The sequence below is a fragment of the Pinus tabuliformis genome, chromosome J (genome assembly GCF_031772625.1).
Source record: "Pinus tabuliformis cultivar Carrire ecotype Pingquan chromosome J, CPIR1, whole genome shotgun sequence".
Taxonomy (NCBI): domain Eukaryota; kingdom Viridiplantae; phylum Streptophyta; class Pinopsida; order Pinales; family Pinaceae; genus Pinus; species Pinus tabuliformis.
The window spans coordinates 734,078,568-734,150,656 of record NC_142295.1 but is presented as its reverse complement, the minus strand read 5'-3'; positions in this window follow the sequence as shown (position 1 = coordinate 734,150,656).

Here is a 72,089-nt window from a genome sequence, read left to right as displayed (position 1 = left end):
TCATTGAAATCCTGCTGCTTACCATCAATACTAAGTTCCTTTTATGGAAACAAGAGAACCTAGAATGTAGAGTGTAGGACATGAAAGTCAATGGACACTAGAATATAAATGAAAATAGAATATAAAGGATTTATATTACATATACCTCAACATCAACAATGTTAAAGCCATTCTTCCACATAAAAGCAAGAAAATCGAATAAGTTTTCTTCAGTTGAGCGATAGTTGCCACTATGTGGCCAAATGACCTATATAAATGAATTAAAGTCACCATAGAAAAGAACACCTTAGTAACTTAGTATTCAACCTTCATGAGAATCTTAGATTCAACCTTCACGAGAATCTTAGGCACAATCATGCGAACTAAGTTACATGCTAAAAAGATCAAGTTGTAAATGACTTGTTAAAACAAAATAATCTGAGGTGTGATGTCTAATCCTTGTCATTTTATTTGCAAAAACAATTTTTTGTCTAATGCATTAACTTTGTCAAGTATATAAACAACATGTTCTCAAATAACAAGATGAAAGTAAATTTTTCTAATAATCAGGAAAATATTTCAATGCAAAACGGTTGAAAGGATTTCAATCAATATCGTGTAATATTAATTTCATCTTCAAGCATTGGTTTTTTTTAGGCAGACATAATACCAAGTACTTTCAATTTCATAGTTAAAACGTAAAGCAAAATCGAAATAAACGTTCAAAATACAGTCAAACAATAAAGAGAGTATATCATGGAATTGACATTGCAATTATACAAAATCTATTTTCCTATCCATGGATATCTTATGATGCATTCCTAAAACATTTGCTTGCCCAAATGACCATGAGGTGAAAGAATCACAACATTAAAAACCATAGGAACACTTACTAGAAACATTTCCAAAGTTGATGGTTGAAGTGCCTAAAGGATCTCCAACAAGAAATGAATCATATCCAAGACATGGTCTCTATATTGTCTCCCCATCCTTTTTCCAATCACATTTAATGTAACCTACCCATACTAGAGTCAAGTAACAATCAAATGAAGGATTTGACATTTGTTTCTATCATTTATATGTATAAAATTTGAATATAATTTGTTTTGGTAACATATTAATTCATATTTAAATCCTTCCTGTCATGAGAATGTATCAATCAAGTAGAACATTAGTAAAATTGACCTCAATGAGGTCCTCTAATGATTTCTACAATACCAATATTTGTCATTCTCTGGTATATTGGATAAAAAAAACATATCTGCAAACGAAAAATCCATATATTACTTATGTTCAAACTATGTATATGGTGTATTCTTAGGTAAATTTTTAAGATGTCGCTCTACCTTTACCAAAGCAGATTGTAGCTTGGTTAAACTTTATATCCTTTCATTCAACATCAATTTCTGCAAGATAAATGTCACACATTATTCTTTACCATTTCTCAACATGCTAGATATGATAAATTGAAAGTGATATAAAAGGAAGAGAAAACCATTTTCTAACCAAAACAAATAAATAAACAATGCCTCTAATAAAACATCATACCTCAGAAATTACTCTGCCACTTTCTTAGACTAAAGGTGATATTCTTTGAATCATATTTAGGTATTATTTAATTGGATATTTGTATTTTTACCATGATTTCAATTTGGTGCTAAAAGAAATATATAAATCCAGGTTATTATGAGTGATCTTCAAGTATAATTCAAAAAAATAATGTCATTATAAGGTATGGAGAGAGAAACATCTTCATAACTAGGATTCTCTATTTTAGTTTGGTTTGAGTTGAGTTGATATTTGAATATATAGTTTTCTCTAAAGAAGTGAAATATAAGGATGAGAATCGAAATAACCCTATGAGTTTTTAATTAATTCATATTATTTATCAATAAAACAACCAGGTCATCCTTCTCTGCTATTTGATAGAGATTTATTTGCATAGAATAATAATGAATTAACTATCAAACATAATGATGCAATATATTGAGAAAAATGGTGTGGCTTTGGTATTTGTGTGCATGAAAGAAATCCAAAAATGGTTGTGTTATTTCTTTATCATGAAATAGTATTGAAGACAAATGTTGGTTTAGAAATTGAACTCCATTACCAATAGGATATGGTCATGTCGGGTAAGGAAACGATGAATTGAAGGGCTCAAGGTCTAGCTCCAATACATAGATATCCTTGTCACTACAAAATACAAAGTCGTCATCATTTTCTTATCCAAGTAAAAACAAAAGCGAGTTTGTATTTGTGCACTTGTGATAGTATATGGAAAAGATAGCACTAGTGGAAATCAAAGTGTGTTGTCCCATCATTCAACCTAATGTAGAACTTATATATTCAATTGTTGACTACAATGGAAATCAAATGTAAAACCCACTCAACTTGATCTTTACATGACATAGTTGTAACGAACTAGTACAATATAAGCATGCTAACTCATAAACAAGAGATGATAAAAATTAATAATGGAACATTATTTCCTACCACATAATTGGCATGAATAAAATTTCCACAGAATTCATCCAAAAAATGAGAAGAACTTATGGCAAAAGAAAATATCATTAGTGTTTTGTACCCTCTTTAACACATGTAGCCTAGGGAAGTAGAGGAGGCCAAATGTAGTAGGATTCCAATTGTGTGGGATATAAAAACGGAAATGTGGAAAAACACGCCTCCCAATTCACAAAATCTCATTCTAAATAATAGAACATGTTGACGATAGTAATTATGGAAATAGATCATGTATTAAGATAAAGCCCCTTATTGGTCATCAATTAGCAAGACGATTGGTAATTTTTACTCATAAAAAATATATCATAATTAGTGTAATGACTGTGTGGATCCTTTTGTGATTTTTCTTACATTTATATTATGGCGTCCATGCAGGAGAGTGTGATGAAAGTTATCCGGGTTTGGTCATACTAATTTCTCCTTTCATATGCTTACGTGAATGTACAAAGAGATACCTTTCTTTGGTTTGAAAATTCAGGTGTCCCTCCCTTTCATTCAATATATGGAGATGCCCCACAATTGAAAGACCTTGATAGTTTTGAATCCAATCTTATGAACATAACAGATGGATCTGGTCCAAATAAAGATGTTGTTATGGTAATTGGAGAGGGAAAAGGAACTCGAGGATTGTTTAGTATTCCTCTTGTGGAGCTTGAAAGATAGTGTATGAAAAATGGTTTATCTATTTGTGGTGGTAGGGAGGTAATGTTTTTCCAATTTCCTAGGTTAGAACAAGAAGAGAAGCATAAGAACCAAGATCAAGATGAGGATTTCAGGTATGGGTATAACTTTGCAATTGGAGGGAAGCATGCAAGAGAAGCTGATCCTTATATACAATTGAGAGGGGGAAGGTGGAGCACGGATGAAGAAAGAAAATCCATACTTTATGATGATAATGACTATATATCATTATCATCATCTAGGAATTTTTTTTAGGAAGAATCATCTTTACGATCATGGGTTGAGGAACGTGAATCAGTGAATGCCTCCTACAGTGGAACTTTACCAAAAAATGTGGGTGTGATGATGGTAATATCATGTGATGTGCCCCCAAAAGTTCAAAAATATTATAGGCAATGTCAAGGAAAATTTCTTTCTCTACTCCTTAACTTATATATCGCCCCATACATGTTTTGAAAGAACAATTATCAAGATCATAGAATGATCTTTTATTTAATGAAGGAGTCCAAGGGCTAACAATTTAAGGATATGATTGATCAATTTTTTTTTTTAAATGGACACTCTTGTCTGAATTACAAGGACTTGGGTGTCAAACTTGCTGTCGAGACAATGTTATTCACATGTCAAAATTTTTAGTATGACTTCGGGTTAAGTTTGAATGAGAGGATTTTTCTTAATATTGTTTAGTCAAGGAAAAGAACCAAATTCATAGTCCATTTGAATTATGATTCATGAAGCATAGTAACATAGTTGGTGAGCTTAATAGGGCCAATCCTTTTCGTGATGTGTTACATTAGAATGGAATGAATGCATGAACTTCAAAAGGCTGAGATATGATATAAATCATGGGAAATTTTGACCAAATAAATAACCCAAACCTCACACTTGAGTTATGATATAAATCTTGGGAAATTTTAACCAAATACATAACCAAAACCTTAAACCTAGTAGTGTGAAATCCATTTTTTGAAGTGTGGCTACTAAAGAAAAACTTCTTAAATACTCTTAAAAATTAACATACAAATAATTTATAAAAGCATGGAATTTCATTGTCAATCAAATGTCAAACCGGATAACAATTAAATCGATAACCCGTAATAACGATCCATAATCGACAAGGCTTATTGGAAAAATGTTCAAAACTCATTGGGAACATCCTAATCCTACAGGCTGCTCATTTAAAGCAACCGAAAATGTTACCTTGCCTAGGAAACATGGAATGTTAATGATATAAATGACCAAAATATAAATAATTAAAACTAACTATTAGAACCAGGGAACACAATGAATGATAAACAAAATGAAAATGGGGAAAATGTTGCATACCCACTCCATGAGACTGCCACCCACTTCCATACTCAATGTTTCCCAAGACTAAGCAAGTCATTCCACTGGTTTCCACATCCTCGTATCCACATACAACATGCATTGGTCATACCATTTTGTAAAGTAAAAAATAAAATAAAATGAAGCGAGAAAGCCTTTCTACTAGTCAACAGTTTAAATATTTTGAAGCGTGTATTTAAAAAGAATATTCTCATACCAATATCCTTGATTTCTTTGAAAATCTATTCAAATATATCACTTCCTCCAAAAAAATTATATATCATGCATCGTCATAATTCAAGTCATCAATTAAATGAAGTTCTATCATCTCTAGAGTAGGGGTGTTCTAAAGAAAGCAACCTAATATACCGATTTCCCTATATTGAAATTCAATGATGTCTACATAAACTTGTATATACGAAGATGAGAGAGTGGGGATCAGAGACATCGAGGTATGGGATATTTTGAAATTCTTGCGTTGCATTTCAAAACCAAAATAAGCCAACTCTACACTCATTTACGAGGTAAAAGACATAAATATTCATTATGAACATCATGGAAAAAACCATGAAAGAATTTTTTGGTCTTTTCACATCTTATAGTAGGTTAAGTTTTTTAATTTAGGTAGTGTATATTTTCATTAAGGAATAGATATGAAACAAATTGTTGGCATTATGATGCATTTGTTGTACTTGATGGCAACCCACTCAAAACATCTCACTTAGTTATAACTAGATGAATCTTCAAGAAGAGATATCAGATGTGACTGAATGCCTGGGGTGCAGGACAGCTCAAAGGAATCAGATGGTAGTTCTCATGTGACAAGTTAGCTTTGCCATTAAGTCCAAAGGGGAATATTGTTGGCATTATGAGACAAGTGTTGTCCTTGATGGCAAATCACTCAGATGATAAATTATAGTGCAGCAAAGTTATTTTCAAGTTCACACACTTTCATGCAAAGAAAAGTTTCTTTCATGTAGAGAAAAGTTCACACACTTTCATGCAGAGAAAAGTTTCTTTCATGTAGAGAAAAGTTCACGCACTTTCATGCAAAGAAAAGTTTCTTTCATGTAGAGAAAAGTTCATGCACTTTCATGCAGAGAAAATTTTCTTTCATGTAGAGAAAACCTCACGCACTTTCATGCAGAGAAAAGCTTATTTCATATAGAGAAAAGTTCACGCACTTTCATGCAGAGAAAAGTTCCTTTCATGAAGAGAAAAGTTCACGCACTTTCATGGTTGGCTCATGGTATTAGTCTGACAGTTTTTGATCCTATGGTTTTGGTCCATGGTATTGCATCCAAAAGTGTTGATCTCATGCACTTTCATGGTTGGTTCATGGTATTAGTCCAACAGTTTTTGATCCTATGGTTTTGGTCCGTGGTATTGCATCCAAAAGTGTTGATCCCAAGTATTGGGTCCATGGTATTGTGTTATTATGGTTTTGGACCGTGGTATTATGAAAAGCCTAAGACTATAAAAGAGGAAGGAGATCATTTGGCAAAGCATCATCTGAATTATTGAATATCTGATAAAGTGCTAGATCTAGAATACTATGATTGGGTTGTCGTGCAGATCTGGATCTGAGCTAAAGAGGGATCTCACCAGTTGATGGAGAACAAGATCTAAGGATAGATCGGGATCAAATGGATTGAAATGAACTATCTCTATATAGTTGATTATGCTTATTCTAGATCTATATACTAACGCTTGTAATGATCTAAACTGGGTATAACTTAAGTTTGAAATCGCTGCAAGTCATGATTGAATATTTATAGATCTGTACGTGGGTTGACTTTGGTGAAAGCGCGTATGTACGCAGGTTTGGTTCATTTTGTAGCGTATATCGTTTGAGCTATGATGTTTAAAGTTACAGGTGGTTCGGGTTGTTGATGTGTTCTGATGACTATTTAATGGTGTCAGTATTCTACATATTCAGTTTGATTGATTGTGTTGATGGATGATATCTAATAATGGATCAGGATCATAATGACTCATATTTATGTGATCTAATGGACTAGATCGGGTTGCTAACGCACATATTATCTTTGTATATGTATTAATCTGGTGATTGGGTGATGCAAAAGATTGATTGATTATGTACTTCAATGGTATTAATGGGTCCAGTATGAAAATTTGATGAAACGTGGCCTTTCAGATTATGTGTTATGCTTCAGGTGTATCCAGTCTGAAAATGTATGAAACGTGGTACCTGGAGGAGAGACGATTATAGGCCGGCGCCTACGTACTAGTATCTTAGCTAGTACAAGAGCTAAGGGGGTGGTAGCTTCCTTCTAGTAGCAGTTGAAAACTTTGGAGCATGGTATCAGGTAGCAGCCGCGTACTAGTAAATGGATCGGCTAGTACAAGAACTATGGGGGTTGTAGCTCCCTTCCAGGAGAGTCTGGAGAATGAGAGAAGGTTGTAGCCTTCTGCAGGTAGAAGCCTGTGTACTGGGATAAGTCTGCACCAGTACAGAACTATTGTAAAAGGTATTTTTTATTAAAGAAGATTGAGATGACTTGCAGCAGGTGGTTTTCACCCACATTGGGTTTCCACCTTACATCATAGTGTTCATGTGTGCTTCTTGTGTGTGATGATATGTTCTGTTTTAATGCTCCATTGTACTGCTCATATGGTTAATAATGTTCTGATGCACTCATTAGAGATCAACTAATTGAATCATATGTTTACTGGATATATACTTGTTGCATCACCTATGAATCTTAATATGGAAAGTGAAAAGTTATATTGATCTGATAATACTGATTAACCCCCCCACTCAGTAGTATTTTCAACAATTGGTTTCAGAGCAGGTCCTTTGGTAGAAGCTTGATCGCTTGAAGGAGATCCGTGGAACAAAGGGAAAGAAGCTTAAGAAGAAAGCACCTAAGCAGAAGAAGGCATCTCAGAAGAACTATGACAGTGGGAGAATTGATTTGGGATTATGTGGAAGAAGCACTTCAGATTCAGAATCATTTCAGAATGAAGATGAACTATCAGGTATGAATTTGTTATCCTCTGATGTTCCAGCTATCTATCCATTTGGAAAAGATGAAAGTGATAGCGAAACAACTGAATTTGCTTTTATTGGTGAGCAAGAAAGATATCAAATAGAGGCAGAATTTAAAAGGCTTACAGACAAAATTAGAGATCAACAAGATCTATTGAACAAAAGGGAATGTGTCTTCAAAGAAGAAGCTGCCAAACTAAAAGCTCAACTAGAGGAAGGAAACAAGGTAAGGAAGTTATTCAAGGACAAGTATCAAAATTTGCAGGATGAAGTAACATCACTAAGAGATGAAGTCAATGAAAGAAGCACAACCATCAAGAAACTCAGAGATAGATCCAGTTACTATGAAAGTCTTGAAGCCACGATATGCTCGCTAAAAGAAGATATTGAAGAATCAAAGAAGCAGAATAAAGAACTACTCCAAGCTCATGAAAATGAAGTTCTTGAACTAAGACGTCAGTTGGAAGAAGAAATAAATGTTGAAGAAAACGTGAAGAAGCAGTATCTTGAAAAGGAAGAGCAACATCAAGTTGAGGTAAATATTCTAAAAGATAAATTAGAAGAAAAAGATAAACTATTATGATTTCAAGATAGTACTAAAGTCTTGGATGATATTCTTAATAGTCAAAGGTCTCCTGCTATCAAAACTGGTCTTGGTTTTCATGAATCTATTGAAGGTGAATCTAGTTCACAAAGTAAGACACGGGACTCTATTGCAAAATCTGAAATGCTCAATAAGGAGATGAATGGTCAATCTCATCATCAACCAAGGAAAGAAATTCTTCAAAGAAAATCTTTTACTCGTCCTATGAATAATGTTGAATGTTATGTATGTCATAATCTTTGACATGTTGCAGCCAAATGTAGAAGAAGAAGGTTTCAAGACCATCATGCAGAAAGATCATCACATTCAAGGTACTTTAATGGATATTGCTTTGCTTGCAATATGTTTGGTCACAGAGCTGTTGATTGCTATAGAAGAAATATGAGATATTACACATGTAACAAGCTTGGACATATAGCTAAGGAATGCAGGAACAAAGTATGGGCACCATACCAAAAGGAGAAAACATCATCATCACACTTGAAGATGTGGAAGAAGAAAGAAGTACAGTCAGAAAGAGGTGGCACAGCACAACATACAGACATAACAGAATCAGAGGGAGCTGGAAGTGTAAAACTTCAGTGTCCTAAATATCATACGCAAGTTTCTTAAAGAGAAGTCACGTATATATGTGAGTTGGTTATGGCATAGTTGCGTATATGATTGTTTGAGGAAAGGCAGTAGGGACAGGTTTAGGAAAAGGATCAGTTATGATTCGGTTTATTATTTGCGCTATTTGATAATGGTTACAATTTGCTGATGATATGTGGAAATGACTTGATGGTTAGAAGTGTTTTGTTTCTAACTTGATAATGATGATGTCTTGATACTTCTTGTTGATATGCATGATCAGATCTGACAGTAAACAAGATGGCACAAGTTTAGGGGGAGCATATGCTTTTAATGCATTGTTGGCATTATGGTTAATAGTCCTTGGTGATGATGCTTATATGGATAAATGATTCATCTTGCTATGATATGGTTATGAGTTGTTCAAACGATTCTTGGGATTACATAGTTGATATTTAGATCAGCATTGTGGTTGATTCTCTAATGGTGCTTACATGGTGATCTTCATAAGGATAAGGAGAAGTACATAGCTTGAATTCACATCTTCTTTACTTGATGATGAGTCACTCATATGATGTTGTCGTCATATACATAAAGATCATATTTTACAGTTATGACGCCAGATTCCTATTGTTCTTGGCACATATATGGATGAGGATTGTTGGTTGGATACATGGATGATTATTCAAAGTTGCATTGTTGGAGACATGATGATGATGAGTTCTTACCTATATGATGATAGGTTGTTTCGTACATATGTTGATTGATGCAGATATTCCCAATTGATGATACTTGGTTCATGCAAATCTGGATGGATATGGTGTTTCTCACATGTGATAAGAATGTGAATGATTCTGTATATATAGAATTCTGTTCAAAAGGATAAGTTGATACGGACATACCTTGATGATTCATGCACTAATACAAGTTGTTGGTCTAGTTGTTGGTGACAGATGTTATGGAGCAGATCATACAGTGTCGTTGCTGATGTTTATCATGATCTTATTTAGGTGTTTGGTCTTTGTTATAAATGTCATGTATATCATTCGATGTAAAGGTCACATCAAGACTCATGATGTAATAGTGTGTGTCTATCTATTGTAGTCATTTGATGAAATATTTCAGTCATATCAAGGTCATGTAATGGCCTATGTTGGTTTCCCCACTATGCCTAGGATGAATGATGTAATGTACTTGGTTGTCATTTTCTGGTATATCCCCACTTGGTTGGGAGATGGATGTATGTATGAGTATTTTATGCTAGGAAGGTCATGTATGATGTATAGAGTCATGTTCTTGTAGAACACCTTTTTGCAGACCTTGCTTAAAGACAGGGGGAGCATGAACAACACAATTCAGCAAGAGCAGAGCTTTCAGCATGTAGCATGGACAGATTCGTACACCTTGGCATATAAAAAGGGGGAGCTCATTCAGAGATTTTAGAAGGTACTCAGGGGGAGTATGGACAGCGAAATGTTTATCTAGGAAAGAGAATATCTTGGTTCGCCCTTTGCCCTTGATGTCAAAGGGGGAGAGTGATTTGGTGTTGTTGCCATCAAGTCCAAAGGGGGAGATTGTTGGCATTATGATGCATGTATTGTACTTGATGGCAAACCACTCAGAACATCTCACTTAGTTATAACTAGATGAATCTTCAAGAAGAGATATTAGATGTGACTGAATGCCTGGGGTGCAGGACAACTCAAAGGAATCAGATGATAGTTCTACGTGTGACAAGTTAGCTTTGCCATCAAGTCCAAAGGGGTTGATTGTTGGCATTATGAGAAAATCACTCAGATGATAAATTATAGTGCAGAAAATTTATTTTCATGTTCACGCACTTTCATGCAGAGAAAAGTTTCCTTCATGTAGAGAAAAGTTTACGCACTTTCATGCTGAGAAAAGTTTCTTTCATGTTGAGAAAAGTTCACGCACTTTCATGCAGAGAAAAGTTGCTTTCATGTAGAGAAAATTTCATGCACTTTCATGCAGAGAAATGTTTCTTTAATGTAGAGAAAAGATCACACACTTTCATGCAGAGAAAAGTTTATTTCATATAGAGAAAAGTTCACGCACTTTCATGCAGAGAAAAGTTCCTTTCATGAAGAGAAAAGTTCACGCACTTTCATGGTTGTCTCATGGTATTAGTCCGATAGTTTTCAATCCTATGGTTTTGGTCCATGGTATTGCATACAAAAGTGTTGATCTCACGCACTTTCATGGTTGGTTCATGGTATTAGTCTGACAATTTTTGATCCTATGGTTTTGGTCTGTGGTATTGCATCCAAAAGTGTTGATCCCAAGTATTGGGTCCATGGTATTGTGTTATTATGGTTTTGGACCGTGGTATTGTGAAAGGCCTAAGACTATAAAAGAGGAAGGAGATCATTTGGCAAAGCATCATCTGAATTATTGAATATCTGATAAAGTGCTAGATCTAGAATAATGTGATTGGGTTATTGTGCAGATCTGGATTTGAGCTAAAGAGGGATCTCACCGGTTGATGGAGAACAAGATCTAAGGATAGATCAGGATCAAATGGCTTGAAATGAACTATCTCTATATAGTTGATTATGCTTATTCTAGATCTGTATACTAACAGTTGTAATGATCTGAACTGGGTATCACTTAAGTTTGAAATTGTTGCAAGTCATGATTGAATATTTATAGATCTGTACATGGGTTGGCCTTGGTGAAAGCGCGTATGTACGCAGGTTTGGTTCATTGTAGTAGTGTATGCCATTTGAGCTATGATGTTTAAAGTTATAGGTGGTTCAGGTTGTTGATGTGTTCTGATGACTCTTTAATGGTGTCAATATTCTACATATTCAGTTTGATTGATTGTGTTGATGGATGAGATCTAATAATGGATCAGGATCATAATGACTCATATTTATGTGATCTAATGGACTAGATTGGGTTGCTAACACACATATTATCCTTGTATATGTATTGATCTGGTGATTGGGTGATTCAGAAGATTGATTGATTATGTACTTCAATGATATTATTGGGTCCACTATGAAAATTGGATGAAACGTGGACTTTCAGATTATGTGTTGTGCTTCAGGTGTATCCAGTCTGAAAATGTATGAAACGTGGTACCTCGAGGAGAGAAGATTGTAGGCCGGCACCTACATACTAGTATCTCAGCTAGTACAAGAGCTAAGGGGGTGGTAGCTCCCTGCCAGTAGCAGTTGAAAACTTTGGAGCATTGTATCAGGTAGCAGCCTGCGTACTAGTAAATGGATCAGCTAGTACAAGAACTATGGGGGTTGTAGCTCCCTTCGAGGAGAGTCTGGAGAACGAGAGAAGGTTGTAGCCTTCTGCAAGTAGAAGCCTTTGTACTGGTATAAGTCTACACCAGTACAAAACTATTGTAAAAGGTTTTTATTATTAAAGAAGATTGAGACGACTTGCAGTAGGTGGTTTTCACCCACATTGGGTTTCCACCTTACATCATGGTGTTCATGTGTGCTTCTTATGTGTGATGATCTGTTCTATTTTACTGCTCTGGTTTACTACTCATATGGTTAATAATGTTCTGATGCACTCATTAGAGATCAACTAACTGAATCATATGTTTACTAGATATATACTTGTTGCATCACATATGAATCTTAATATGGAAAGTGAAAAGTTATATTGATCTGATAATACTGATTCACCCACCCTCTCAGTATTATTTCCAACACAAAGTCATTACTTGGTTTTGTTTCATATCTATTGGATATACTGAATCTGCGAACATGACATAATAATGAACCAGAACATAATAGTCAACCTAAGCTATAATAATATATGCTTTGTATATTTTTCTTTTTATGCTATACCTGACAACTAAGTAGCACTGAAAACATTCTCAAACATTGAAACATGTTGTTCATTTCACATGTAAAAGATAAGTAGAAATTCTATTTTTACCAAGATAAAGTTGTCACCCATTAACAAACATTGGAGATTAGGAAGCCTCTTGAACAACAAATTGAGAAGTCACATATTTTTTTAACCAAAGGCACACACATATGACTATCTCCTTTAATGATTTAAAGATCCCCATCATCTCAATCAATATGTCCACAAAGAAATTGTATGCATTATCAGGATATGATTCCATTTCTAGTACGGTCGAATTACTTCCACGTTGCATATTGAGTCTCAAGATAGAGCATGAAAGCTCTTGAAATAGTATCCCATTCACTCTCAAATATTTTATCATGTATGAACCTACATACAAATACAAGACAACCTCTGTTTAAATTGGTTTATATTTTTTCCACATACAACCTACATTTACACTGGTTCCATTATAAAGTGTTGAAAGTAATAGTAAAATAGAGACTTACATGGTTGTAGATTGAAGCACTATGATTGAAGAGGTTTTTCCATATCTAGAGGCTATTTGCTGCAAATTTAGTGATTCCTCTACTAAGGACCACACACGCAGGGAGTGCATAGAAGGTCGAATACTAACGATCAAATATTCTTTATGGTTTGGCTAGTCGAGTGGGGCATCTAATCAAATTGGTTTAGCATACAACTAAGATTCAAAAGGGGTCCTATGCATGTGCTTTTAAATGATATCCCTTGGAAGCTTCAGCATAGTAATCAGTATCATCATACAGAGGACCACCCAAAAACAAACCATATGATCTTGTCAAAGTTTGAAGAACCATGTCACCCTTTTTTAAATGACCATTTCTACTGTTATTTTGAGCAATTACTTTAATGTCAACACATAGGATTGCAGGAAGCACTGACCATGAATGTACTTTCCTAGGCACCTAAAACAAGAAGGAATAGCAGGTTGGAACCCATTAGTTTTAACAACAACATGTCGACTTTTTCCATAAAACAAGACCTTTTCAAAACTATTTTTCTCACTGGAATTCCATTTATTACTTAGAAAAAATACCATTTCATCTTCAAGATTGGCCCAGTGAGTGTACTGATATACAACAATGTTTCTTGGTCTATTAGCACTTGAAACAAGTTTGACATTATTGATCATATCTATAAATGCACCCTCCTTTTTCCATATGTTTACAGTAATGCTTCGAGACAACTCATTTGCTTTGGTATGAGAGCTTGAATCGACATGTATTTCACCACTCAGTAGATATTTTTCATGAGTAAAATATATAGGCTTATGGTTCAATACATTGAATTCTAATGAAGACATCCCAAAGAAAATGCACGAGTTCAAGAAATGAAGCAATGTGCACACGAGAGGCTTCTTAGCAGATTTTCTACCATCCTTTCTCAGTCAACAAATTCATGGGTTCTTTTTTTGGTTGTACGATGTAAGAAACCACAGGATGAGTAGACATAATATGCAAACAATAGCCTTTTTGGATAAACACTATCCTTGAATGATCAGAAACATCAACATTGACATGAATAACCTTTCTCTCCTAACACCAGTCATCATCCCAATCTAACAAATCAGATGAAGATCCATGTTTTACCTCAAGATGTAATGCACCAGGTAGGAATTTCTCAAATATGAAGTCACTTCTCTCATTTGTTACACTTAAAGAGTTAAGCTTTTCTGAACCCAAAGTTCAATGATGAGAGAAGTAAGTGATATATAAAGGAGGAGTCACATCCTTCCTTGCATATTGTTAGTGTCGGTATTTGCATCCTACCATAAGTGATCAAAAATCCTCTTTTCATATCATTTTAAGGGTCTAATTCAGGAATTTTTTATCATTCCACTAGGTCATGCAAAAAAAATAGTCACTGATGGTATTCCGAGTCCAAAAACATCATTCTTCCCTAAATTTGATTACTTTTTGGCATAGTTTCATATCTCGTTGACTGTAGAACATCCATAGAGTTATTTTTATCATTCCATTTGTATCAGCCATGAGGTCATTATGTCATGAAATTCAGTCCTTCAAGGTCTCATTAGGACTTTATGGTTTCACAAGGTTTCATTAGGTCTTTAGGGTTTTTCAAGGTTTCATTAGGTCATTAGGGTTGCCAAGGATCCATTCCATTACATAAGACTAGCAAGTAAAGGGTGATCAAATAACATCCCTTCACCATGTGAAGATGATTTGTAAGGAGAAATGCTTATTTCATTATGTAATTTTATGTCTTTCAAATGTAATAATTTCACCATCCCAAGCTGTTAACTCGGTGTTCAAAAGATGCTAGAACATCAAAAGATCAATTTTTCAAAGGGTTAAGTGCATGGAAAAGGGAGTTTTTTTTTCCCAAGGGTGTCCAAATCATCATTTTCCACAAGCACTAAACCCTAATTTCCTCACCCATTGAGCTATGGTTGGCTATGAAATGAGAGATATCTAAGTATGTGAGGCATAAGGGAGGTAATTTCAGCAAGTATGAGGCCATTCCAACTCATACACATCATGTCTCCATCGTTTTTCAATAATTCATTCCAAGGGACAAATCATTTGCCACACATAGGGCCGGTTTTTCTTCAAATTATGTTTTAGACCAAACATGGAAGAATTTGGAAAATTTTAGAGAGGTTTTTGTTCATAATAGACCAAGGAAGAAAAAAACTCCTTCAATTTTTACACAAGTGTCATGATTTTAGAGAAATGTCAAAAATACAAGTTGCCTCAGGAGAGTTGATGCACTTCGGGAGTGACCTTGGGAAAATAAATATTTCTCCTAGCGAGAGTGACCAAATGGCTTTCTTGATGAGTCAAATGATAACTAGACATAGAGAGCTTTGCAATGAGCTATCATGAGCTCAATTTGGAGTTCAGGATGACCACGAGAAGTTTACTGTAACATCACTCTGCATTTTGGCAGCCTCATTCTACACATTTTGACCAGTGTTTGGAGATTGGGCTTTTGATAGGGAAAATAAGCTCCAAATTGAAAAATTCAAGATATTATGGAAAGAAGACTTGAGAATATTTCCAACGCGCTATCCCGTGCCTAATTTTGACACCAGGAAGGCAGTAAACAATTGCCTTGAAGTGGCACTATTCTTCTAGAGGATGGCACTGCACGTTTGGTAGATTTTCCCAGTGCAAATTTACACAGGCGCTGCACTTTTGGCTAGGTGCTACGCTTCGGAGTGGTGGTGCTATGCTTTTGGAAGGAGAGCCTAAAATCCCCCAAACCCTCAATGAAACTCCAAAATTTCTCTTGCCCTCCATCATACAAGTAAGTGGACATCCCTAACCTTGGTTTTGATATGCAAATCTAAATTATAAGCATCATTTTCCATGTTTAATAATTAACCTTAAATTCTCCCTAATGATGCCTAAAATATAAATCCTCACTGTTCATCCTAGCACCTATCACTACAACTCCAAATTCCCCTATCCATATTCCCCTATCACCTTATTCATTTTTCCCTTTACCCCTATTCCATATCATTCCCATTCCCTTTGTCCCTCTTCCCCAAGAGAAAATTCTCAAGCAAACAAGACCTCCTAATTTCCTACTCCTCCATTCATTTCCTGGTCATAAGCTCATCTCACATCCCCTCATTCATAAAAGCACTTTCACTCATTCCCTTCATACACCTCAACCTTGCTAACATGGACCAAGAAGACCGAGACTATGAGGAGGAGAACACAGGAAGTGACACTTCAGCAAACAGAGTGAGGCAACCGAGAAAACCACACAAGGTAGGAGGATAGGCTTAGGATGCTTGATGAAGCTTACTTAGCTCATTATAGCACTTGAAGATGGCACTTCTCGCCACTTTTGGGCAAATTTGGAGAAAATTTTGTCATTTGCAAATTTCGGAATTTAATACACAAAAAACTGCCTAGAAGCATAGCTCCACGAGCGCTACGCTTTTCCTAGGGGCACCCAATGAGGAAATGGCTTGAATTTTTGGATTCATAGCGATGAGGAGATGCACCCTAGTGAGTTTCAAAGTTTTTTGGGTAGAACTAGTTCACCAAAAGGTCAAAAAACACCCTTAAAATGATCTTTCTACCACTTTTTGGACACACAGAAGAAGTCTTGGGAGAATCAAGTTTTGAGTGGTCAAATGAGCTCCAAATGTAGAAATTTCAGGTGTTCTAGAAGGCGATCTTGACTACCTTTCTAATGAGCTATCATGGGCTCACTTTTGATGCCAGGAAGGTCTACAAAAGGGACCTAAAAGTGGAGTTGCGCATTGGGACAGTGGTACTGCGCGTTGGGAAATTTTGCTTAGGATGATCATTTTCTAAATTTTTAACTGCTTTCATGGATTCTCTCTCATGGTGGATAAATTTACCTATGTAAATGGTGTCATGGCTTGTAAATACTATGGATAAATAGTAATCAAAGGTAGATTCATTGCTTTAGGAGTTAGTTTGAGCTCAAATGAATCAGTTTTTCACTATTAGAGGCAAGTTGTTGAGATTCCTATATTCCTGGTTTCTTCTTCAGTGTTGGTTAGATTATCTCATCATCTTGGGGATTTGACCCCTGAGGATGGGAGGAGGTTGAAACAATGTCTAGATCTTCTTCTTCTTCCTCATTGTAAAGGGTTGGTCTTAGCTGGATGGTCATACCTTGATTGTACACCTTTGTAAGCAGTTTGGCAAGAGATTAATAAGAATTGCAACTACTTTTATGGGATCCATGTGGTATGAGTTTTAGCAGAGTTTCTTCTTTTGTGATCATGTTTTAATATGTTTTATGTATTCCATTAATCATTTCATTGCTTCTAGTTAAATGTTTTCAAGTTGATAGGTGGAATTCATTGTATCAGTTCTCTGTCTTGGGAAACCATTCAACATTTCATGTTTTCTGTAATTTAGGAAGGATTCATGGTTTCCACATGCCCTTCGTAGCTTCTCATGAGTCTAGAAAATCTCATCCCATCAATACCTTGAGTACTAAATCCTATGCCTACCTTTCCCCATTGAACACCCTGCAATTTTGACCTAATTTCCCAGACGTAAATTGTTCAGCTCCTACTGATCCGGAAAAGCCCTTTCAAAATCCAATCAAAAACTTTGTGCTAATATACCTAGCCTAAAATACTTTTCCTGGTCTAGTCATCTTGGTTGAGATCCATACGGAAGGAGCCCTCTCCCGGTCTAGTAGGGCTAGCTACTTGGCTAAGCGTGGTTTGTGGTTACCCTAGCTTGCGTTCCTTCAGCCTAAGGTTCAATCCAAGTGATAACACATATCACTGATCCATGGATATCAACAAGGGCCTTTATAAATTTGATGCCAAACATTGGTATAGTTACTATCACATCAATATGTGATGTTGAAAATTGAAGACCAGAATCACATTCTATTGTGGTTAATGGGGATATTCTATATTAACCTGGTTGAACTTGGAAGTAGAAGTTTCCCATATCATCAATCCTCTTTAGTTGAGGCTTAACATTGTTTGGCCCATGTGTCAAGCCAACTTGACACTTGCCATAATATCCATTTGTCACTAATTTTAGGGAACCACAAATATTATAATGTGTTGCTTCTATCTTTGGGATTAAAGTCATGTTTGGCACAACCATGAAATTCTCCAAATTGCTAAACTCGAAGTGATCCTTCTCAGACTTGACTGTGTAGTGTGTTGTTGTTGCATGATGAAGTTTGTAATATCCCTGGACATTTTTTGTAGCTCTTTCTCATCCATCAACTAATATCTTAACACCTTCAAAATAGACTCCTTCAGAAGTCACCATAAGTCCTCCAACTGAGAAACCTGTGACCCGAAATGGCTGAGATATATTAACATGGCTATGCTCAACAAGAACCTCTATAGATGGAACTGAAACATCAAATATTGTGTTCTCACCCTTGTACTATGGCAACAACCTTTATTCTCCACGTGGAATAAAATTAAAAGCAAATTTCCCATCCACATCAGATATTGCATGGCAAACACCATGATTTGGCCAAGGAGCTTCTTTGAGGGCACTTCAACTCATGGATATCATCTAAATAGGTATACATGAACACCTAAAATAGGGTTACCCTAAGAAACAACTAAGCCATCCATATCATAACTTGGGACATAAAAGATGTCAAGTACTACAAGATTTCTAAAGGCCAACTTCATCTCTGGATAGCCTCTTTGGACAACTGTTAAGAGAACATGAGAATCATGTATTTGAAAGAGAACATTATAGAAAATATACTCTATAAACCTCAATCATTGTACCTCATGTGTAGCTCCATCCTAGCTAGGATCGACATTAGGTATGACCTTGTATCTTATTCCTTTGTTTAATAATTGGCTCATAGTGCCTGCTCTTTCCACTTCTTCACATTTGATTTCATGGAGGGATATTGTATCCTTCGGACACTTATCCTTAAGGAATCTCCAAACTTATTATGCATATCGAATGAAGGTAAAGAGAGAAAGATATCATGGCCTTTCCTTGGAGGGCTACTGTATCCTCTAGACATCATCCTTAAGGAATCTCCAAACTTATTATGCATATCAAACGAAGACAAAGAGAGAAAAATATCATGGCATTTCCTTTTGAAAAAAAATGTAGTGGGATTTGATATGACCTCATATTTGTATATTTCTCAAGGATTGATGAATATTAAGTAATCATGATGGGAAGCAACCAACCTATATTTCCTTGGATTAATATTTGTAAATGTGTAACTGCCTCCCTGTGATGTAAACACAACATTAATGAGATCATTGCTGGTGGAAATGAGTTCAACCTTCACATTGGCATGACCTACATTTATATATGGACAACTTTCTGCTCCGACATCCCCCATCACTCTCCCAGAAATAGTGAACCCAGTGAATTGAAAATTGATGTCTTCATGGCCATTGCAACCATTGTGATCCACTTATACATATTCACCCATTTAAGATATATTCACCAAGTCAGGGAATATGAATAATTCCGATGTAGTTTTTCCACTTGATAATCTTAACATCAAATTTGAAACTGTCTTGTTCATGTTCAGAGAGCTCTTGAAACAACTTTTCACTATTGTATTGAATCTGCACAAATATATTAAAAAAATTATTAATGTATGTTGCTTGATTACCAATCAAAATGTTTAAACAATACAACACCAACAAATTTGTATTTCATCTCCATTGCACATAGTTCACCTTCCTTCCTAGAATGCATATGGCTCGTAGATCTTTTCCACATGCTTCAATTGTTGTAACATATATTTTGTAGATGATTTTGATAACCCCGCTATATACAATATGACTATTAGTTTGCAATTATTTATTATGTTTTTTTTTTTTATATAATTATGGTGAATCGATAATTATTAAGATTAAATAACAAATATACTCCTTGTACAAATATTAGATTCAGATATTATATGCAAAGTAAACTTTACATCAGTAAATTTTAAACTTTTCAAATTACACTTATATTCATCAAAATATCGAGTAAGACACATTACAACTTACGTTGTTTGGTGAGCTAATCACTGTGTCGAGAGCGTGCCCATAATTCTACATAGTATTAATGCAGGTCAATTCCTTCAACAATTTGCATGGGTTTCCTTTGCTATTAATGTAGGGATTAGATTAAAATGTTCAAATATTGTTTTTAAAATTTCTTGAATTGTTATGGGATTTACCACCATAAAATAAATGTGATAAGCCTTTACGCCATGATTTCCTCCTTGTTTGGCCATGGCCGTTAAAGTTGCATTTGCAGTCATGTCTATTGATATTGCAATTTGAATTCAACCAAAAAAAAATAACACATGTAAGAGAAAAAGGATAATGGTTTTTTTAGTCTAGGTTTTGAAGACAAATATGAAAGATCTCATCTCCCAAGAGAAATAAATAATGTAGAGAAGATCCATAAAAATCAAATAAATATGATTTAAATAATTAAAAAATGTGAAATCTATGTTTGGAACCATCCACTGTCATATTCCATATATAGATGAAAAATGTAATCTAATAAAAAAAAAATTAATATGGAAATACTCCAGAAAATCTAAAATTAATTACAAAATGATTTTTCACACTTTGTTAAGAGTTACTCACCAGATCTAGTATATAATCTACATCGGCAAAGAAGCAAGATAGTTTACCTTTGCCACAGTGCGTAATGATTAGATCAGTCATTCTGCAAGCTGAATATTTGATTTAGCTCAACAACAATGTGAGAGTAATCAAACGTCGAATCTAAAGTTTTCCTCAACTTTGTCAAATACCGAATTTTGATGAAACCTCAACATGCATTGATCCGTTCGCAATGGTTCAAACTAACAGACATGTAACCTACATCTTCAACACCTGCCATGTCTCCATTACAAGGAATTTCAAATCTAAAAACCTACTAGTTTTTTTCCAAGTTTCAGCAGCTCACTGCATCTCTCCTTCTCTAGTTCCCAACTAGGTTTTGCTAGTTCAATTCCGATAGAATCTGAAATCACTCTCATGGTTTAGATGTCATTTTTCAGGGGCACCAAACATATGGATCCAATAAAATCCAGCATCACGATCTGGATTAGTTTTGTCCTCCCACAGATTTGGATAGGTGTTATCCCGGTAGAAATAGTGCGAGATGTAAAACAATACCTTTACATTGCCAATTATCAAGGCAATATGATCTATTACCCCTACGGTTTAGGGAAAAATCACCGAAAACCCCAAATTTATGGGGTTTAAATTATTAAATTATTAAGTTATTTGTAATTCAAATTTTATGTAATATAAAATTGTTTTTGGTTATTTATATGCATTTTTCAAAGTTATTTATAATTTCATATTAAAAATAAAATAATTATTGTGCCCATGGGGTAGATCTCATTTAAAAATGTAAACATGTAAACTTAAATGTAAACATAAATGTAAAAGTAAAAGTTAATATTTAACATTTAACATTGTTAATCTAATGTCAGCATTATTTAAAAATCAATCTAATTATTATTATTATTATGTATAAAGAAAACATAAATTTCAAATATAAAGATATGAATAGTAAAAAAACGAGCCATGTTAAATAAATAAAAATATAAATAAACAAGAAGTATAGTAAATAAATAAGACTTTATTTATATTTACTCCAAAGGTATGGTAAATAATTTTTTTCTTAAATAAACTAGAGGTATGGTAAATAAATAAAGCCTCTTTTTATCTTTACTCCATTAACCTCTTTATATTTACCAAAACTCAAAAATTAGGTTTTAAATAGATGGATCCTTGGGACACATAATTATTAATACCATGGGCCAATTACCATATTTATAAAATAGGTATGATAAATAAATAAATATAAATTAGGTATAAAGGTGTATGGTAAATAAATAAAAACATAACAAATAAGATTAGAAATCAACATCTAATTATATACCAAGCCTATGGGAAAAATACCACTATAAATAAAAGAAATATGATAAATAAATAAAAATATAAATGATATTTATAAATATTTTATAAAATAAAAATAATTATAAGGGTACTTACGCTAAAGCGGATGGAGACGAGGGTTTCAATAGCTTTCGGCTCTCTGGCGCCCTTTGCGCTGTATGATTTCCTTGTTGCAGATAATCTGGCATTCCCAGAAAGCGTAGAATGGCTTCCGGCATCTTACATGGAACCCAAATCCTGGCATATTCTTGAAGTTTTACTACATGCAGAGAGGTTCAGGGAGATCTGCTGTTTCTTGGTCTCCACGCCAGCGAAACACTTGATCTCGAAGATGGAAGACACCTCTGCGGGGGCCGTTGGCATCTGCCTTAGCGCAGATGGAATTGAAGGCTTCAAACTCATTTCACTGAAGGCTCGAGTCACTGAACGCGTAAAGGAAGGGGAGCTTTTTCTTTTGAAGAAAGATTTTCGCGATATCCAAGCAGGGGAGCTCAATGTCCTGGATCTTCTCAATGGGGTCACAGATCTGCCTCTATTACAGATCTGCAGTCTTCGAATCCTCAAGATCCGACGCCAAGGGTCATGGTTCTGCTCTGAATCGAGAGTACTGACCGTGGATGTTAGTCAGATAACCAGATCTGCAATTAAACCATCAAATCAGGAGCCCAGAAGATATTGGGGCCTTAAAAAAACCTAGATCGATGGAAAAGCAGCTTTCAGGAGGCAAGTTCAGACGAGATCAACTCTGAAGCAGATTTCTAACCTGAACCAACAGGATCTGCCTGAAGAATCTCATGCATTTCAGATCCAAGTTAATCTTTCAGGCAAAATGACAATGTTATGGGTTTGCGCAACAGATCTTGTGCAGGAACTTCTGCAAAAACTTGAATGCCCGCTGGGGATTCCCTCCTCTTGCCTCAGACTGATGTATAAGGGTAAGCAACTTATGCATCCCCTTCCTCTTTCTTTTTACAGCATTCAAAAGGATGCTTCTATTGGGGTTTCCTTCCGTCTAAGAGGTGGTTCATTTGGGCAAACCGCCTCTGCCCCATCTTTCTCTTACAAAGATGCAGCACGCAAAAACGCTTCCCAACCTCAGTTCTCTTCAAAGGTAACCCAGCCAAATGAAGCTCCAAAGCCGTTTCTGGTAGACAAATCAGAGGAAATTCACTCCATCAACTTCACTAATCCTAGGGTTGAAAGCCGCTACCAAAGCTTTGCAGAATCTGCACTCATTTGCAGATTTAATGGTCTATGGCCTTGTACAACAGATCTTTATCAATGGGTCCATTCCTTTTGGACTAAAAAGTGTAAAATCTTCTTATGTTCAAAAGGTTTTTTCCTGGTGCTTTTTGACTCAAGCGAAGACTACCCGAAAGCCTTAACGGGAGGCCCTTGGTTCTGGGGTTCAGCTGGGCTTTTTCTAACCCCCTGGTTTCCTGACTTCGACCCCTCTATAACAGTCATCTCCAAACTTCCCATTTGGGTCAGGCTCCCGAATCTTCCGGCACATTTTTGGGATTTCTCTGTCTTCCTAGCTATTGGAAACACTTTGGGACGATACCTGGCTACAAATACCTTAAGAAGGGAAAATGGTCTCTACACTTATGGCAGACTCTGTGCAGAAATAAATATCAGCAAAGGACTGCCAGATCAGATTAATCTCAAGTTTGGAGATTTCCATTGGACTCAACCACTGGATTACGAGAATACAGCCTTCCGTTGTCGCCATTGTCATCAAACAGGGCACCTTCAGAGTACATGTTCCCAGCTCAAAGATAAAAAGAAGAATCTAAATCGTAAGCCCAAATCCAAGAGATGGAATCCTTTTGAACCACCCCGTCCACTGGACGATTTAGGCTTCTCGAGTTCGAAGGAGGAGGAATCTGAGGCAGATGTGCAGATTTATGAGGAAATTGAAGCTGATTTGCAGAATGAGGAAATTTCGAAGGACGCCCCCTCGGCTCACCCGGAGGCTCCCTCTCACAAGCAGATTTCTCAGAAACGTTCCCATTTCTCTTCATCCTCAGACTCTGACAAGGATGTTCAGCCATCAGAACATAATAATCTACAACTTGTCATGACTCAGCCAAGCTCCACTGGGTGGATAAAAGTGAGCAAGAAAAAAGGCAAAAAATGTCGATTTGTAGGAAACAACCCTTCGAGGTAGCCTTTTGATCAGTACTTTCATTTGTATTCCTTTTCTTTCTATGACCTGTCCCTTGTCTGTCTATTTGGAGCAAGGTTGATTCCCTATCACCTTCGGCTCCATTGCTTCTCTGCTAAGCCTGTTTCCAGGCTTGATTGTACTATATTTTCCCTCTCTTAATAGAATTAGCCTTTATTCAGAAAATATATATATATATATATATATATATATATATATATATATATATATATATAAACAAGAGGTATGGTAAATAAATAAAACCTATTTTATATTTTCTCGATAAACCTCTTTATGCTTACTAACACTCTAAAAATAAGTTTTATTTAGGTGAAGCCTATGGGAAAAATACCATGGGCCAAATTATTATTAATACCATGCAAAAATTACTATTAACCATAATATTAATATTAAAATATTATTATTATTATTATTAAACAAAATATTCATATTAATATATCAAAATATTGATATCATTAAATATAATAACTTTTTTTTAATCCAATATTAAATTTGTTATATTATAATATATATTAATATATCATGATATATATTAAGTCCATATATACGGGAGGTTAGAACAAAGACATAAAGTTATAGAGGTGGAGGGATAGGGGGAGTGACAAGGGAGAGATCGAGATAAACTGAAGGGGAGGGGAGAGGAGGAATAAAAATAGAGAGAGGTAGAGAAGGGTAAAAGAGGGAGAGGGGGACGCAAAGATGGAGGGGGAAGAGAGAGGAGAGTGGGAGGGAGATAGTGAGAGGATTGGAGGGAAGAGAGAGAGAGAGAGAGAGAGAGAGAGAGAGAGAGAGAGAGAGAGATGGGGGAAGAGAGATAAACGTAGGAGAGAAAGGGTGAGAGAGGAAGGATGAGAGAGAGGAGGCGAGAGGGAGGGATAGAGATATGGAGTTGGAGGGGGAGAGAGGGAGGGAAAAACAAAGACATAGAGAGTGAGAAGTGGAGACAAAGAGGGAGTGACAAGGGAGAGATGGATAGAAAGAGTGTCTGTTTAGGGGTGAGATAAAGAGACAAGTAAGGAAAGATAGAGAGAAGGGGGGAGAGAAGGAGATAGAAGAAGAGAGGAAGGGATATAGTAACATAGTTAGGGGGAGAGAGAGAGAGAGAGAGAGAGAGAGAGAGAGAGAGAGAGATTGATGGGGCAAGAGATAGGATTGGAGGGAAAAGAGAGAGAGAGAGAGAGAGAGAGGAATAATGAGAGATAATACTTGAGAGAGAGAAGGAGAGTGATGGCGTAAGATATAGGATTAGAAGGAAAAGAGAGAGAGAGAGAGTGATGGGGGAAGAGAGAGGGGGGTAGGAGAGTAAGGGAGAAAGAGGAAGTATGAGAGAGAATATTTGAGAGAGAGGAGGAGAGAGGGAGGGAGAGAGGAGGAGAGAGGGAGTTATAGGGATATTGAGTTGGAGGAGGAGAGAGCGAGGGAAGAAGAAATACATAGAGAGTGAGAACTGCTGAGAGAGAGGGAGTAACAGGGGAGATATGGAGAGAGAGTGTATATTTTTAGGATTGAGATAAAGACAAAGAAGGAGATATGGAGAGAATGGGGAGAGAAGGAGAAAGGGAGGGATATAGTAACAGAGTTGGAGGCTGAAGAGTAAGATAGAGAAAGAGAAAGAGAGGAAGGAAGAGAGGGAGGATGTGAGAGAGTGGAGTGAGGGAGGGAAAGAGAGATGGAGTTTGAGGGGGGGAGAGAGAGAGGTAATAAGAAAGAAATATAGAGATAAAGTTGGATAGAGAGAGAGAGAGAGGGCGTGATAAAGAGGATGGAGAAAGAGGGAGAGAGGAAATAAGTAGGGAAGAGAGATAGAAGAGGGGGAGAGGGAGAGAAGAGGAGGGGAGAGAGAGAGAGAGAGAGAGAGGGAGAGGGAGGAGGAGGGACAGATAGGTAAATAGATTGAAGAAATAAAGTGTATGTTCTAGTGGTGATATCGAGAGGCAAATGGAGACAGAGATATAGATGGAAAGTGAAGAGAGGAAACAAGAGAGAGATGGAGAGAGGGAGGGAGGGACAAAGAGATTGATATATATGAAGTGAAATAGCATGTGTGTTTGGGGGGTTGAGATAGAGTGGAAAATAAGGAAATATGGAGGGAGATATAGATATATAAGGGGGGTGGGGAGAGGGAAGAATATTTCTCGCACTAGATACATTGATTTCAGTATAGACGGTGATTTCTAATCCAATTTGATTTCTTGCACTAGAGGCATTGAATTTAGTGTAGATGTTAATTTCTAATGATATTTGATTACTTTCACTAGATGCATTAATTTCAATGTAGATGATTTCTAATCCTATTTGATTGCTTTCACTAAATGCATTGATTTCAATGTGGATGGTGATTTCTATTCCTATTTCATTGCTTGCACTAGATGCATTGATTTCAATGTACATGTTGATTTCTAATAATGTTTGATTGCTCGCACTAGATGCATTGATTTCAATCTAGATGGTGATTTATAATCTTATTTGATTTCTTGCACTAAATGCATTGATTTCAATGTAGATGGTTATTTATAATCCTATTTTATTTCTTGCACTAGATGCATTGATTTCAGTGTAGATGTTTCTTTATAATCCTATTTGCTTACTTGCAATAGGTGCATTAATTTTAGTGTAGATGTTGGTTTATAATCCAATTTTCTTACATGCACTAGATGGATCGGTTTCAGTGTAAGTGTTGATTTGTAATCCTATTTTATTGCTTTCATTAGATGCAGTGATTTTAGTGTAAATGTTGTTTTCTAATATTATTTAATTGCTAATGTTGTTTTCTAATCTTATTGTGTTATAGTAATTCAACCTATTAATATTGGAGAGAAGGAGAGATAGGGAATGATATTTACTACAATAGATTGAGCTAAGGATTTAAATGGCTTATGGTTTAACTTGTCCTTTTCATATAATCGATATGAAAATATGACAATCAATATGAAAAGATGACAAAGATAACAACGGTGAAAATAAGAATAATAGAAGAAAATAGTTTTAGATTAACCACAATGACGACTATTTGTAATTGACTATATTCTTATTATTCACATTTTATAGCATGCAACACTATTACATTGTCCCTTTACATCAAAAATTTATATTTCATCATTTTTCATCATTAAAGTTATTATCATCACAACAAACTGAGGCAACTAAGAAAATTAAAATTAAAATATACAGATTAATCTTAGACATATTAGCATATTTAAAATGATTATATTAATATTTGATGAATTTATGTAGTATTGATAAAATTAATTATATCTTTGTTAGATTTTCTTTGGTTGCACATGGCTGAAACCAACCTAGATCCAACTTAACTCTGGATCTATCAACCGCCAAGAGGGATCAAATCTCTTGAGCTACAAACCTTTCCTCAATTTTTTCACTCAAAAAAGAGGTTTTCACCTCAAGAGATGTGATCCTTCTTGTCGCTTGATAGATCTAGAGTTAATATGGAACTAAGCTGGATTTATTTTAAAATTGAAGAAATTTCAAATATTCTTGAAAGTAACTTTTCATTAAAATAATAATTCTCTACTTTCAATTACATAAATTGATATAAAAGTAGCTTGGATCTATCTTAATTTTAGATTTTGATTTTGGATTTACCAAGGGAAGAGGGGATAAAATCTCTTTTCACTTTAAAAAAGGTTTGTATATGAAGAGATTTTATGCCTCTAACACTTGGTAAATTAGGAGTAATATGATTGAAATGTTAATTATAATTATAATTATTAATTTTATATTTCACTTATTTTTAATTTAATAATTTAGCCAAACTTTATTTTTCTCAACATTTTTCACATTAAATTTTATTTTACGGAGTTTCCTCAAATTTGATGTTAAAATTGATTTTCAAATAAAATAAATTCGCTATATTTTTTAATATTAAAAGCTAATTTTAATTTTCCCTATGTTATAGATTAGTTTATGATAGAATGGGTTGTTAAGGCATTTCTTATGATGTTATTGGTTTAAACTTCGATTAGCTCAGTGTACCACATGTGAGGAAATGTCGGTACACTTGGGGGTGACTGTGGTAATGGATAGAATCTATCCTTAAGTACAAACATGCTATAGTTGTCTATTCTTTCATATACAAAAAATAACAATAATAATAACAATCTGGTTTTTTTTATTTTATTGCATTAATTATCTATCAAAATTAGATTTTATTAAAAGCACAAGATTTTATTGGAAGTAGTTTAGGTGATGGAAATAAAGGAAACTAATTTTCTTGTAAGCATTTTCTAAATTGTATCTCCACTCAAACACTCTCATAGAAAAAAGTCTTGACCGCACCCGTCAAGCAAGCCACCCAATGTCCCATTGGACGCCTTCTCTCACTATTTAGACTACAAGAAGGATATCCTTATCTAGGGTGGAATCCTTAAATATCGAGCTAAGCTAGGTCATTGAGTAATGAAAGGAAGTTCCTTAACGAAGACTAGTGATTTGACACTCCTCACTCTGAAAGTAAAAGGTTAGGGATAAGTGTGAGAATAGTCAAACAAACCATGAATTATTAACAAATTTTGAATGATTTTAATTACACAACCATGCTTATTCATGCAACCAAATTATACTTGAAAAATGAAAGATAAATATTTCTCAACTAACCATATAGCATGAGATGCTAGTGAATCATATATACAATGGCACAATAAAAATAGAAAATGAATCATAAATTGTCTATACAACTAAGGCATTAGATGATTCATTCATCATATTCACAAGCATTGGAGATTGAGAGTTCGATATCATCATCAAGAGACCATTCCACAATTAATAGATCATACACCAACAATATTAACTATGTTTGGGACAACAAAGAGTTATGTGTTTGCAATGATAAATAAAGGAAATATTCAAACTTGTCATTGTTACCAAGGACAATGAAGACAACAAAGTTTAATGTGGACTACCCACATGTTTTTACATTCAAATTTCATCCATTTATCATCATTCAAGTGCATGAAGGAAATTTGGTAGTGGTACTAATTGAACATTCTTTGATCAAAGTTCATACCCTCTCCTTAGCACTACCACTTTGCAAGACAAACAAGAAATGTAAAATATATGTGCAAACAACTAAATAAGTTGGAAAGGTTGTTGCAACATATATAGGTGGTCATGTTGTGTTGCAAAAGGAGGTGTTGGCCCACTCCCCTTTTCGATAATTTGTCTACCATTGAATTTGATTCCCTGTGAATGTGATCAAATGATATGACTATAAAGATTCTAATAAGCTCCATAATTTTCATCATCCTTTAATCCAATAAAGAAGTGTATAAGGAAGTATAACCTTTCTTTGAATCTAAAACAACCTTTGAATCCCCTATGACTTGTAAGTTTAGATTGTTAAATTGAGCCAATTAAAATGACTAACATAAACGGTTAATTCATATTATTGTAGTTTTTGTTAGGTAGTCATATTTCTTTCCCTAGACTAAATAAGTCATTTATGTTAGTCATTTTTAGTAGTATTACTTGTTATCTAGTTATATGTTTTAACTGGTGACTAAAATAGTCATTTATGTTAGTCGTTTTTAGTTGGGTCCCTTAATATTGCTAATTTTTGGTAGTATTTCACTTGGAAAATTTGTGGTGACTAACTTTTTTATTCACCTAGTCACTAATTTCACCATTTTCTACTAGTGTCTAGTTCTTTTGGATACTCTTTTCTTCACAACGGCTTCCACCTCTTTCTTCATTGTCTTTGGCATTTGTTATTCCCAATTTAAAGCTTGAACTTCATCTTCTGCGGGTTCATCCTGTAAATGACTTTGTCTCTTTCTATGGATACAAGTATGCAATATTGAAGATAGGGGATATTCCAACCCCTTCTGGCAATTCAATTTCATAAGCATTGGTTGAAAACTTTCTCACAATTCTAAATGGTCCTATCTTTTTCATCTTTAATTTGTTGTAAGTCCCAATAGGAAACCTTTCTTTCCTCAAGTACACCATCACTAGATCACCCACTTGAAATTCTTTTTCTCTCATCTTCATATCAAATATCTATTTGTATTTGCCACTTCTTTCTTGCAATATGTCTTCGACATCTTCCTGTGGTCTCTACATCTACTCAAAAAACTCTTTAGCTTTTGCACTTCTTGTCTCTTGTTTGCCCAAATTTCTGAGATCATACACACATCTTGGTTTCATCCCAAAAATAATCTGGAATGGACTCATCCCAGTACTCTGGCTTGGAGTATCATTATAAGAAAACTCAGCCTGAGCAAGGGTTAAATCCCATTGCTTTGGATTTTTATACACTAAACTCCTCAATATGTCTCCAGAGCTTCTGTTTACCACGTCGGTCTGCCCATCTATTTCAGGATGAAATGCTGAACTGAAACTAAGGTTGGTACCTAGTTTCTTGCAAAGAGTTCTCCAGAAATGCCCAAAAAACTTTGTATCCCTATCAGACACAATACTTGTAGGCAATCCATATAATCTTGCAACTTATAATATGTGTTGCATCACTAGTATTTTTGCATGCAATGAAATGTACCATCTTAGAAAATCTATCTACCACAACATAAATGGAATCATTTCGTATTTTAGTTTTAGGTAATTCCAAAACAAAATCCATATTAACTCCATCCCATGGTTGGCCTGGTATTGGTAATGGCTGATATAATCTTGTGTTTTGGCTCCTTCCCTTATGATGCCGATAGATCTTGCACTTCTCAACAAATATCTTAATGTCAGTTTGCATCTTTGGCCAGTAGTAAAAATAATTTACCTGAGCAAAGGTTTTGTCTTGTCCAAGTGTCCATATAACCCTCCATTATGTTTCTCCTTGATTATGTTTTCCCTCATAGAACATTTGGGAATACACAGTTTGTTGCTTTTAAACAATAAAACTCCTTAGATAAGATAATCCAACCATTGCCTTCTATTATGAACTGTTGGATTTTGTACATTTGTATAAATATTTTTGAATTCTGCATCATCTTTATACATATCAACCTTCAAATCCTACAACTCGAACTTTTAATTCTTGCACAATGAAATTTACCCTGCTCAAAGCATCAACAACTTTCTCAACTTACCACTTGTATTTTTAATGACAAAAGTAAAAATCTGAAAAAACTCTACCCATTTGGCATGCTTCTAGTTCAATTTTGTCTCGTTGTTTATGAACTGTAATATATGATTGTCAGAATACAATACAAACTCCTGTGGTAGCAAATAATGTCTCCATTTTTTTAAAGCTTTCACAATAACATAAAATTATTTGTCATAAGAGGATTATTTCTTCTTAGATTGATTTAGTTTCTCATTAAAGTATGTGATTGGTATTTTTTCTTGACTTAAAACTACTCCAATTGCAACTCCACTAGCTTTGGTTTCAACTTGGAAAACTTTTTCAAAATCAGGCAAAGCTATTGAGCATTGGAAAAGGTATGTAATCACCACTTATTTCTCTATATTTTCCTTTAAATCATAACTTATTTACATTCTAAGATGGTCATATGATAAAGGATTATGATAGAATTAAGGGGATTTTTCATTGATGTAAAATGATTAATTATTGTCTTTTTCTATGCAGAAAGTGAAGAAAATGGAAAATCGCCATTTCGGAGGAAAATACAAAGCAAGACCAACTGCTGGCCCTTTGATAGGAATCTGCATTCAGATGAGGAAATCAAGATCGGAGCACATGGACCAGGAAAAGGAAGAAGAAATGTGGTATCAACGCAAGAGGACGAAAAGATAACTGAAGATTAAAGATACGGTGAATCCCTAAGGATACTTTGATCCTGGGGGATCGCTACCTCAAGGCTATTTGTATTTTTGATATTTCTGTCTTGCCATTATAAAAAGGGACAGTGCTGCTAGCCCAAGAAAATATATTGTTGTTGATTTGCAGAAATTACTGTTGTAATATAAACTTTTATCATCGACTCTCTTTAAAGAGCGATAGCTATAACTTTTCCTTTATGATTGATATATAACTTTTTTGTTGTTTCATCATCTGATCCTAGAGTAACTATAGCAGTGTGTCCCTGGTGGCTAAGGGCCCAATCCTAGTGGATCAATTTCTTTCTATATCATTATTTCCCGATTACGGTCGTGTGTGGTTTGATTTCATTTACTTGCTTTATTTAGTAATCTTCTATTCTTGAACATTTCTTCCTCTGTTATATTGAATTCATAATTGAATAGTAATATTATTATTTGCAACTGAAAATGTTATCGTATTGTCTAATTCAGATATTGTTGTTCATTTATAGATTGATATTTTTGTTCATTTACAAATCGATATTACTATTCATTTACAAATTGATATTGTTGTTCATTTGATTACTATTCCATCACAACTGCAATTGTTGTTCCTTTATAACTGTGGTTAATACTCCTTATGTTAGAATAAGATTACTGATTCCATAGTCATTGTGTGTTTACATTTGGTTAAGTTTGTTGTTCAATATTTCGTATACTTACTTAGGTTTGTTGTTCCTTCCTTAGATTGTTGTTCAATCCCTTTATTAGTCAATAGTTGTTGTTCAATTTCTTTTGGTTAAGATTGCTGCTTAATTCATTCCTGTAGATTAAGCCTTGCTATTTGATATTTTCAATAAATTAGTTGTTGTTCCTTTTCTATTAATTGCATTGTCATTTCAATTATTTTATTTGGTGTGAATAGAAAGATCTGCAACTATAGCGAACATTGACTACTATTGTCTAGTTCCCAGATTGGAGATCTTTCCTTTGATTGATTTTCATTTACATCAGTTCACAGAGGAAAGAGTTATCATTACTACATCCTTGACTGATGATTGTTGTGGTTTCTTGAGTGAATGATTTAGTTACAAAGATTTTAAGTTTCTTGCCATTACAATTAGAGTTTGTTTCCAGTATTTATTTACCTTTGTGAAGCACTATACTGCTAACATTACTCTTGAACAAGTGACCGCCTCAGACTTAGTACACTCTTGAGATAGAAAATCATACCTGGATTGATAATTAATGTAGGGTAAATAGAGGTTAAAAATACCCTATTCATTACTCAACATTTTAGTGTCGTTGCCAGGGAGAGTGTAGCCATTTGTTTCTTTTGAAGAGAGATTAGTGTAAGTACCTACTAGGAGAGAGTTGGGTTTTAAAAACGGAAGGTAAGAACCTGCGTACGAAGAATGTAACAACCCTGATCCCCCACCCAACTTCCTGCAGATTTGTTGTTACTTTGGGTAGAAATAAGTATTTGATTTGTGTGCATGACTGAGCAGAAAAAACCTAAAAAGAATCTTAAACCACTACCCAAGCTTGATAAAGCTAAGGGACCGATGACCCTTGGCTGATCAACTTTTATAGACAAAATCCTTAAAAACGCAAAATCTCAGCCTTTAGTGGGACCTAGAAAAGCTGCTTCTAGACAACCTACTAGTTCCCTTCGGGCCACAGAATCACCATCTGTAGCCTCTGCTGAGGTGCACAGCCAAACAGAGGAGCAAGATTTTCAATAAATTGAGAATTCTAGCCCAAAAGCATTACAAGAAGTGAACCTTAGTAATCTCTGTGAAGGAAGAGGAGAAACAAGGGGAAACTAAAGAACCAAGATTTCCTCTTGGAATAGTTCAGCCATTAAGCAGCCCAGATAAGAGAAATGTTGTCAAAATTATCTAGAGCAAAGCTAAAGAACCTGAATCCCCCCAGAAATTAGTTCAACAAGGAATTTTCATCATCCTAGACAAAGGAAGTGTTGTTAAAGCCATTCCTATTAAGGCCATTTCTGATCCTTCTAGGCAGACTAGGAATACCCTCCTAGAAATCCTAGAAGGTTATTGACACATATTTCACCAAATGGCCTAGAACCAGCAAACCCCCCAAATCTCCACACTGCAATATCCCATTGTAGATATTGCAGTTAATGCACCTATGAAGGCCATTCCTCTTCAGCATATCCCTACATTCCATGGCCTAACATCGAAAGATCCCAACACATTCTTGTTTGAATTCGATGTGCTATGTAGGGGATATGACTATGCCACCAATCCCAAAAAGCTAAAATTATTTCCCTCTACATTAATGGGGGCTACATTACGATGGTTTATGGGATTAGGTGGAGGTGTTATAAACTACTAGGATCAGATGAAAGGTGCTTTCCTAAAAAAATGTCAGGATTATTGTAGGTCTAGAGAGTTAAAGGATGAAATATTTCAGATGCTAGCTAGACCTAATGAGACACTAGAAGGATATGTTGAAAATTTTCAGTATAATCTTCAAAGGTCTCCTTATGCATCATTACCCTTACCTGATAATGTATTGAAAACAACATTAATTAAAGGCATGAAGAAACAATGGGTTGAAACACTAAATATAATGGGAAAAAGAGACATTTATCAAGAAAATTTTTCTGACATTATGAATTTATGTATCAGGAGTTGACAAGGCAGCACAAGGCTAAAACCAATGGAATGTGGCAGGTTCACAAGAGACAGCAAGATCACTGGAGAAGGAGTAACCCATGTAGATATCGGGATTTACATGAGAATTTCAAAACTAATATATTGGGGACTCTGACAATGCAGCTCAATATTATGCAAGCTAAACAGAAACAAGCAGAAGCAGAGCAAAACTTGGCAATATTCTACCCCAAATGCGGAAAGAAACACAGCCACAAAGAGTGCCCACTAGATGAAGTTCAAGTTTGTACTATCTTTACAAAATATCACTCCATAAAGAACTATCCCTCACTTCCTGTTTTGAAAGAAGTATACAAAGAAGGGGAAGAAGAATCAAAACTAGTGTACCTACTCAATCAGCGTTGTCAATTGGAGTTGCAACAATCAAGTATGTCCTCTGATCCATATTCTTCCTTCCAACCTACGCAATATCATGCTTAGCAATATAATACAATGTGGCAAAATCAACCTCCATTTTCAAACTGGTCACAACTTCCTTCATCATCACCATGGCCGAATCAAACAAGCCAATCTAATTGGCCAAATTTTCACTACGCTCCAACATATTGGCAAAACAATGCATATCCAACACAATGGTCCCCTCCCACTTCGTAGAGTCAAGCTTGACAATCAAACTGGAAAGACCGATGAATCAACCAGCAAGAACCATTCCACTCCCTCAACCTACACTGCCAGCATCATATGCACTACAACAAAATCCCAAGTCCAACTTAAGACCACAACTCCCAGCCCAACCCAACCCAAACCCAAATAATAGACTGGTTCAATCTGTTCAAATAATCGAAACACTAGAACTAGAAACCGATCTAAGGGGGTGCAATGACCTTCAATTAAGATCTAGGCGCATTATAAAAACCAAGGGAGATAAAAATGTTCAAGTTGAAAATCAGTTACCTGCAAAACAACCATTACTAGAAGAAGATGTGGTGAGACAACAAACTCATGATCAAACAACCACATCATTTCCCCCATTCCCAGAACGATTAATTATACCGCTCCCTATAGAACATCCTGACTTTGATATTCTAGGAGAACTAAAGAATTTGTATATAAGAATCCCACTCCTCCAAGCTATCTAAGATATCCCAATATATGCAAAAACCATCAAAGAGCTATGTATAAAAAAACCAAGGAGGAGAATAACAAATAACCCAACAGTCCAAGTAGTTGGAACCCTATCTGATCTATTATCAGGAAGAGAAGCACCTGTCAAATATGAAGACCTAGGGAATCCAATAGTGACAGTGCAAATCAATGGACAAACCTTTTCAAATACCCTAGTTGATTTAGGGGTTGTTGGAAATAATACTGAGAGGGGGGGGGGTGAATCAGTATTATCAGATCAATAAAACTTTTTCAGTACTCAGAAACATATATGCTACTTCAGTTAAGTGAACCAGCGTGTACACGCTACTGTGTCTAAAGCAACCAACGTATAACCAGAAATCTTATGATTCAGCTAGTTTATCTTCAGTAAATGCATCAAGAAATTATTAACCATATTAAAAGTAAACAGGTGCAATGTAACAGAACAGATCATCACACAAAAGCCACACACATGAACACCATGATATAAGGTGGAAACCCAATGTGAGTGAAAACCACCTGCTGCAAGTTGTCTCTATCTTTCTTTAATAAGAAACTTCAGTTTACAATCTTTTGTACTGGTGCAGCCTTATACGAGTACGCAGGCTACAACCTGCAGAAGGCTACAACCTTCTCTCATTTTCCAAACTCTCCTGGAAGGGAGCTCCAACCCCCCTTTGCTCTTGTACTAGCTAAGATACTAGTACGTAGGTGCTGACCTACAATCTTCTTTCCTTCAGGTACCACTTTTCATCGATTTTCAGACTGGATACTCCTGAAGCACAACATTACAATCTGAAGACCACGATTCATTCACTTTTCATAACAAATCATTGAAGCACAAAACAACCAATACTAGCATCATCAATCTTTGAATCACTGAACCACTGAAACCCTGTCAACACCCAGTCACTAGAACACAGAGCAGACTACAGAACTCTGCAATAACAGTCAGACCCAACTGCAACCCCAAAAATTAAGCTTCAAAAGATATATGCTACTTCAATGAAACCAACCTGCGTATACACGCGCTTTTACCAAAGACAACCTGCGTACAGATCTAAAAATAATTTCTCATAACTTGCAGCTGTACCAGACATCAGTCATACCCAGAACATAACATTGCGTAAGTATGCAGATCTAAAAATATGCGTAATCAACCATATACCGATAGTTCATTTCAAACCGTTTGATCCCGATCTATCCTTAGATCTAGTCTTCCATCAATTGGTGTGATCTCTCCTTAGCTTAGATCAAGCAACCCAGAACCTGCATACTAGATCTCTTTGTTTATCAGATATTCAAGACTTTTTCAGTACGCTTGCCTAATGATCTTCTTCTCCTTATATAGCCTTAGGCCCTTCTCAATACCACGGTCCAAAACCATATTAATACAATACCATCAACTTCAAAACTCGGGATCAACACGACTGTCGAGATACTTTGGTCCAAAAACATAGGCTCAAGTACCGAGGACTAACTACCATGGACCAAGGAAAGCTTCTCGACATGTACGCCCTTTTTTGTTCATGAAACTGCGTTTATACGCGACTTCGTATATAGCGAGACTGCGTATCCGCTACTTAGTATATAGCGTACCAGCGTGTATACGCAACTTGGGCTTAATGAACCTGCGTATATGAAATTTCTCTTCATTCTTGTAGTCTGGACTGAGATCTGTCATCAAAGAGAGTTGCCATCAAGGACAACACCTGTACCGTAGCGCCACATCTGTGCCAAAATGCCAACAATCTCCCCCTTTGGACTTGATGGCAACCCCAAGATCCTTAGAATCATTATCCCCCTTTGTCATCAAGGGCAAAGGGTTGTGCTCCCCCTGAGAACATGCTGATATCTCTGCTCTGCTGTGTTGAACATGCTCCCCCTGACTGTAGGCAAGATCTGCAAAAGATGTTCTTCAAAAAGAACCAAGACTTATACATCGTAAAGTACCTTCCTATCACCAAAAGACTCAATGCATACATCCATACTCCCAACCAAGAGGGGATACATCAGAAATTTACATATAGCAACCAATTACATTACATCATTCATCCCAGGCATAGTGGGGAAACCAACATAGGCCGTTACATGACCTTGACATCATAAAAGAGATATCACAAAAGAGATACATGACATAGAGACGAAAAATCTAGACCAAGACTTATGAAAGTCACCAGCAGCATCTGATAATCATCTTTTTCGATCAGCAACCAAGATTTCCTTCTGTGCTCCTTCTCCTGAAACCAACAACAGTTGTGAACTAGAACCAAAAGCATCTAAATGCCAACAATGCTTTATTAGACTTTAAGCTGCTCCCCTGAAACTGTGCTTGCTGCTCCCCCTGAAACTGTGCCTAAAGGACTCTGTCATACCCATCTCAGACCTTCTCCAACCAGAATCTGCCCTTGCTGTTCAGAACTCCATATACGCGACTTAACCTGCATAAATCAGCGTATGTACGCGGATATCCCTTACACAACTCACGTATACCAACTTTTCTTTAGAACAGACAAGCTTCAACAGCAGGATGAAGCATCAACTACTCCCAACTTTTGTCTGAGATATTCAAAAGTCTCCCTGAGCAGTGGTTTTGTGAGGATATCAGCAACTTGTTCTTTAGAAGAAACATACTCCAACTTGACCTTTTGTTCAAGCACTTGTTCCCGGAGGAAGTGATACTTGATTGGTATGTGCTTGGTCTTTGAATGCATGACTGTATTCTTTGAAATGCTTATTGCACTTGTATTATCACATAAGATAGAGACTGGTGGAGTGCAAGTGATTTGAAAATCCTGCAAGGTCTGCATCATCCAAAGAAGTTGTGTGCAACAAGATGCCGCAGCCACATATTCTGCTTCAGCTGTGGATAAAGCAATTGAACTCTGTTTCTTGCTGAACCAAGATACTAATCTGGAACCCATGAAGAAAGCACCACCACTTGTGCTTTTCCTGTCATCCACACTTCCGGCCCAATCTGCATCTGTGTAAGCATGAAGAGTGAGATCTGTATCTCTAGGATACCATAAGCCATAGTTTTGAGTCCCTTGAAGATACTTGAAGATTCTTTTGACTGCCTGAAGATGAGTTTCCTTTGGGTTGGCTTGAAATCTTCCAACAATTCCTACTGCATGCATAATATCTGGTCGGGTACCTGTCAAATAAAGCAAACTCCCAATCATGGATCTATAAGTTGGTTGGTGAACTGCTGCTGATTCATCATTTGCACTAAGGCTGCATCCAGTAACCATGGGGGTACAAACTGGCTTTGAATCTTCCATGCCATACTTCTTCAAGATTTGCTTGAGGTACTTGGTTTGAGACAAGAAAATACCTCCTTCATTTTGTTGGATTTGCAATCCAAGGAAGTATGTCAATTCTCCAAGTAATGACATTTCAAATTCTTTCTGCATAACCAAGGCAAAGTTTTGACTCATAGCCTCTTCATTGCTGCCAAAGATAATATCATCTACATACACAACAAGTATTAGCAATTTGTTATTTTCAACTTTCATATAGAGATTGCTATCTGTTGATCCTTTTGAAAAACCTTGTTGGTGAAGATATTTGTCCAAATGATAGTACCAAGCCCTTGGAGCTTGTTTGAGACCATAGAGAGCCTTTTTCAATCTGCATACAAGGTTTGGATCATTCCCAAGAATGAAACCATATGGCTGCTCAATATATACTTCTTATTCTAAGTCTCCATTCAGAAAGGCTGATTTCACGTCCATTTGAAATACCTTGAAGTTTTGAAAGCTTGAGAGAGCAAGGAACATTCGGATGGCCTCAAGTCTTGCAACAGGAGCAAAGGTCTCTTCAAAATCTATTCCTTCTTGCTGCGCATACCCTTTACAAACAAGTCTGGCCTTGTTTCTAATTACTTCTCCATTTTCATTCAATTTATTTTTGAAGACCCATTTTGTTCCTATGACATTCTTATCTTTTGGTCTAGGAACCAATTCCCAAGTGTTGTTCTTTTCGATCTGCTCAAGTTCTTCATCCATTGCTTTGACCCAACATTCATCTTTGCATGCTTCTTTCACATTTTGTGGTTCAGTGGAAGAGAGTAATGCCAAATAGCTTGAAGCTTCTGCAATTGTTCTTCTTGTTTGTACTCCTGCTTCTTTCTGCCCCACAATCTGAGATTCTGGATGATTCTTCTAAACATATCTGGATGGAGTCTTCTCTTCTATTCTTGTCTGCTCCTCTGGTTCTTCTTGAGGTTCTTCTTGAGGTTCTTCTTCGAGGATAGCCTTCATCTTCTTCGATGTCTTCATGATGAACTTGCCTAGGAATGTATCCCTTCTCATCAACCACAACATCAATGTTGTCAACAATTCTGCCAAGTCTTTTATTGTAGCACTTGTATGCTTTGCTATGTGGAGAATAACCAAGAAGAATGCCTTCATCTGCTCTTGGTTAAAGTTTTCCAAGTTGCTCATCAGTATTCTTAATATAACATTTGCTCCCAAAGATTTTGAAGTGCTTCACCGAAGGAGTCTTACCACACCAGAGCTCATGAGGAGTTTGAGTGCTGTTTACTCAGACATTTGTTTTGTTGAGAATAATAACTACAGCATGTGCAGCTTCACCCCAGAAAGTTGTGGGAGTACCTGATTCATCAAGCATAGCACGAGCCATTTGTTGGATTGTTCTGTTCATTCTTTCCACAACTCCATTTTGCTGAGGAGTTCTAGCTGTAGAGAATTCTCTTCTTATCCCGTGTTCTTCACAGAAATTGAAAAATTCATTCGAGGTAAACTCCCCACCTCTGTCAGATCTGAGGCACTTAATTTTGTGTCCTGATTCATTTTCAGCCAAGGCTTTGAAGGATTTGAATTTTTCGAATGCTTCATCTTTGTGCTTCATAAGTCCTAACCAGACAAACCTGGAGAAATCGTCAATGAATAATATCAAATATTCTTCTCCTCGAGGTGTTCTTTTTCTGAATGGACCACATGTATCTGTATGTACTAGCTCAAGGGGCATGCTAGCTGATCCTTCCTTCTCAGGAAAATTAGTTATGGTTTGCTTTCCAAATTGACATGATTTACATATGGTGTTGTCTGGAATTTTGATATCTGGAAGATCACGAACTGCCTGATATTTGCATGCTTTCCTTATTTGTGGAAAGCTTAGATGCCCCAACCTCCGATGCCATAGCCAGTGTTCATCATCCTTGCTCAAATAGCATTGTTGTTGTCTTTCTTCAAATATGTATATATTATTTGGAGTCCTTCTTCCTTTGATCACTGTTTCACCTGTATCAAGATCACGAACACAACATCCATTTGATCTAAATATTACCTCTGTTCCTTGATCGCACATCTGACTGACACTCAGAAGATTATGCTTCAATCCATCAACATACAAAACATTTCTAGCTTTGACCTTCTCTTTCAACGGAGCAACGCCTTTTCCTTTTATGGCTGCAGAGATATCGTTTCCAAAAGAAACTTTCTTTCCCTTTTCTAATGCAGTATATGATTCAAGTTTTTCTTTGTCCCCTGTCATATGCTTCGAACATTCGCTGTCAATGTACCATAGACTTTCTTGACCTTCTGCATAAAAGGATATCCCACATCTTTCTGGTTGTGGTTCCTTTATTCTCCATGTTCTGACATTTGAGGTTTGTTCCTTCTGAGTTGTCTTCCAGAACCTGCTCCTGCATTCAGAGTCTTCATGACCAAATTTATTACAAATACAGAATTCAACTTCATTTTCAAGAACCGAAAAGTTGTTATAAGTCCTTTTCATGGTTCCAGTCATACTTCTTTGCTTTTGAGCTTCTCTATTCATGATTGCCATGTAGGCAACACATTGAGCTGCTTTGTGACCGAAGTTATGGCAAGAAAAACATTGGCCATTAAAGAAATTTCTGCGTTAATCAGATCTATCATCCAACCGATTGTAGCTTCTATTGACATCCATTCTTGGGGCAAATTGGGAAGATTTTACCTGTGGTTGATTGTAGCTTTTGTTTGTCCTTAAGGCAGCTTGTCCCGAGTTTCTTGATAGTCTTTATTTGTTCTTGAGGTAAACTGTCCCTGATTCACCTGATGACTTTTATTTGGTCTTTGCTCGCTCCTCCTTGCTGCATCAAGATAAATTTTAGAGGTAGAAGCTTGAGATTTTTCTCCATTATATCCCAAACCTGTCTTGATCAGAGGGAAACGCTGCACATTGATAATCTCATCCAAGGTTTCAGATCCTTTAACAAATTTAAGATTAATCGCTTTTGTTTTCTCAATCTCCTTTCTAAGACAAACAATCTCACATTCCAATTTTTCAAGATGTTTTTCCTTTTCCGCCAGTTGACATTGTAGAGAATCAATAATAGCATTTTTCTCTTCTAAGCAAACTTTGATATTATTCATTTCTTCACAAAAGCCTTCTACATCTATAGCATCCATGTAGTCATCATCTTCAAAAGCCATTAAAAGTTTATATCTATTACCCTGTTCATCTTCGTCACTATTTGAAAGACCATCACTATCTTCATGAGTGTAATAGCTTTTATTCCTTTCATTCTGTTTCTTGTTCCATTTAATAGGTTCCTTTCCCTTTTCATTCTTATCTTTGTGAGGACATTTGGCAGCATAATGACCTACTCTTCCACAAGCAAAGCATTTAAAAGGTAACTTACTTCTGAACCTTCCAGAACCCCTTTGAAGATTTCTGACAAAATTTGATTCTTCTTCTTCATCTTCTGGCACGTGACTTGCTTCATAATAATCTTCTTTGCCTGAAGCCTTGAAAGCAGCTTCTCTTCTATCTGATGGACCTCCTTTTCTCATTTCATAAGCAGTTAGAATTCTGTGAAGCTGAGACATAGTAAGAATTCGTAGATTTTCCTTTTCTTCTATTGCAGACACTTTAGATTCAAATTTGGGGGACAATGATCTTAGAACCTTTTCAACCACAATAGCCTCTTTTATTTCTTCACCCAAGTTTTTCATGCAATTAACAATCTCATCTACCCTAAGGAAATAGTTAGCCACACTTTCATCATTATACATTCTGAGAGTCTCATACTTAATCCTGAGGGTTTGAAGTTTAGCACGCTTTACCTGTTCATCTCCTTCATAGCTCGTGACAATTTTGTCCCATACTTCTTTTGTGGATTTATAGTGCATTACCTTCATGAATTCCGATTGAGATATACATCCTAATAGAGTACTGACTGCTTTCGCATTTGTTTCATATTTCTTTTTCTCGGCTGGATCTGTAGGATTAGCTGAAGGAAAAGTGTAGCCTATCTCTACGATGTCCCAAACTTCTGTACCAAGAGATTGAAGATAGGCAGTAACTCTTACCTTCCAATAATTGAAGTTTGTCCCATCAAAAACCGGTGGTCTGATTGATGCTTCTCTCTCGTAGTTGCTCATGATGAACGATCTACCTTCAAGCGATCAAGCTTCTCTGAAGGACCTGCTCTGATACCAATTGTTGGAAATAATACTGAGAGGGGGGGTGAATCAGTATTATCAGATCAATAAAACTTTTTCAATACTCAGAAACATATACGCTACTTCAGTTAAGTGAACCAGCGTGTACACGCTACTGTGTCTAAAGCAACCAACGTATAACCAGAAATCTTATGATTCAGCTAGTTTATCTTCAGTAAATGCATCAAGAAATTATTAACCATATTAAAAGTAAACAGGTGCAGTGTAACAGAATAGATCATCACACAAAAGCCACAGACATGAACACCATGATATAAGGTGGAAACCCAATGTGAGTGAAAACCACCTGCTGCAAGTTGTCTCTATCTTTCTTTAATAAGAAACTTCAGTTTACAATCTTTTGTACTGGTGCAGCCTTATACGAGTACGCAGGCTACAACCTGCAGAAGGCTACAACCTTCTCTCGTTTTCCAAACTCTCCTGGAAGGGAGCTCCAACCCCCCTTTGCTCTTGTACTAGCTAAGATACTAGTACGTAGGTGCTGGCCTACAATCTTCTTTCCTTCAGGTACCACTTTTCATCGATTTTCAGACTGGATACTCCTGAAGCACAACATTACAATCTGAAGACCACAATTCATTCACTTTTCATAACAAATCATTGAAGCACAAAACAACCAATACTAGCATCATCAATCTTTGAATCACTGAACCACTGAAACCCTGTCAACACCCAGTCACTAGAACACAAAGCAGACTACAGAACTCTGCAATAACAGTTAAACCCAACTGCAACCCCAAAAATTAAGCTTCAAAAGATATATGCTACTTCAATGAAACCAACCCGCGTATACACGCGCTTTTACCAAAGACAACCTGCGTACAGATCTAAAAATAATTTCTCATAACTTGCAGCTGTACCAGACATCAGTCATACCCAGAACATAACATTGCGTCAGTATGCAGATCTAAAAATATGCGTAATCAACCATATACCGATAGTTCATTTCAAACCGTTTGATCCCGATCTATCCTTAGATCTAGTCTTCCATCAATTGGTGTGATCTCTCCTTAGCTTAGATCAAGCAACCCAGAACCTGCATACTAGATCTCTTTGTTTATCAGATATTCAAGACTTTTTCATTACGCTTGCCTAATGATCTTCTTCTCCTTATATAGCCTTAGGCCCTTCTCAATACCACGGTCCAAAACCATAGTAATACAATACCATCAACTTCAAAACTCAGGATCAACACGACTGTCGAGATACTTTGGTCCAAAAACATAGGCTCAAGTACCGAGGACTAACTACCACGGACCAAGGGAAGCTTCTCGACATGTACGCCCTTTTCTGTTCATGAAACTGCGTGTATACGCGACTTCATATATAGCAAGACTGCGTATTCGCTACTTAGTATATAGCGTACCAGCGTGTATACGCAACTTGGGCTTAATGAACCTGCGTATATGAAATTTCTCTTCATTCTTGTAGTCTGGACTGAGATCTGTCATCAAAGAGAGTTGCCATCAAGGACAACACCTGTACCGTAGCGCCACACCTGTGCCAAAATGCCAACAAGGGTTGCAATTAATATTTTAACAACCACCACTTGTTAAAAACTGGGTCTTACATCAGTGGAACCAACCTCTACATTATTAGAACTGGCTAACCAATTAGTAGTTAGGCCAGAAGGAACACTACACGATGTAATGGTACTCGTTGATTCCTGGGAATATCCTACTGACTTTCTGATAATCAACCCCAAAAACCGACTTGATGGACACCCGTTAATTTTAGGCAAACCTTAGCTTGCGACCGTTGATGCTTACATTGGCAGACGACAAGGCATATGACCATAACCAAATGAAGTAATATCAAGAATTTAGCTCTATACCCTCCAGCCTAGCCAAGTGTAACAATAATAAAAGCTAACAAACATCCTGCATCATACCTCACAAAAAACATTAGATCCCCATTAACCATAGAATATGCCCTCGATTTCAAGGATCAAATATAGGATGGTGTTATTAACAACTTCATTAACCAATCAGAATCTAGGTCCCATGTACAATGTCACATGATAGAGGCAGGATTTGACAATGAACTAGAAGAAGATCCTATCAAAGACACTCATGATCAGACAATACCCACTACCTCTGTTTCAAACAGAAAAACTATAGAGATTGATCCAAGTAAAACCTTGAACATCAATAATAACCTGACTCCTAAACAAGAAGAAAAGCTCATCCAACTACTGAGAAAATATAAGGAAGCTTTTGCATGGGATTATCTGGACATGAAGGGAATTGATCCCGAACTGTTTACGCACCACATCTATACAGAAAAAGATGTGAGACCTACTCACCAACCCCAACGGAGACTCAATTCTCATCTGAAAGATATTTTGGAAGCTGAATTACAAAAACTTTTGGATGTAAACTTTATTTATCCAATCTCTGATAGCAAGTGGGTCTCTCCACTAGTAGTGGTGCCAAAGAAGAATGGAAAGTGGAGAATTTGTGTATATTACAGAGAATTAAACAAAGTGACGTAGAATGACTGCTTTCCCCTTCCATTCATTGACTAGGTGTTAGACACATTAGTAGGAACAAAATTCTTTTCTTTCTTGGATGGCTTCAGTCAATACAATTAGATTCAAATTGCCACTGAAGAGCGGGACAAAACTACTTTTACCTATCCTTGGGGAACATTTGCTTACAGAGTCCTACCCTTTGGCCTATGTAATGCCCCTGCCACATTTCAGAGGGCCATCCTTAGCATCTTTTCAGATTTAATAAATGAAGGGCTCGAAGTATATATGTATGATTTCACACCATACGGAGATGATTTTGAGCCAGCACTAGACACATTGGAAAAGGTGCTGCAACGATGTATTGCCACCAAGCTCTGCTTGAGCCATAAAAGGTGCTATATAATGATGACCAAAGGGCTCATCCTAGGTCATTATATCTCAGAAGCTGGAATACAGGTAGATCCAGCCAAAATTCAAATAATTTTGTTAATACCTACTCCTACCACACAAACAGAGGTACACAGTTTTCTTGGATTTTCTGGTTATTATAGAAGATTCATATAACATTTTTCTCAAATAGTTGCACCTCTATATGCACTCATAGGGAATTTTGATTTTGTTTGGACAGATAAATACGACCGTGCTTTTGAGGATCTGAAAAAGCTTGTGTCAACAGCCCCAGTGCTCATAGGTCCAAATTGGGACCAGCTATTTCAAGTTTCATCAGATCTTCAGACACAGCTATTGGAGTAGTCCTTGGGCAGGAATAAGACAAAAACCATATGCAATTTATTATATTAGCAAGAATTTGTCTCCTACTGAGCTAATTTATACTTTTACTGAAAAAGAATTTTTAGCTATAATACATGTTGTAAATAAATTTAGGCATTATATCACTGGATATCCTGTTGTCTTATATACATATCACTCTGCCATAAAATATCTAGCAAATAAACCTATTACAAATGGTAGAGTAACAAGATAGTTGATCTTATTATAGGAATTTGATATCACAATAAAGGATTGACTCAGGAAAGAGAATCCTATAGTTGACTTCCTCTCACAAATGATGAAGCCAGTGGAGGTAGGAGCAGTCGAACATCAATTCCCAGATGAACATTTATTTTTGTTACTGTCAGGACACCCTGGTATGCTGACGTTGCAAATTATTTAGCAGTAGGAAAATTACCAAAGCATCTGACCCCCAATGAACGAAAACAGATTGTGGAACGTAGTACTCGATTTTCTTGGATTGGGGGCTACCTATTTCATACAAGGGCAGATATGCACATCAAAAGATGCATCTGTGAACATGAAATATTTGAATTCTGAAGGGACTTTTTCATTTTGTTGTTCCTTTACGAAGGAACATCATTTCCACCTTTTTGTTATTCCTTTCTGAAGGAACAGCACTTTCACATTTTTGATGTTCCTTTTCGAAGGAACAACACTTTCATTGTTCTACTATTCCTTTCCGAAGGAACAAAATTTCCGCATTTTTACTGTTCATTTTCGAAGGAACAACACTTTCACTTTTCTGCTATTCCTTTTCAAAGGAACAACATTTCAACATTTTTATTGTCCCTTTCCGAAGGAACAACACTTTCGTTTTCTGTTGTTCCTTTCCGAAGGAACAAGATTTTCGCATTTTTGTTATTCCTTTCCAAAGGAACAACACTTTCGTTTTCTACTATTAATTTCCAAGAGAACAACATTTCTACATTTTTTTTCTTCCTTTCCGAAGAAACAACACTTTCTTTTTCTTTTGCTCCTTTCCGAAGGAACAAAATTTCTGCACTTTTGCTATTCCTTTATGAAGGAACAACACTTTAGTTTTTTGTTGTTCTTTTCAAAAGGAAAAAGATTTTTGCATTCTTGTTGTTCCTTTCCAAAGGAACAACACTTCCGCCAGATTGTTTTGCTATTCCTTTTGAAGGAAAAACCCTCTTTCTCATTTTTTTCCTTTCTGTCATTCCTTCGGAAGGAACAGCAGTTTCGATTTCAGATGATCTTAGTCCGTTCTGCTAAAGTAGTGGTATTTTCTTTTGCACTTTTGTTATTTGGTGTTCTGATTAAGGAACAGTTGTTGTTCCTCCTAAAGAACAATAGTTTCGAGTATGTTTTTCTCCTTCTTTTGCTTGTTGTTCCTCTTAAAGGAACAACACTTTTTGTGTGAATTTTCTTTGTTGTTTTTTCGTGTGCGTGTGTATCATCATTTAGAGGATATTTGTGAATAATGGGTCATTTAAGGCACAACTATATATTTATGCAAGAATAAAAAAACTAGAGGATACTGAAATCAACAAAACAAAGAAAAATCATTATCTTTAGAGAAATTGCTTTGAATCAATAAGAGAAAAGAGGAAAGGACGCAACTATTTATATCACTTTGTTGTCTTAATTTTCACTAAAACCAATTTGATTGATTATTTTTATCATGTTGGTTATTTCTTAAATCTTCATAATTCTCTTTGATCATTATTATTGAATAAGAATAAGGGCAAATTTTCCACTATTGAGGTGTTCAGACTTCTTCCAACATCCCTACTTTTAAGGAGTGTTGAGCCGCCCTCTGTATATAAATAGGAAAGTGCTATATAAAAGAAAAGAAAAAAGAAAAATATATATCGATATGATTACTAACATTATTTTTCAAATGAAGGATAGGGGGTATCATCAAGAGCTAGCCTACCATGATCATAAGGAAGAAAGTGAAGTGGCATTCCCACTATGGCCACCACACTAGGGATATGATCCAAGAGGAACATCAGAAAAAGAAAAAGTCCTTGGAACAAGAGGTCTCATCACGAGCCGGCCTGCCCACCTTTCACTCCTTCCTGGTGAATGGCATTGTGATTCATCTCGTTACCAAGCCAGCACAATGGCCTCCATTCTGACATCGTACAACACTTTCCTAGGAATACACAAAGGATTATGGTTCCAAGGGTGAAATAAGCAACTCTGTCAAGGTTATGGACACCTGTGGGCAACAGAGCTATGCTGATGGTATTGAAGTCATATTTTTCATACAACAATAATCATTATAAACCCTTCTTCTTATATCTTTATATTGATTTCAAATGAGATTATGTTATATAACCCTTGCAAAACTTTTATACATAAAAATCATTTATAAATCAATCATAGTGGTTAAAGTGGATAATGACCACATAAGAACTTTTATGTACGTCAGCTATCCTATCCTCTATTTTTCACATCATATCACAAAATTTCCATATTTATTCGCGATTTTCATCATAAGCCTCAATTTCAGTAATCCGCTCATTTTTGTAAAAATGTCATGGATCTATACATCGTTCTTTTATTTTCCTGTATGACTGTAGTTCTACATGTTGCTCCTTTATTTGATGGTCAAGGATGCCCTATCGCATTTCAGGGGGCGCGGGTGATCTCCATAATTCACTGGCATACGTGTCAACTCATTACTTAGAGGTATTATGACTTCCTCAAAACTCGGGAATAGCATGTTTAACAGTATTGTATTTCCCAATATGTACGGCTTGCTGTTCCAACGCTATTTTTGTGTTTTGGTTCTGTAAAAATTAATAGTGAGCTAAAGTTTGAACAACTTGTTGTTCCATCGTCATCTCTGTGTTTTTTTAATAGTGTGCTAAGCATGAATAAAATGGGAGGCAGATCAATTCGTAGCAAACTGCAGGTGTTAATGGTCTCTGACGCTGCATGTGAAATCTTGGTAAGGGCAGGATGAATTGCCTACCTTAACCGTCTATAGTAGTCTAACGAAATGGTGGCCATTGAATTTCTATAGAATCTGCAGTAACAGCAGTAACAGATGCGATAATTGCTGAAGTTTCAGGGCTGCCAGTCGTTGGACCAGTATGGAGCTTAAAAAAGATGAGACTGCAAGACACTATAACCATCTTCAGGGATGAAGGACATAACCTTACTGTTAAAGGAAAAGGAGTCCTGCTGACAACCCTAGGAGAGCCATGGGTATAATTGGCCAGAATTTTCCAAAGTTACATCAATTGCGATGGAAGAAAAGACATGGTAAGACCATCCCATCTCAAACTGTTAGCTGTATTAAAACAAAAATGTACTATGAATTTGCCCGCGTACTTAAATTTTTTATTGCATGATGCTGCCCGAAGTATAAGAAAATCTTGCCATGTAGAATCAGTAGTAAGTCATCACGGTTTAATTCGGCTGATACTTAGTTACAGTCTGGCCCAACAGTAGAGTAGTTAGGAAGAATTGATCTTCTCAATAGATGGGGGATTGGCCTTGCCAACCCCAAAATGAAAAAACCTCACTATCACATCAATCAGACCACTGAAACGAAGATAGTCCGTTAGATTGGGAAGAAGTAGAGGAATGATGGGGAATTCCCAAGGAAACAGTATCCGGCCTGTAGAAATACACGACTTAGAGAATGGGAAACCCCGACAATTTGGAGGGGAAAATGAAAAAGAATTAGAAGAAAATGAAGAAGAGGAACCGAAAGAGGAAATTGAGCACTTCGGTGAAGAAGAAGGGGACGAAGCAGAGCAACCCAGTGAAATCCCATTGCAAAAACCTCTGCAAGAAGATGAATTGGCCCAAATTTTGGCCGATATGGGTGAATATGTTCATCCCCACAGCCCATTCAACCCCGATATTGAAGAAGGACTGCAAGAACACTCTGCTCACAATAAGAGTGCATCTAAGGAGATGAACGATGAGGAAGAGGAGGACAAACAATCACAGGAACACTCTACTCACAATAAGAGTGCATATGAGGAGATGAGTGATGAGAAAGAAGAAGAAGGACAATCTCTGGAACACTTTTCTCCCAGTCAGAGTACACCTAAGGAAATGTAGGATGAAGAAGAAGTAGAAAAAGAAGTTGCTTGGGAAACATTAGATCAAACCAGGGTTTCCTCCCCTGAAAAACATAATCAGGAGGATGAGAACACTGAAGAAGTGTTCTAGGCAGAAAACATGGAAATTGGCCAAGGCGAGGGTACAATCCCTGAGGAACAAAACCCAAGCCCAAGAAAAGAAATAGATGTTCCTTCGAAGAAAACAAATGAAATCAAAATGTTGCGAAAGGAACAACAGGGACTACTTAATGTAATTAAGAAACTTTGAAAACAAATAAGGGTTCTAAAACTGGGGAAAAGCTCAAAAAGAATCTCTGGAGAAAAGCATGCAACCACCCAGGTGAAGCCCCATAAAAAGAAGACCAAAAGAACTAAAACCGAACCCATTATCATTCAGGACCACAAGGAACAACATGTGGCTATTACGAATGTAGAAGCCCAAGAAAAAAGCACACCAGTCTATAATAAGGACGTCCAGATAGATGCATTGCCCTCTAGCATCACAACCAACTGGACAGTTCGTGAGAAGGGAACACAGACTATAAAAACCAAATGTCGTAATAAGGAGATCCAGGTAGATCTCCAGCCCAAAAATGTCATGATGGACAATGATCCGAGGATAGTGAAACTTCAAAAAGATCTAGCACAGGCCCAACAAATGATAGAAAAGCTCACAGAGGAAAATCTTCCTTAGGAGAAATATTAGAAGTTACAGCAACAGGTAAAGAACATCAATGCATCGGAGAGTGAGGCCTTTGATAGATGGTGAAGGGTAGAGGAAAAAGTTAAAAAGGTAACCAATAGACTAGACACATTTATGAGTCAAATGGATACCTTATGTTCTCTGTATACTGATATTCCAGCATGTAGGGCACCTACCAAAAGCTATGGTTTTCTTTTGATGGAAAGATATTTACAATTGAAAATTAAGGCAATCAAGGCAGGGATGCCTATAGAGATAAAAACTATTGATGGTTTCGTAAGATGTTGTAAGCATTATGGGGTGAAAGTACAACAATTGCTATGTGAGTTTTATTTGCATAATCTTGTGTTGGATGGTGAAATAGAAGAGAACCCTAGCCCTTTTGTGGGTGATATCTAGCTTCAGGCATTCATCTCTTTTGTTGTTAATCATTTAAAGTGGCTTAAAGCCCATAATACCTTCCAGAGACAGGAGAACAGGTTAGATCTGTGGGTAAGGGGTGAACCTAGAAACCCATTGCAATTATGGAATAAGTATAGAAGCTTAGTGAGAAAGAAGGGTGTGATCCAGACACTGGGACCCATTCACAAAGCAGTTGTCCAGCAAGGGGTGGAATACTTCCTAGCTATCAAAGACCTTGCCATAGTAGCAACCAAATTCTGATATAAGACTTCCAATCAGAATATCCAAGACAGGGAGCCTTTTAATTATGAGAATTTTAAGCTAGCTATTGATCGCTTGGTTACCTATGGTGACCTCATCTTGAGAGAAGCCCATCTTGGTTAGGTTGTAGGTTTCGGAGTCCAATCATCTGGTATCCTACACCAGGGTATAGAGCCTTATATGAATTACTTGAAGGTCAGACAGGGCATATTTTTTGAAATATTAGCTAGAAATCATGGTTTTAGACCACTGACTGAAAATCCTTCTCGAGCCTATTCCCTAACTGCCTTATATGTCAATTACAATGTTTTAATGAGGGCATGAAAAAGGGTAAGTAGGGGGGTGTGTTGAGCATTGGAAAAGGTATGTAATTACCACTTATTTCTCTTTCACCTTAAATCATAACTTCTTTACATTCTAAGATGGTCATATGATAAAGGATTATGATAGAATTAAGGGGATTTTTTATTGATGTAAAATGATTAGTTATTGTCTTTTTCTATGCAGAAAGTGAAGAAAATGGAAAACCGCCATTTTGTAGGAAAAGATAAAGCAAGACCAACTGCTCACCCTTTGACGGAAATCACATCCAGATGAGAAAATCAAGATCAGAGTGCATGGACCAGGAAAAGGAAGAAGAAACATGGTATCAGTGCAAGAGGACGAAAAGATAACTGAAGATTAAAGATATGGCAAATCCCTCAGGATCCTTTGATCCTGAGGATCACTACCTCAAGGCTATTTGTATTTTTGGTATTTCGGCCTAGCCGTTATAAAAAGGGACAGTGTTGCTAGCCCAAGATAATATATTGTTGTTGATGTGCAGAAATTACTGTTGTAATCTAAAATTTGATCATCGACTCTCTTTAAAGAGCGATAACTATAACTTTTCCTTTATGATCAATATATAACTTTATTATTGTTCCATCGTTTGTTCCTGGAGTAACTGCAGTAGTGCATCCCTAGTCGCTAAGGGCCTAGCTTGAGTGGATCACTTGCTTTTTGTATCATTATTTTCTGATTACGGTTGTGTGTGGTTTGATTTCCTTTACTTGCTTTATTTAGTAATCTTTTGTTCCTGAACATTTCTTGCTCTGTTATATTAAATTCGTAATTGAATAGTAAGATTATTATTTGCAACTAAAAATGTTATGTTGATCATTCTGAAACAATATTGCATTGTCTAACTTGGATATTTCTCTTCATTTACAAATTGATATTGATGTTCATTCGATTATTGTTCCATTACAAATGCAATTGTCGTTCCTTTATAATTGTGGTTAATACTCCCTATGTTAGAATAAGATTACTGATTCCATAATCACAGTGTGTTTACATTTGGTTAAGTTTTCTATACAATATTTCGTAGACTTACTTAGGTTTGTTGTTTCTTCCTTAGATTGTTGTTCAATCCCTTTGTTAGTCAAAGGTTGATGTTCAATTCCTTTTGGTTAAGATTGCTACTTAATTCATTCCTGTAGATTAAGCCTTCCTGTCCGATCTTTTCAATGGATTAGTTGATGTTCCTTTTCTGTTAATTGCATTGTCATTTCAAGTATTTGATTTGGTGTGAATAGAAAGATCTAAAACTGTAGCGAACATTGACTACTGTTGTCTAGTTCCCAGATTGGAGATCCTACCTTTGATTGATTTTCATTTACATCAGTTTACAGAGGAAAGAGTTATCATTACTGCATTCTTGACTGATGATTGTTGTGGTTTCTTGAGTGAATGATTTAGTTACAAAGCATTTAAGTTTCTTTCCATTACAATTAAAGTTTGTTTCCAGTATTTATTTACCTTTGTGAAGCACTATACTTCTAGCATTACTCTTGAACAAGTGACCACCTCAGACTGAGTACACTCTTGAGATAAAAAATCATACCTGGATTGATAATTAATGTAGGGTAAATAGAGGTTAAAAGGACCCTTTTTACTGCTCAACAAAAGCTAAAACTGGTTTTCCTGTCATTTTCTTCTTCAGCAACTTAAAATTTCGGTTTGCTACTTCTATCCACTTGAATGACTCATTTTATCTTTGATTTTTTCAATAATTAGTGCACAAATCTAACTAAAACCTATAATAATTTTTCTATAAAAACTTGCAACACCATGAAAGCTTCTTACCTCAAATATGTTTCTTGGAGTTGGCTAGTTCGAAATTGCTTGTACTTTATTAGGATCCATTTCAGACATTCTTTAGAAACTAGAAACCCAAAATAGATTAACTCTTCCTTCATAAAATTGCATTTCTTCATATTTATTAGCAATTTCTCTTTCTGCAAAGTTCTAAGAACCAACTTAAGATGCTCCAGATGTTCCTCTTTACTTCCATTGAAAACTAGAATATCATCAAGGCAAACAATGACAAACTTTCCTACATATTCCTTCAAGACTTCATTCATCAATCTCATGAATATGCTGGGTGCGTTAGTGAGTGCAAAAGGCAACACTAACCACTCATAAAACCCACAATTTGTTTTAAATTTTGTCTCTCATTCATCTCCTTCTCTAATCCTTATTTGATGGTATCCACTCTTCAGATCTATTTTAGTAAAATACTTTGACCCACTTACACAATCCATCAAATCATCCATGTGTGGTAAAGGAAATCTATACTTGATAGTAATCTTGTTTATGGCTCTAGAATAAATACACATGCACCATTCACCACCTTTCTTTGGACCAAGTACTGTCGGTACAACATATGGGCTAAGTCTCTCTCTGGTTAATCCCTTATCCATCAGTTCTTGCACTTGTGTCCCTACTTCTTCATTTTCTTGAGGAGTTAACCTGTATGCTACTTTATTTGGCAAACTTGCTCAAGCAATTAGATCAATCTAATGACTAATTCTCTTGATTGGTGGTAATACATTAGGAAACTCATACACTATAATATCAACAAAATCATTCAACAGAGTTTTGATTTATTTAGATAAATCATCTAAGTTTTTGGAAGTCAAAATTACCTTAGGTCTCCCTATTACAGTAAAATGTATCTTTTCATCCTTCTTGACTTCTTGCAGAAGTTCTTTCCCACTTATCAACATAACACTATTTCTAGGCACTTCTTTGCCTGCTTCATCCTTCAATGGCAGTAGTGTGTGTTTATTTCCATCCTTCTCTAGAGCATATGTGTTTCTTCTCCGATCATGCATAGCTTTCCGATCAAACTGCCAAGGTCTTCCGAGCAATATATGACATAAATCCATCAGCATTACATCACATAATATCACATCCTTATAAGTACCAATTTGGATATATACCTTGCATTTTTATGCCACAATAAGTTGATGTCCTTTTTGTTGCCATGATACTTTGTAAGGAGTAGGGTGTAGCGTTTTCACTAATCCTAACTTGTCCACCATTTCTGTAGAAACAAGGTCATCAATGCTTCCACTGTCAATTATCACTTTACAACATTTTCCTTTGGACTTGCATGTAGTCTTGAATAGATTCTTTCTCTGAGTTGGATCTCCTGTCTCTTTTTCTGCTTTAAGAAATACCCTTTTCGATAATAAGGATTCTCCTACTTCGAGTGGTTCTCATTTACTTGCAATTTGAGGATTTTCTTGCATTACCTCAGCTAAATTCACATTCCACTGATTTATTGCTTTATTATGAGGATAGTCCCATGATCCATGTCCCCATTCCTCGCATGTGTAACGCTGAATTTCTCTTCCTCAGCCTCTTCATTTGGGTCAAAATCTCCCTCTACCAAAGCCTCCTCTCTGTGGTGGTCTACTCCTCGAACCTCTTGCTTCACCATGAGAGTGCTGGAATCTTGATCTGGTAGTTCCTTCACTTCTTGATCAACTTTTTCCTCTATTCCTTTGATTTTTCTTCCTCAACATCTTCTCCTATGCCTTCAAAGTTGCCTTATAGGCATATTCAATTGTTTTTAGACTCAATAAACTGATTTCATCCTATAAGTCATATCTCAAGCCATTGATGTATCTGGCTACCTTTTCTATGTCATCCTCTGCATATCTTACTCTAATGCTTAACTTATAAAACTCTTCCGTGTATTATTTGACAGTCATTCCTTTTTGCCTCAAATTTTGTAACTGTCTGAAAAGATTTAAACGATAATATTTTGGCATTAATTTACCTTTCAATTTACTCACCATTTTATCCCACTGCTTGATCCTGGGCTTCCCATTTCTCTCTTTGGATGTTTGTAGTTAATCCCACAAGATAATTTCATGGCTCTTCAATCTGGTAACTAAAAATTTCACCTTCTTTTTATCATAAACCTTCTCATAGTGGAAATACTTGTCTAATGAATTCCTCCAGTTCATCAACTCTTCTACATTGAGGTTCCCGTTGTACAAAGGTATTTCCATCTTTTGTCTTCCACTTGCTTTGGCTAACATTTTAAGAACTTCGACATCTTCGATTTCATCCTCTTCTTCTTCCTCATAAGATTCCTCTACAGCACTGTCATCTCCTTCATCAGGTGCTCTCCTTTGAGCAGTTTCCATTGTCTCCATCCTTGTAGGCAATTGTCAAATCTCCTCTAGCAAAACTGCATTGGCTACAAGTCTTCCCTGACCTATGTCAGCTCCTCTTCTAAGTGGCATGTTTGGTGTAACATAACTTAGTCTTTGGGCTCTAATACCAAATGAAGTGGAATTCTAAATCCAAAATAGTTTTTGGCTGTAAAACTAATGAATCGCACGTTAGTCAGATTATACATGTGGATTCCTCAATCAAGGTCCCACTTTGACTCTTCTACTCCCCAAGCACTTCAATATTCACCGTTGATCTCATTTACCCAAATCCAACAGATGTCGCACAATATCATGCAATAACTAGCACAATAGATAGCAGGTCAAGAGCTCACGAGATAAGTGGTTTCTCTGTGCTATGTGTCAGCACCTTAGGTTAATCGTGCGATTTAGAAAAATACAATTTACCATTTTTTTCCACACGAGATACCATCTACTGTTTTGGAATGCTGCCCACGTCCCTTTATAATGAAAAAGGGTTATCGCTTAGTCTAAGGACTTTAAATAAAACCCTTAATGTTGTTTAACTAATATTTTAAATAAAACGCATAAATGGAAGAATAATACCCAATGAGGGTCTAAAACATGGATACACAGATTACAAAGGAAATTATGCACTAGGAGCAACACATACACACCACACTTATATCAGTTATTCAAGAAAATAGGTATTACATAGTATTCGCCCTCTCAACACAATTACATCAATTTTTCTGACCTCTGTTTCTTTCACTCTCAAACCCTATCTCTTTTTTTCTTCCTTGCTCCCTCTATTTTTCTTTTTTTTCTATCATTACATTTTTCCCTCTTTAATGGATCAAATCCTATTCTAACTGCATTGACAACTCAATCTTTATTTTTATCAGTTCAACAGTTAAATTCCTATTCTCAAGCTTTGATACACACATATCCTAACAACTTATTGCCTATTTTAGAAATAATATAATGTTCTAATTATTACAATAATTTAAGGAAAAATAAATTCGAGAGATCCAACTCTCTCTATTAAAATTGGATTTGACCACTTAGGTCAATGAAATTCATTTCATGTTAGCCACAACATGTGAACATACAATCACATTGCTGGCTAAGTCTGGATGCTCCTGCATCATAATGGGTACAACGTGAGTTGGTGCAATGATTTTCTCTTCTCTTTCAATGGTAATACAACTAGCAAGAGGACATTACAGTTCCATGCGAGGAAAGAGTCAATTGCTGAGGAAACAAGTTTGCCAACATAATGTCAAAGGTGGTTCAAGAAACAAAGTTTGTTGAATGTGGATTTGAATTTCTTCCTAAAAGAATACTGCCAAAATCAAGACCAGGATTCATGGGTCCTCCAAAGAAAATGAAAAGCTCAATGGGCTACTACACTTAGAAATATAAACTGAAACTGTAATGGGCTACTTCACTTAGAACTGTCCAAATTTTATCACTTGTGAAGGTAGGTATTCCAAAGATTACCTATATCACATGAGGTTTCTTCCTCACTTAACAGGTTTTATGAAAATGAGTTTGTCATACTTCTTACATCAAAATCTTTTGAAAATGTGCACTAAGGCAATGGAGAGAACTTAATTACAAGGTCGTGATATTTCCTAGATAAGAAAGTGGAACAATTATGGAAAATGAGACAAAGGAACCAAAACCCACGTATACCTAGAAGATAAAAAAAATGCCAAGACAAATTTTATCGTCAAGTTGTAGCTCATGAGACCAAAGGAGAATCTAGCCAACCCCACGTTGAAAGACATGAGGAGATCCCTATGAAAATTCCATTGGTTGAGGTTGAGGTTTATGAAGGAAGGAATAGAATCCAAGGAATCCAACAAAGAAATTTAGTAGAGGAGGAGGAAATAAAACAAGAAATATCGAAGAGTAAAAGGGTAAACAAAAAATGAGGAAGCTCAAACAGTTAGTGTTTTGGAAAAAAGGCCTCACACTTGACCTAATAACAAGATGACGCTAAACTTCAAAGCCAAAATGAATCCTAAGTACAAAGAAGAAACCATCCTCCTTGATGAAAAAAAATAGAGCAAGCTTCAAAAAGTAAGAAAAGAGAGAGAAAAACATAGGATGGTGAGAAGAACAAAGTAAAAACCCTAAAAGCTGATAAAATCTCCTCACAAAATCTAACCACGAGGGTAACAAAGAGTGAATATAATTAGGACATCCTTTCTCAAGCTGCAAAGGACTTAGGGAAGTGGTCAATTAACTCCACAGGCTGAGTGTAGTATAAACCTTAATTTTTGTTATAGTAAACCCTAATAGAAATTAAACATTTTGGTTTATGAGGGTTAAATCATGAAGCAGTGATTATTTTGAGTATAATGTGGTAAGATATCATATATTTTTGTGGCCTAATGAGTATGAGTCAACATGAGGAAAGCAAGCAGCAAAGAGGGCAGACAGTTACACACTTTTTGCACCATTTCCAAGTTCATGCATAAGTTGGCTACAAGAAGGGAATACAAGTTTAGCTTCAAATATTGAGTGTGTAAAGAAAGAGACCATTATGTATCCTATCTAACAGTATATAACTCCTTATTCTTCCAAGATACTAGTAGCGTGAGCGTATAGTAGCCTTGTACTATATTTTGATTAGAGATTATGTACCAGATTAGTAATCCGAATAGCTTAGAGGATGGGATTTCTGTGATTTTTGTCAATTAAACTCTCAAATATTATGTAAATATTTTGTAATTATTTCTACCATAATTCAAGGAGTTGAACTCTGTTGTATTTTCTATATATTTCATAAAGAATATGACGAAAGGGTTGGATTTTTTAAACATTATAGTTATTGTCTCTATGTTCTGAATGCTTCAATTATTTCATTTTCTAAGATCACTAGATTCTAACCAGTGATATAGAGGTTCATAAGATAATGGATTTTAGTATGTATCTTTGCTTTTTTCAATTTATTCTTCAAGAATCTCATAACTACATTTCCTCTTAATGCTTGGACAAGATAAATTAATTCAGAATTCATTATGTTCTTGATGGTTTGAGTTAAGTTTTCAAAGGTTCCCATCGTGGTCTTCAAAAGCCACCTTAGGATTCATTGTGAATTCCCTATAGTGGTGAACTATTTTTCTTCTTCTCCATCCATCTACATCAAATGGAAAAGGTCTAGGATATGACATCCACCTTCAATTTATCAATGCTCATTAGACAACTAGTTATCTTGGTAAACCTATCTAAACCTAGCTATTTAATTTCATCACACAATGAGCTATTGATTTCAAGACCAACCAAATCCTACATCAACACAACCTATCTAAAGATATAGCCATATTATAAAGATTGAATATTTTCCTCTCTGGATTGAAGGTGTTAGCCTTCAATCTACAATTTAGAATGAAAAGGTTTCCTTGGAAATTTCTCTCATATAGCAAAGAGAAACTTTCTAAGTGCTAACATGGGTGTAAAATGGAATTCCTAAGGAATGTATTAAAAGTCACACTTTAGCTATTCAACATTTTTTTGGTATATTTTTTTGTGACATTGATAATATTTGTTCTTTGAAATGCATTTTTTAATCAGTAAACAGATTCAATAACTTGGAAAAACCTCATGGATTTCAGATTTTGTAGATTACACGAATCAAAATTACTATTCTTATAAATATCTAAAAAATTGAATAGAAAATATGTAAAGAAAAGGGAAAAAAGGTGTAATCCAATTCTTCAATGTTATTGTTTTCTTGACTAAAATTATTAATGTAATTTTTAGCAGAATTGCTATTTTTCTTATTTAAAAGAATATACCATGCCACACTCATTATATGCCATCCCACATGAAGTTAAAGTTCTTCAAAGTTAATGTACATCTCTTTCATTAATAATATTTTTTAATTAAATTAAATTAGTATAAAGTTATAATATGAAAATTGAAAATAATAATAATAAATAGTTATGTTATATATATATATATATATATATATATGGGGTTGTTTCAAGTGTTCTAAAGCCACATATGATGTTTTTTACATTGTTGCTAGTTGTTGATTATTGGTTTGAATCTCATAGATTCCCTTAGGGTAAGGCCTAGAGTTTACTCCCTTTACCATTAGAAAAATGTGTGGAAGTACTAGCGATTTTCGTTTATATCTCTATCTATCAATCTATATATATATATATATGTGTGTGTGTGTGTGTGTGTGTGTGTGTGTGTATACAACTTATTTGTATATGTCTGTGTGTGGTGATTGGTGAAATTCTTAATAAAGATAGTTTTTACTTTATCTACTATCGTTATAGTAGGTAGGTGCACTACACCTATACTTTATATAACATGATTACATACTTTTCCAAATAAACTAAACTAAGAGATAATTTACTTATATTTATTATTATATAATACAAGAAATAATATATTGTTAATTGGATTTCATGCACAAAGTATCTATTTGATAGGGTTACTACTACAATATTACTTATTATAATCTCAATTCATTTTGACCTAGTTAATAGTTAGATAATTTGATTATGTCATTAACTTTTTGGGAAATTGTATTTATATGGTTATGTGGTGGATATAATTTTATTATGCCATAAAATTTGTAAAATTACAAAACATTTAACTTATATGGTAACATGGTTGACTTAATTTGAATATGGTGTGTCTAAACTTATTATAGATTATTTAATTGGTGGGATCACATAATTGACATAATATAATTTTTTATTTACTATGTAATGCTAAGATATTATTCAAGGATAAGATTTTCTTGAGGGATCAAGGTTATTTAGCAACAAGACTAAAAGGCATCACTATAATATAATTGATATGATCTTAACATATAACTTGTAGAATTTAGAAAATATTATCCTTTTTTCATTTTGTGAAAACATTTATTGTTCAATGCCTTACAACATTGTTTGTCACATTGTGACATTGTGTGTTGTTATCATATTGGAGATATTTATTACTTATCACATAGCACTGATCTCACATTACAACATTGTTTTTCATATTGTGACATTGTGTGTTGTTTTGATATTGGAGATATTTATTATTTATCACATACCAATGATCTAAGTTTTTGATGTTATTTATTTTTTATCATGTTAGGATGGTATTTATTTTGCGTTACATTGTATCAACATATGTTGTTCATCACATTACATAGAAATTTATTCTTTGTGACATTGTAGTACTGTTTATTACTTGAACATGTTTGTTGTTCATCAAATTGTGATGATGTTTGTTGTTGCTTGTATTGAAACATGATTTTTTGTTCAACACATTGGAGTGGCATAGTTTGTTGTTCAACTGTTGGGATGGGGTTCTGAGGGGTAGAATTGAATAAACTAGGCATTTTTTGTAAAGAATTTTGTAAAAAATGTAAAGTATCCTTGAAATGCTGGCGTGGAGTGCACAGACAGATAAGAGTCAAATGGGTATTAGCCCCTTGTTTTTGGTCAGTTTTGAAGACTCGCCAATGAGCTGGGGGCCATGGTATTGTATTAGAAGTTTATAAGTAGTTGAGTCTTAGGGAGTCTTAGATATAACTTTGGATAGAGAATTGGGTACGTTGCAGAGTTTTTGTTGTCCTGAGAAAGAGCTAAGGCAGGAAGGCTCTACTTCATGTGCTTAGGTAGAGAAAGTGAGGCTCATGTAGCTTAGTATGTAGGAGGTCTGGGTAGAGTCCATGACTGAGTGCATGGACTCCTGCAACTGTGTGTGTGGGGTAAGAAGAATATGTAATTGGTGAATTGAAGATCAATAAATACATTCTTTTGAAGAATTACTGAGTATTTCCATTGAATATGTTTATGTTATATGTTGTCGATTAAAGATATGCTTCATGAAATATTGAATGAATGCTACATGAATTCACTGGATATGTCTTAATAATGTATGAAATAAATTTTTATCTACTTCCGCGAAGTTACAGGCTATTTCCCTTATGTTTTCTAACGAGTTAATTAGATCTACGTGAAATCTGATCTAGGGTTTCTTATTGATGCACAAAAGTAGGTAAATCAATTCCTTAAGGTCTACAAACACTGATTGTGGAACTTCGGCATATTGTCAAGGCAACTTTAACTTAGTTACTGTAAGGATCCCTAGAGGTCTATCGGTCTATGTGGAGGTAGGTCTAAGGTGCTAGAAGACATCACAGTAGTCTTCGGATGCAAAAGCTTGGTTCTTGCATCCCCCAATACTGCTTTGGGTGAAACTGCAGCATGCGCTACACTGGTTGTTGCCGAAAGGGCTAGTAGTATAGGGTTCTATTGGTTGGTGCAACTAACTCTGAACCAGGGTCACGACCCCCTAAGCCAACAAATGGTTATGTTTTCAAGAAGGAGATCTGCTTAAAGAGATGTGTGATGTCGCATCATTTGAATCCAACTAAGAAAGAGATTGAAAAGTGGTTATTTCGGAAGATTCACGAATTTGAAACTCAAGAAAATAGGAATGTGCACGTGTCAAAGGAGGATTAGTTGAATAGATATATCTATACATAAGTACACGAAACTTTCTTTAACACTTTTCCAATTGAATTATATGAGTGGTTAATTAAATTGGGAGACAGCCAAGGAAGGTGGAAGCTCGACATTCCTATATTGTGAACACGAGCATTGGTGTAAAGAATAGAGACATTCAATAACAAGATCACATGGGTTGTATCTATCAATGGCTTGATCAAATTCTAGGAGGATTTATTACTGAAGTTGCAGTAGACACATTAGTTATTTATAGTGAAGTGGAGCAAAAATTATTCAAAGGAACGTGAGGTAAGTATGTCAGGTCATTGAATACATGGATTAAAATGTTGTTGTGTGAAAAGCAGATAATACCATTACCTTGATGTTAGAAGCTACGCGAAGTGGAAGATTCTTTAGAAATCATGAAGAATTAGGTCCAGAGTATAGCCCATTGATTGGACCTCCTTCAAGTGACAACAAAGGGGTGGTTCAAACTACGTCGCGAAGCATTGTTCATCTAATAAATCAGGGTATTCCTAGGACACATCATCCGTCCACTCCACCTCCACCTCCATCTTGACTACATACACCTTAATCCACACCTCCAACTCCACCATTGAACATGGCGAATGTAGTGAAGATGTTGATCTTCAAGGGGACAGGAAGTGAAGATACAGAGTAGTTACGGTTTGTTGCAATCATTGTATGGACATCACAACAAATAATCGATGATAATATAAAGAAGGCGCAGTCGGTTACCACCTTCTAGGATCACGCGCTAACCTGGTATATTAAGTATTGCACTGATAATCCTCATGCATTGTTAGCAGATACATAAACAGATTTGAACAAATAATTTAGTAAACCTAAATTGGAGGAGAAATGAGTAATTGAATTTAAGGAGATTCTAATGAGATTCAAGGACACAACTTCAAACTTTGATCAGAGGTTGAAGTGCCAGATCAGATAGGCTAACATGCAAATCTCAAATAGTCAGCATCGCGACTGGTTTATCGCATCGCTTTTGCTGCATTTAAGAATTTCTTTATCACAGCAGAAGATAGCAACACAAGAAGAATCCTTGGAGATTGCGATGACGTTTAATGCATCACCTATTGAAAATGCAAAGCTAAGGATCAAACAGATTCACTCATAGTTAGCGATTCTACACCTAGAATTACAAAGTTTAAAGAAAGAAATAGACACTAAGCCAGAAGTGCATGTAGAGGTTTGGTGCTTGAAGTGCAAAGGCCATGGGCATGATAAAGATCATTGTCCAGTCTAAGTAAATTATATTACAGGGTGGGGGCTAGTCCCCCTGAAGCCAGAAGATCCAGTCAAGCCAAGCACGAGAGTTGTGCTATGGTGCACCATTTCTCAAGTTACTAGGAAACATGTGACAAATAACTTCGATTTACTTCAGAAGTTCATTCAAACACCCCAGCAACTTTTATGTAGTTTTAGTAAGTCTGTGGGCCACGATGAGCACCATTGTCGAAGTTATGAGTTGATGATAGAGAAAAACCCTACTTACCATATGCAAGCAGAAACTAAACCTCCAGATCAAGGCACAAGAGGAGCGCACAGTGGTTTTAAAGGATGAGGACGATGACCCGATAGAGGTCATGGTCAGATTATCTACTACAACTGTAGACAAATAGGGCACTTCGCATGAGATTTCTTAAATTCTACACATCCTTCATGTCAATACTATAGACAATCTGACCATGCCATAGAAGAACATCTTGTGTCAATAGCTGAAATGCAAGAGAAGAAAATGCAGCCTCAACAACCTACACAAAATCTACAAATGATGAGGGTTGAGCCCCGCAAGGATGATGAAAGCATTAATATTGTACTAAGAAATGATATGGTGACTAGCGCAAATAAGGGTAAGTAGCCTGAAGAAGACAGATGGGTCCAAAAAGCGCCTGAGAAAGACGTTGCCTTTGAACTTAATTATGCTAAGTAAATATTCATGGAAGAAAATAAGATCTTTGTTGAGGCCTCCACCTCAAGAAGCCAAGAAACGACACCAGAAACCGGTACGACACATTGAGAGGTTGACCCTTCCATACTCACCACATTTTTGGAGAGCTATGTGAAGTTACTGCATGACAAGAAGGTTGTGCAGGGATTGCAGGTCTTAATAGACAAGTGCACCAATAAGGAAAATACTCCTTCAAAGGAGTGCATGGCTAGAAAGATCAGTAAGCATAAGGCACAAACAGGACATGAGATGCGGCTAACAGTGCAGATAGGTGATTATGTAATGGACCAAGTCATTTTGGATATGGGGTTTGATGTGAATGTTCTACCGAAACAAACATGGGAAAGGATGTAGAGACCTACGCTACAGCGGTCTCCAATTCAGGTCAGGATGTCGAATCAACAAAAAATCATCCCCATGGGATGATTATACGGAGTAATGGTTTTCTAGGAATCAACTAGGATATTAACATGAATGGGGTCATTAATTTGAAGAAGAGGACAATATCATTTGAAAGGAAGTCACTAAGGGTTATAGTGCCACTGGATCCTGCAAAAGGGGCATGTTATACTGAACCAGTTCATGATTGCGTAGAAAGTAACGATGATCTGGATCAAATCTACAAACTAACAACGCGAGATCAGGATTGGATCAATCCAATGGTGAATGGACAGATCACATGGGAATGAGAGAGTTCCTACACTTCTGACTCAGATGAAGAATTAGAGCATTGGCAAAACCGCTTACATGAAGTATCTACACTGTGATGCAATACAATATCGAGGTTACTGCACTGCATTTTGTCAAAGCTAAGAAATTTACCTTATTATGATGGTTTGATTGATGTAGATATGCTTCTAAATGAATTTAAGTGCGAAGACCCTTAAGACCACCATTTTCAAGCATTGGAGTTGACGGTGCACACTACACTCGCACGATGGTGGGGTACACATAACGATAATTTTGTTAAATGGTGAGATTACAAGAGAATGATTAAGTTACATTTGGGCATGCTAATACAAGAATTACTGAGAAGTATAATGGGAAGGATGATCCGCATGATCACCTGGCAAAGTGAACTAAGGCATGGGGGATGGAAGCGCAACCAAAATGGGTACATATATTTTTCCATACCTTGGATACATTCCCCATAAAATGGTACTTTGAAATAGAGCTCCGCCATGACATTGCATAATGGGATGTATTCACCAGTACAAAATTACTAATCAGTTACTAAAAAAAAAAAATTGCATATAAATGACCATTTTTCAGTCAGTGACTAATAGTAGCTAATTTACACTATCTTATAATGCGACCAACTTTTAGTCATTTTTAGCTTACTCACTAATTGGTTTCCTCGATTTTACCATCTAGTACTATATTTAGTCATAAATTTGGTCATAACTTTTTCATTGGTTTAGTCATTAATTGTCACAATTAATGACCAAATATACAACAAAATATATTACTAAATGAATCCTTGAGAAAATAAATTAATGACCAAAGAAATATGACGAAAATGTTGGTCATGTTACAAGATACTATAAATTAGTTACTAATAGTCGTATATATAAAAAATTTAGTCACTATTTGAAACCAATTAATGACCAAAGAAATATGACTAAATTGTAGTCGTGTTATGAGATACTATAAATTAGCTACTAATAGTCATATATATGAAAAATTAGTTACCATTTTAATAAAACAATTATAATTTGCATTAGTCATTTTTTTTTTTTTTGGTATTTCAATATTCATTACATAAACGACTTATTTAGTAGTTTTTATTCATTTCATTTAATTTCATTCATAATCATTATAAATGACTAATTTAGTCATATTTTCATTTTATTCATGTTTATCATTAATTCATATAAACTACTAATTTAATAGTTTTAGATTGATTTCATGTGTTCATTTATAATCAACATAAATTAATTAGTATGATTTTGCGACTAAAGTTTTAAAAAGTGCCATACAATGTGCATGTTTATCTTATGTGATAATGCAAAGTTACATATGCTAATTACAAGACTAATAATATCAAGTGAAAATAAATTTAATCTTAACCATATAAATTTAATTATATAAAATATCAACTATTACAATATGAGTTTTCAACTTAATATTAGCTCGACAACAATTTACACATGAAATATTTCAAAACATTATCACTATGTTGCCAAAGAATTGCAAGTGAATTCACCAACTCTGAAGGCTTTACCATGAGTCTCCATGATTGTGTCTTATGCAAGATATTGGCTCTAAGGGTATCACCAAAAAAATTCTCTTCCCTCTCTCATTTTGCGTTTGTCGCTCCAGCGTTATTATTCTCCTCTTTCGTCAATTACTGCTTCTTACCATCAATATTGAGTTCCTCTCCTGAAAATGAAAGAGGATAAAAAGTAGGTTATAAGACATGAAATATGATGAATACATGAATATAAAATTAAGTAAACTTTAAAACATCTATATGACATATACCTCAGCATTCGGTAGTGGCCACTATGTGGCTAGATGACTTCTATAAAAAAATCAAATAAAATGTCACCATAGAAAATAACACGTTAGGAACTTAGTATTCAACCTTCAACAAAACCTTAGGCACAATCATACCAACTAAGCTACATGTTAAAAATATCAGGAAATATATAACTTACGAAAATAAATGGAAAAAAAATGAGTGTAAAAAATATCCTTATTTCTTGTTCTAAAAGAGTCATGTTAATTAAATTTGGATATTATTTTTCCCACAGTAAAAGTTCCTCACTATTATGACATATGTTTTTAGGATCATGAGATTGATCCAACATCATTTTGGATTGTGGAAACAAAATGATTCAACTTTCCAAGATGAGTACCTCACTTGGTTAAATGAAGGTGCTAGTTGTGGGTAGTGTCAAAACTTTAGGAAAGAAGAACACTAAGGCCTACGAACATATATCACCACTTGTCTAGTAAAAGAAAAAATTTCAATCCCACACTGGCCTCTTGGAGTATATCACACTCCGAGAGATGATTATTGGATATCACACTCCGCGAGATGATTATCTAATACAATGCGAAGTGTACATATATTGTCACAAGGCCCCTCACAGTTAGACCCTATAGTTGCATCATATAATATTAACCATATTATACTATTTAATTATAAATTATGACTATCATATAATTATTAGTTTGAATAATTAGTCTAAAATTGTGTTTTTGGTATTTATGTATACATGAAAATACTCGGAAAGAAAGTTAGCTTTTTTGAATAGTTAATTTCGAGTGAATCTAAATACATGAGAAATTATGATGCCTTGGTGTTTCTCTAGTGCTTATCCACTCATTGTACCAATTTCTCCCATGTCCTCTATTACTTTTGGTGAATTCCTCTTTCATGATGTCTAATGCCAATGAAATGGACATTTATCCTTGATGTTTTTCAGAGGCAAAGGGAAGGTCCACATGTAACAACCAAAAAGTAGCCTCAAATATATTATTGGGGGCCAAAATATAGTAATTATATGATAAGCCAAGAAACGCTGCACATTAATCATCATCATGAAATATACCTCAACATTCTATAGTGGCCACTATGTGGCTAGATAACCTATATAAACAAAGAAAATAGAATGTCACCATAGAAAAAACACCTTAGGAACTTAGTATTCAATATTCAACAAAACCTTAGGCACAATCATACTAAATAAGCTACATGTTAAAAATATCAGGAAATAAATAACTTGTGAAAACAAATCGAAAAAAAAAAAACCGATGTAAAAAATATCTTTATTTCTTGTTCTAAAAGATTCATGTTCATTAACTTTGGATATTATTTTGCCCACAGTAAAATTTCCTCGCTATTATGACATATGTTGTTAGGATCATGAGATTGGTCCAACATCATATTGGATTGTGGAGACAAAATGATTCAACATTCCAAGATGAGTACTTCACTTGGTTAAATGAAGGTGCTACTTGTGGGTAATGTTAAAACTTTAGGAGATAAGAACACTAAGGCCTACAAAAATATATCACCACTTGTCCACTAAAAGAAAAAATCCAATCCCACAATGGCCTCTGGGAGTACATTTTGTTGGATGGATATCATACTCTGAGATATGATTGTCTCATACAATGCAAAGTGTACCTATATTGTCACAATGCTCCTCATAGCTAGACCCTATACTTGCATCATATAATATTAATAATATTATACTATTTAATTATAAATTATGATTATCATACAATTATTAGTTTAAATAATTAGTCTGAAATTGTGTTTTTGGTATTTATGTATACATGAAAATATTCGGAAAAAAAAAGGTACTTTTTGTGACTAGTTAATTTCGAGTGAATCTAAATACATGATAAATTATGGTGCATCGGTCATTCTCTAGTGGTTATCAACTCATTGTACCAATTTCTCCCATGTCCTCTACTGCTTTTGGTGAATCCCTCTTTGATGATGTCAAATACCAATGAAATGGACATTTATCCTCGATGTTTTTCTGAGCCAAAGGAAAGCTCCACATATAAAAACCAAAAAGTAGCCTCAAATATATTATTGGGGGCCAAAATACAGTAATTATATGACAAGCCAAGAAACACTATAGGTTAATCATCATCACTTTAATATTGATTAATAATTTTTTTGCATGGTCATGTAATACTAAAGTGTCAAGCAATGACATTTAAAGTTAGTCATCCATGAATACCAGCTTTGAGAGTGCTTAGTAGTTAATACTTCCTATTACGCACACATTAGATCACAAACTTGAAGGATAGCAATATAAACACAACAAAAATGAAATTAAATGTTAGGAAGTCAAATGTGACTAGTCTTGAGTCAAGAAAATATCAAGCCCTTCAGATTAGAAAGGAATTCTTAGGAACTAAAGTAACAAATCCTTCCATTGCATCATTTTCACCTTTTCTTTAATTTCTTTAATTGAGAACATAACTTTTAGAAGAAAATGAAATCATTGAAAAAGGTCTCAAAATCCTAACAAATGCTAGAGTGATTGTCAAATCAATTAAATAGAAAGGAAAATGTTCGATATACTTTTAACTTACAGAATATATTGAAGAATATGAAGCTTTCTCATCCCTTTCTGCTAATCAAATTGTAATCCATGGGTTCCAATCAAGTAATCAACTTACCTCCAAGATAGTTAAGATATCACTTTGGAGAAGCACATCTAGAAGCATTGAGATAGTAGAAATTGAATTAACTAGGAGGAAAATCAAGCACTTTAGTGGGTGCTCCAAAACATTTGAACGCAACTGAAAATGATTTTATACTCCCTCCACACATTTTAAAATAGAAACTATTCTGCTACATCTCATTTATTTTCCACCTTTCTATAATATGTAATTCTTTGAGAAAGAATAAAGCATTCATAAATATTTTCATGAAAGACGACTCTACATAATCCTAATAATCTGGGCTCTAACAAATGAACACTTTCATGTAGTGAATATATCTTACATGGTATATTTCAGTGATTAAAATGACAATTTTATTCTTAGTATCATTAGAACAAAAATAAATTCAACCCTAACTAGTTGGGATCTAAAAAATCATGAATTTCATGTAGTAAAGTAAACTTACATGGTAGATCCCAATTATTTGCAATGACAACTTTATTCTTGATCTTATTACAACATAGATAAACTCAAGAGTACAAACATATTTCTTTATCTGAGACAAACTTTGAACACATTATGAGATTTCATAAAAGTATAATGGTAAGCTTTACCTATAGGACATGAGAAAGCTATCTACATATAACACCTGTCACTAGAAAATAGTGTTATCGAGACACCATCTCATGGCATTAGAATCATGTAGATATATAGTTTTATAGAGATACATTGCAACACCTATTCAACACTACCTTCAATCTTCAAATTCATCAATTGATTTACTTTAATAGTAAACTCTAGTGGGATTTCATTAAATAGAACCCGACAAAAGCCATTTATGATAGTTGTTGTCTTCTCTGGATCTATCCCCCTTTCGAAACATAGTAATTGGTATTACCCAATTTTTGAGGTACTTGCTTCATGTTCAACATGGGCTATTGGGTTCTTCACATGGAAAAGGTTGCAAATATTAGACGTATAATGGAAACAAGCATTCCATTCAAGCTTGCTCCTAAAGTCATTTCGGTGAATTATAAAACACCATCTACTTAAAACATGATATATGATAGTAACGAAAACATACCCAAGATCCCACTTAAGAATTTAAAATGTTCCAAATAGGAGACATCTTAAACAATATCAACTATTTAATTGCATAATCACACTAAAATGGACAAATCTTTAAAATGTTGAAAAGTGTGAAAAAAGTGGAGTTGGAATACTATAGTTATGTCAGGGTAGATATAGCTATGTAAAATGCAACTTCTATCTAAACCAGGTAAATTTAAATTTTATAGCTACATGAAATGTAACTTCCATATAAAAAATTGGAGTTGGAATATTATAGTTATGTCGGGGTAGATATAGCTACGTGAAATGTAACTTTTATATAACATTCTAAATATCATTTTTTAGTCATTTACGAGACTAACATTTTCTTAGCTTTGGATAATAACTTAATACTTCGCCAAAAATAGCATTGAATTGGTGCTTCACCAACCAAGGAGAAATGTTAAGCTAGTGTGAAAATGTTTACTCATTCCCCTGCCATATTTCTGATATTTTATTTGTGTGTGGATTTAAGCTAGTGTAATGTAACTACCACATATTTGACAATTTAAATGTCAAATTTTACCCAGATTGAACTTATGCAATTAACATATGCAAAATATGCATGACTTATAAGTAATATGATGCTTACATGTTATATCAAGGCAAACATTTTCACATCCCATTAACTCTTATCTTATAGTTGGTGATGGATATAGCCTTTAAAATTATGAGCCATCCTTGCCATATCTTATATTTAATGATGGATATATTTTTTAAAATCATCATCCTTGTTTTTTATTTTATGTACGGTCAATTTAAATGGAAGTTCTCATAATTTTATTCAATATTATCTTGTACACCTATAAATAAAATGATGTGGGGGTGGTGTTTCTAGTGATTTTCAAACTTGTTTTAATTACCTAAATTTATCCTATTTAAAATAAATAGGGGTGGTGTTTCTAGTTATTTTCAAACTTGTTTTAATTATGTAATTTTGGCCTATTTAAGGTAAATAGTTGTGCCCACCATCATATCTTGAAGTTAGTAACTTTGCTTGAGGGCATCTTCATGACACCCACCATCTTTGAAAATTATGAAATATTAGTACTATCTTGAACTAAATAGACAATGTTGGCA